Raw genomic sequence first — 72,089 nt, 5'->3', positions numbered from 1 at the left:
ATAAGGGAGATTAGCCTGAAATTCTCTTTCTTTGTTGGGTCTTTGTGAAGTTTAGGTATCAAGGTGACTGTGGCTTCAAAGAATGAATTTGGTAATGTTCCTTCTGTTTCCATTTTGTGGAATAGTTTGAAGAGTATTTGTGTTAGATCTTTTTTAAAGGTCTAGTAGAATTCTGCTCTGAAACTATCTGGCCCTGGGCTTTTTTTGGATGGGAGACTTTTCGTGACTGCTTCTATTTCCTTATGGGATATAGGACTATTTAATTTATTTACCTGGTCTTGATTCAGCTTTGGCAATTGGAATCGATCAATAAAATTGTCCATTTCATTTAGATTTTTAAATTTTGTGGCATATAGTCTTTTGAAGTAGGACCTAATGATTGTTTGGATTTCCTCAGTGTCTGTTGTTATGTCCCCCTTTTTATTTCTGATTTTGTTGATTTGGATAGTGACACTCTGCCTTTTAGTTAGTTTGGCTAAGGGTTTGTCTATTTTGTTGATTTTTCTCAAAGAACCAGCTCTTGGTCTTATTGTTTCTTGAATTGTTCTCTTTGTTTCTAATTTATTGATTTCAGCCCTGAGTTTGAATATTTCCAGCAGTCTACTCCTCTTGGGTGTGTCTGCTTCTTTTTTCTTAGGGCTTTCAGGTGAGCCATTAATTTACTAGTATGAGATGTTGCAAATTTCTTCTTGAAAGCACTAGTGCTATGAATTTTCCTCTTAACACTGTTTTCATTGCGTCCCATAAGTTTGGGTATGATGTGCCTTCATTTTCATTGAATTCTAGGTAGTCTTTAATTTTTTTCTTTACTTCTTCCCTGACCCAGCTGTCACTGAGTAGCTAGTTGTTCAGTTTCCATATGAGTGTAGGCTTTTTGCTATTTCTGTTGTTGTTGAGGTCCAGCTTTAGTCTATGATGGTCTGATAAGATACAAGTGATTGTGTCAATCTTCTTATATCTGTTGAGGCTTGCTTTGTTACCAACTATATGGTCTACTTTGGAGAAGGTTCTATGAGGTGCTAAGAAGAAGGTAAATTCTTTTGTGTTTGGGTGAAAGGTTCTGTAGATCTCTGTTAGGTCCATTTGATTCAGGACCTCTGTTAGAGTCATTGTTTCTTTGTTTAACTTCTGTTTTGTTGACCTGTCCTGGTTGAGAGTGGGGTGCTGAAGTCTCCCGCTACTAATGTGTGGGGATCTATGAAAGGTTTGTTTTATTATGTTTCTTTTACAAATGTGGGTGCCCTTGTGTTTGGGGCAAAGATGTTCAGAATTGTGGTGTCTTCTTGGTGAAATTTTCCTTTGAGTATTAAATGACCTTCCTGGTCTCTTTTGATTAATTTTGGTTGAAAATCTATTTTATTAGATATTAGAATGGCTACTCTTGCTTGCTTCTTGGGTCCATTTGCTTGGAAAACTGTCTTCCAGCCCTTTACTCTCAGGTCATGTCTGCCTTTGTGACTTAGGTGTATTTCTTGCATGCAACAGATTGTCGGGTCTTGTTTTTACATCCATTCTGTTAGTCTGTGGCTTTTCACTGCAGAGTTGAGTCCATTGATGTTGAGAGAGATTAGTGACTAGTGGCTGTTATATCCTTTGATTTTGATGTTGGCTGTGGTAGTATGTTTGTGTGCTTGGCTACTTTAAGTTTTGCTGTAGTGATGTTATTTATTTCCTGTGTTTTCCTGTATGTAGCTAGATTTCCTGGGTTGTTTTATTTTTTTTTCCTCCTAGTATCTTCTGTAATGCTGGATTTGTCTGTAGGTATTGTTTAAATTTGTTTTTGTCGTTGAATATCATACATGATGATTAAGTGTTTTCCTGAGTATAGTAGCCTGGGCTTACATTTGTGTTTTCTAAGGGTCTGCATGATATCAGTCCATGATAGAAGTCCCTTCTAGCTTTCAAATCTCTGTTGAGAAGTCAGGTGTGATTCTGATGGGTTTGCATTATATGTTACTTGGCCTATTTCCCTTGAGGCTTTTAGTATTCTTTTTTTTTTTTTTTCTGTACACTTACTGTTTTGATTATTATGTGGCAGGAGGATTTTCTTTTCTGGTCTAATTTATTAGGTGTTCTGTAGGCCTCTTGTATGCTTATAGGCCTCTCCTTTAAATTGGGAAAATTTTCTTCAATGATTTTGTTGAAAATATTTTCTGGGCCTTGGAGACTGGGATCTTCTTTTTCCTCTATTTCTATTATTCTTAGGTTTTGTCTTTTCATGTTGTCTTGGATTTCATGGATGATTTGTGTCAGAGATTTTTTTAGATTTAAGATTTTTTTTTTTAACGGAAACATCAATTTCTTCCACATATGAGATTCTTTCTTCCATTTCTTGTAGTCTGGTGTTCAGGCTTACCTCTGTAGTTCCTGCTTTTTCCCTAAGTTCTTTCTCTCCATGATTTCCTCTGTTTGTGTTTTCTTTAATTTTTCCAATTCTATCTTCAGATCTTGAACCATTTTGTTGATTGCCTTCACCTGTCTGACTGTATTTTCCTGTTTTCCCTTCAATTCCTTCACCTGGTTGTTTGACCATTCCTCCGTTTCTCTTATTTTTTTCAGTGACTTAATCATTTCTTATCTGAAAGCCATGAACTATTTGGCTGCATCTTCCTGTATTTCTTCATGAATGGCCATACTTTGTTTGACTTTATCTACCTATAATTCTTGACACATTTTATTTGTTTCCTCTGTTATCTCATTCATAAGCATAGATTTAAGCTCATCTTCTTGAATTTCACTTATGATAGGGTGTCCAGGGCTGCTTATCCCTAGATAACTGGATTCTGGAGATGCCATTTTGCTTTGCCTTTTGTTGGTTGTGCTTTTACTTTGATCTTTACCCATCTTGCTGTCTCAGGTGTTGGCTGCTAGTTTCTGGCACCTCCTGGAATCCTGGGGTGGGGAGAATCCCCTTGTCAGGAAGATGGTTGTTCCTGAAGGAGGCCTCCTCAGCATTTTGGGTAGGGTCACCGAATGGCCAGTGCTTCTCAGGAATTGCCACAGTTCACCTCAGGTATATGGACCTGTGTGGTAACTGTGGTTGTTGGTAGTGGGGAGCTCTCCTCTCACCAAAAGAAATCCTGGAGACAGTTGCCCTGCAGCTGAATTTCTTGCTCTGAGTTTAGTGGGCTACTGCTGCTGCTCTTACACTGTGTTTGCTGGGAGCAGCCTTCTTGAAGAAGCAGGGAGCCCTGCAGTTTGGTCAGTTTAGCTAGGGAGACAGGTTTTGTCTTAGTGCAGTGTCTGGCACTGATCCCGGGGATCCCAGGCTTCTGCAGGTCTGAGGTTGGAGCTCTGTGCCCCAGTACCCAAGTGGTAATTAGTGGGAAGTGAGTGTAGCACTCATTCATGCAGCCAGCGACTAGAGCCTGGATCCTGAGGGAGGGAGCCCAGAAACTTTGCCAGAGCTGAGTGTCCTGAGGTCGCACCTAATGTTTCCCCTATCATGGGGTTTTCTCTCAGCTGAAAATCCCAGTCTCTGGTGTTGTAGGGCCCACAGTTCAATCTGGGATGGTGATCAGAGCATGCACTGTGTGGCTCTGGGCTGGTGATCAAGCACATGCTGAGACCCAGGAACACTTCTGTGGTTTAGCTGAGTGACCTGAGAATGGACCTGATTGTTTTCCACCCTGTGGAGTTTCCTCTCAGCTGGGAAATACAATTGCTGGTATTTTAGGGCCCAGAGTTTGGTCTGTTGGTCGCTGTGCAGTCACTGCTGTCCTGCTCATCAGGCACAGTGTCCTCTGGGCTCCTCCATCTTGGATTCCAAATTTTGTTATTTCTTTCAGATGTCAATGGCAGATTGAGGAATGACTCTCTCTTGGCGAAGGATGTGGCCGTCACAGGAGGAGAAATCAAAGTGGACTTTTATATAGCCTCCTCAAAGCACTCTAAAAAGGTAGTAAGGTTTCTTCATTAGGTCCCTGGTTAATAGTTGCTAGTTACTGATCATATCTATCTAACATCTAATTTAAATTGCCTGGCTACCATTGTTTGTGCAAGGACTTGGCTAAGAAACAGGTATAGAACTGACGTGTTTTGTTTGTTTGACTGTTGTTACTGTTGGCTATCGGCTGGCTTCTTTTCACTTCCTAGGGTCTATACTCATGTCCTTCCAAGTGGCCTCCTCCATTTCAGCAGTGAGGAAAAAGAACATGCCTTTCCCAAGGCTGGAAAAATGGTTCAGTGGTCAAAAGTACTTGCTTTTCTTGCAGAGAACACAGGTTTCATTCCACACAGCATCTCATAGGCACAGATGATTCCAGTATATGTAGAACAAAGACATGCATATATATGAACAAAACACTTATATACCTAAAATAAAATAAGTCTAAAAAACATTTTGAAAAAAATCTCCCTCCCTTATTGTATTTCTTTATGCTTCAAAAACATCACATTTAAAATTTTTTATTTACATGTGTGCCGTGTGTGTGTGTGTGTGTGTGTGTGTGTGTGTGTGTGTGTACATGCATGACGGTGTCCTTGTCAAGGGTAGAAGACAACCCGTAGGAGTCTTTTCTCTCCTTTTACCATGTGGAGACTGAGGATTGAACTTAGGTTGCTAGGCTTGGCATCAAGTACATTTACCCACTTGGCCATCTCGCTAACCCCAAATATTTCACTTCTGATCAGTCAAAGAAAACTATTTTTAGAGAGCCCTGTATGATCAGGTTAAGACTACTTAGATAACCTCTCCACTTTATGGTCAACTAGCTATTCCTTAACTACATCGGCATATTAACTTTTTGTGAGTAAGAAAACAATCATAGCAGCAACTGGATAGAAAGTGTGTGGGAACCTTGAGATAATTCTGTCATGGTAATTTCAGATATATTATTATGTACATGCTTCTGGAATGATCTCATCTTCTGACCAGCTCAAAGGTGCCAATGGCTTTCAGATCATTACCTATAGCTTCTGACCTCATCCTGGAGTCTTGAGACCTGTATCACCAATTTTTGTTGTTCTATTTAGAGGTCCTACATAATTCAGTATGTTGAAAAGCAAGTGGGACTTCTTTCTAAGTTCCTTTCCCAGAAGGAATCATTTCTCATTGCCATCCTTGATTTTATGCCCCTTTACCCTGCTGCAGCAGCTGCCTTACTTTTCCCATTGCTGTTACTTAAGGAAAGAAGAAATTACTTGACTCATGGTACAAGAGGACAAAGTCTTTCATCGTAGGGAAAGCATAGAGAGTTCATAGAAGGGGGAGTGTGTGCCAAAGACTCTTCACATCTTAATGGATCGAGAATCCAAAGGTGTGGGGGCGAGGTGATGAAACTCAGCTGGCTTTCTTCTTTCTCCTTTTTCATCAAGCTCCTGAGATTGTCCTGCTTTTGTTAAGAGCCAGGCATGCTCCCTTAAATTAATCTTCACTAGAAAATTTTTCACAGACTCCTCCAAAGATGTCTTTTGCTCTCTTTCTTTCTGTTTTTTCTTTCTTTTTTCTTTTTCACAGACTCCTCCAAAGATGTCTTTTGCTCTCTTTCTTTCTGTTTTTTCTTTCTTTTTTCTCTTTCTTTCTTTCATCCTTTTCCTCCTCCTTCTTCTCCTTCTTATTTCCTTCTTTTTTTTTTTTTGAGGCTGTCTTGGAACTCACTCTGTAGACAGACTGGCAACATATACCAATCAATCCTATCTCCAACGTCCTCCAACCTACTTCCATCTCTTTGCTAAGGCTCTCTTCACCTCTCACATGAATTGTTCAGCAACCCCATAATTCATCTTGACCTCTATGGAGCACATTGTAGGTTTCATTCTAACCTCCTTTCATTTCCTTATAGCAGACTGCATTCCTTAGCTACGCTCCTGGTTGTGGTATACAGTTTAACACTCAAGTACACCTATGCAAGATGTAGAAGGTGGAAGTGGTGTATCGTGAATAGAGAGCCTTGCTTCTGCTATTTCCGTTGGCAAGCTGCTGTGGAAGGAGTCCAGTGTCCAGGCTCTAGCTACATGAGTGAAAAGAGCATTGAGTTTACTGGATAAATTCCAGACCATTGCAAAGGAGAAAAAGTCTTGGAGACAGCCATTATGTGGAGACAGACTTAATATTGCAGTCCCCTGATCACAGCAGAAACAACAGATCTCTGGCAGTCAGGTTGCTCTGAAAGGTTTCTTGGAAGCTCAGTCTAGATTTTGCTGCCCTAACAATTGCAATAATTTTTATCCTGCTTCTATTTATACCCCGGAGGTGTATTTTATCTGCATCTGAACTCTGCCTACTGCACTGCTACAAACAGCCTCATCTTATTCACTGTGATATTCTCAAACTCTAAAACTCAAAATCAATGACACTACTTTTCCTTAAGTTCTTCCAATAGCTCCAAAATCATTTTATTGAGTTTGAGCATTTTTACAAGATAGATTTTTATGTGTGTGTTGATTTTTATTTGTGTGTGTTTGTGTGTGTTGCTTGTGTGCAGGTGCCCTTGAAGGCCAAAAGAAGGATTAGATAATTATTAAGGTTACAGGCAGTTACAGGCACTGTGAGCCTGATGTGAGTGCTGAGAACTGGGTGGGGCCTCTGGTAATGAAGGAAAAAATAGTCTTCCTCTGTGGCCTGGTCAGGCTGCTTCCCCCTCAGTGGGAGGTGATTTCATGTCAGAGACAGCCCCTACTCCCCTTATTAGGGAACACATTTGGAGACTGTACTGCCACAGGCTACCTCTGTGCAGGGGTCCAGGATATCTCTATGAAAGACATTCCTGATGAGACCTGATAGGCTAGGGTCAGATGAAAGGGGAAGAGGTCTTCCACTATCAGTGGACTTGGGAAGGGCCATGGGAGGAGATGAGGGGGGGAGAGAGGACAGATTGAGAAGGAACAAGAGTGGGGTTACAGCTGGGATACAAAGTAAATAAACTGTAATAAATAAAAAATTATGTTTATAAAAAGAAAGAAGAAATGTGTATGTCACACAACATCCTGCCACTTCTGTTTGAAATGCTCCAGTGAATTGTGATTGTTGATTGTAAACAGTGCTGCCTCTCCAATGATGACATATTAGATGGTTCATCCGTATGTCGCTTCCTGTTCTCAGTATTAAATGAGTGCCTGGCCCAAAGTTGAGCATATAACTTAGATGAACTAATAGAGAAATGGAAGTTTTGATTTTATTTGTATATTTATTTTGACACAGCTAGGGATTGAACCTAGGACCTTACACATGCTGGACAAATAAGTCCTCTACCACTGACCCACATGAAGATCCCCAAATTGTAGCATTCTAAACAGTAGGTATAATATTTATTGTATTTGTGTCTTAGGAAGATACACATGTACAAAAAGAACTGTGACAGATCAGATGAAAGGAAAAAGCTGAGACAGAAAGTCCAGGTTGTTCATCTGGCATAGTGCAGTATTCGTGGCAATGAAAGGGAGACCATTCATGGATATAACCTAGAACCCCTGCACAGATGTAGCCCAGCAGCTCTGTATCCAAGTGGATCCCCTAGTGAGGGGAATAGGGACTGTCTCTGTCAAGAACTCAGAGGCTGGCTCTTTGACCACCACCCCCCTCGAGTGGGGAGCAGCCTTGCCAGGACACAGAGGAAGACAATGCAGCCAGTCTTGATGAGACCTGATAGGCTAGGGTCAGATGGAAGGGGAGGAGGACCTCTCCTATCAGTGGACTTAGAGAGGGGCATGGGAGGAGAAAAAGGAGAGAGGGTGGGATTAGGAGGGAATGAGAGAGGAGGCTACAGCTGGGATAAAAAGTGAATAAACTGTAATTAATATAAAAATTTTAATTAAAAAAGGAGAGACTATTTATGAAAGATATACTATACAAGAACCAGAGGATTCTTTAATTCTTCACCTCCCACTGTCTGGTAGTATGTTCCTGAAGAAGTTGCTCAACTTCTCTGGGTTTTCATTTCTCATTTGTAAGATGAACTTTTTGAATGAATTGACCTTTAGAATTATATTATTTTAAATATTTATTGTATTTAAAATGTGAGGTAGCTCTAAAACTTTTTCAATCATCTGATTAGAATGTCAGTACATATGAAATAATGCTAATATCACATTAAGTGTGCTAACATTTCCTATAGTGTTTAGATGATAAGGATATAACATGACCATGGACGATGCTTTGACTTCTTGATTCTAAGATATGGATGATGATAATCACTTTTGCCAGTTTGGGACAGTTTGCTCAAATGTGTTTCCCACTCTACTCTTCCAGCCTCATGGTTTTTCTTTTTCTTTTGATTTTATGTATTGCCTGATAGAAATGCTAGTATCTGTTAAGGAAATGCAAAGGAGCACTTGAAATAAGTGTGTGTGTTTTTTTTTAAAACCTGCTTTAATAAATGAGTTGTTTTAAATTCTGGACTCAGACTGTGTGCCAATTGTCTTCAAATATCAGTAGAAGGAAGACACATGAGGGCACACACATACACACACACAAATAGGATTAAAATCATGAAAAGAGCTATTTCATCACCTGATCTTCTCTTTGTAACTAGGTATGCAACAGCTTACCAGACTGGCCAGAAATGCTAGCAGCTAACAGATGAGCTCCAAAAAAGCAGTGACTTAAAATAAAGCCATTTCAGTTTCATTTACAGTACAATTGATGGCAAGAGTGATGGTGGTGGTGATGCCTTCCTGCTCCATGCAGTCTGTCATTCAAGACAGAGATTCAGTTATTCTCAGGCACAGTCCATGACCTCCAAGAATACCCAAGTTGTCAACATTCAGCTATCAAAAGCAAAATTTACAGGGATGGGAAGGAGGGATCTTACTTGTTGGATGTTTTGTAGATTATTGGCGGTGATGGTGGTAGGCGTTCGTTTCTTTTGTTGTTTTTTGATACAGGGTCTTACCAAGTAACTCTGTCTAGCCTGAAACTAACTCATTAGGTACACCAGGCTCGTCCCAAACTTACAGAGATCTGCCATCCTCTGCCTCCCAAGTGCTGGAGATTAAAACCATGTGCCACCATGCCCGGTTGCCTGCTGGATGCTTTTTGTGTCTAGCCTTGACACTGTTTCTGTCCACATTCTGTTGGACTGACCTCAGCAAGATGGGCACAGATAATTGCAGCAGAAGCTAAAAAATAGAGTCTAGCTATGTGCTAATGAAGAAAATTAGCAAATTTTGATTAGTGCATGCTGGTCTTTGGGTTCTGCATTACCCAGAAATGTTAATTTTTTTCTAGATGTTCCCTCTCAGCTTCCTCTTTTCTACCATGTCTATACTTGCTGATAAAATATTTCAGAGTTGTTACCAACTTGTCACAAACAACTGGAAACTACATTCAGAGAGTCGATCTTCACCAAGTAAGCATGGTTTTCATGGTTGCAAGCTTTGGATTTCTCCAAGCCGTCGAATTCATGCCTTAGAATCTCAGTGTGTTACTTTGTACAGGGTATATAGTGACTGTATGTCACTCTGGATGACACACAGATTTAGCTTCAGCTTAATAAACCTAGAAATATTGCTTGTCTAATGTCATCAGGCTTAAGAGTTCAATCATTATCCTTTGGGCCATTTATCTGGGAAATTAAATCATAGCTGCTGACTTTAAGAACTTTCCGGTAAGAGCCATAGCTTTTATTTGATGTGGAGTAGTGTTTCTCAAAACGTGGCCCTTAGAGTATGATCAGTACTATACAGTAACGTGTTGGTAATACAATTTTTCAGGTCTCGGTTCAGACTCTGTCATACATATGTGGCTAGCCTTTGTTGCAGCTTGGGTAATAAGGCCCAGTAATCTGCACAAGTCCTGTGAAAAAAATATTCATGAACCACAAATCCAGGTATTTAGTTGAGTGGATTGTTTTTTTTTGGGGGGGGGAGAATTTTATTTCAATAACCAAGTCAAACATTATTTCAAAATTTTTCGTTTGTGAATGGTGTGGGGGGGGTCGTGGTCAGAGGATAACTTTGGCTATCAGTCCTCACCTTTTACCTTACTTGAGACAGAGTCTCTAGCTTGGACCCTTGCACCAGGCTAGCTGGTCTAAGAACTTCTAGACATTCTATCTCTGTCTCCCCCTTAGGAGCGCCGGGATAATAGAGACATGCTACCACTTCACTGCATGGGTTCTGGGAATTCAAACACAGGGCCTCATCTTTGTAGAATAAGTTCTGTACCCACTGAGCCATCTTCCCAGAAAACAAGGAGCAGAAAACCTCTCCCTCTTTTCTCATATTCCTGTGAATTAAGAGTGACGAAGTAAATTTACAAAATGAAAATGTTGCTGTTGTTAAGGTTCCTGAAACAGCCAGGCTTGGTGGTACATGCCTGTAATCCCAGCACTCAAGAAGGTGAAGGCAGGCAAATCACTTTGATTTCGAGGCCAACCTGGTCTACAAAGCAAGTCCAGGGACAGCCAAGGCTATGCAGAGAAAACCTGCATTGAAAAAAAGTTACAATAAAAAGAGTCCTGACACATGACAAGGGCAATTGCACAGATGTCAGTCATATATAGTCAAAGTTCTAATGAAGCATGTCAAGTAGCTTCCTTAAAAAATTTGTAGTTATAGATGTGAATGACTGTTTCTTTGGCCATCCAGGGTTGTCTCTAAGTGATGAGCATGGAGACTCTCAACTATAATCCCAGTAGCAGGGGTCAGGAGGTAGGAGAAGTGTTGCAAGTTCCAGGCCAGGCTTGATTAGTGAGTTCAGAGCAAAGTGAGACTCTGAATAAAATAAGTAAGAAGAGAAAGAAGAGGAACAGAAGGAAAGAGAGAGAAAGAAAAAGAAACTGTCAGATTTCTGTTTGCTTAAGGACATGACCAATCTTTATATCCCTATTATCTTCTAGCAGAGATACATAATAAAGATTTATGATGAATGAATGGGCAGTCATCTCACGGATTCAGGTACCTTTGACGACTGTTCTGGAGTGGGGTCAGTTATCTTAATCACATTTGGATACTTTATTCCTGATAAGTGATATTAAAGAATACTGACTGCTTTAGGTATATGGCCAGGCTTTGCTGCAGTTTAAGATTTTATCTATCAAATATTACGACTTATACCTGCAGCTCCCCTGAGAGACACAGAAAAAGCTTTTCATGAAGACTGTGCTGTTCTGTTTCTGGAAATGTCTATAAAAGATCTGCAACTTCATGTTAACATTTGCAGTGACTAAGCCAGGCTTTGTCCCTCTGGTAGCTTTGACATTTAGAGCCGGCTCATTCTTTGTTGTGGGACTAACATGTATGCTGTAGGAACTTAAGCAGCACCACTGACCTTTGTCCGTCCACTGGATGCCCATAGCATCATAGACTTCCAATTGTGATGGGCCAGATATTCCAGGCACTGCTAAGGGTACCCTGATAAATAAAACTGTTGGGACTAAGAATAATCTAATAAGAATTATATCGAAACAGCATATTTTTTTTCCTAGCTCACTGATGAAGACTCTGGAAGGAACAGAACTATTTTGAAAGGATCCAGCTCACAAATCCTCAGCATTTTAGGTCCATTTTCTCCTTGGGACAATTTTACCATGGGATATGTAAATTTATAAACTCTAAGAATCACTTTTGCACATGGCAACAATCAATAAATGGGACCTCATGGAACTGAAAAGCTTCTGTAAGCAAAGGACACTGTCATCAGAATAAAACGACAGCCTATAGGTTGGGAAAGGACCTTCACCAACACTCTATCTGATGGAGGGCTAATATACAGATAATATAAAGAACTCAAGAAGTCAAAAAGCAACAAATCAAGTAATCCAACTTAAAAAATGGAGTACAGAGCTAAACAGAGAATTCTCAAAGGATTATTGAACAGCAGAAAAACACTTAAAAAATGTTCAAAGTCCTTAGCCATCAGGGAAATGAAAATCAAAACGACCCTGAGATGTCACCTTACACCCATCAGAATGGCTAAGATCAAAGACTCAAGTGACAACACATGCTGGAGAGGATGTAGAAAAAGAGGTACCCTCCTCCACTGCTGGCAGGAATGTAAACTTGTACAACCACTTTGGAAATCAATCTGGAGCTTTCTTAGACAATTAGGACTAGCACTTCCTCAAGATCCAGCTATACCACTCCTAGGCAACAAAGGCTCAAGTATACAACAAGGCCATGCTCAACCATGTTTGTAGCAGCTTTATTTGTAATAGCCAGAAGCTGGAAACAACCCAGATATCTCTCAATTGAGGAATGGATGCAGAAATTGTGGTACATCTACACAGTGGAATATTACTTAGCAATAAAACACAAGGAAATCATGAAATTTGCAGGCAAATGGTGGGAACTATAAAAGATCATCCTGAGTGAGGTATCCCAGAAGCAGAAAGACACGGGGTATATTCTCACTCATAAGGGTATATTAGACATATTATATAGAATAAACATAAAATCTGTACACCTAAAGAAACTAATCAAGGACTCTGGCTAAGATGCTCAATCCCCATTCATAAAGACAAAGAGGATGGACATCAGAAAAGGGAGAAAACAGGGAACAGGACAGGAGCCTACCACACAGGGCCTCTGAAAGGCTCTGCACTGCAGACTATCAAAGCAGATGCTGAGACTTATAGCCAACCTTTGGGCAGAGTGTAGGGAATCTTATGAAAGAAGTGGTAAACAGTAAGACCTGCAGAGGTCAAGAACTCCACAAGGAGAGCAACAGAACCAAAAAATCTGGGCCCAGGGATCTTTTCTGAGACTGATACTCCAACCAAGAACCATGCATGGAGAGAACCTAGAACCCCCTGCACAGATATAGTCTATGGCAGTTCAGTGTCCAAGTGGGTTCCATAGTATGGGAACAGGGACTGTCTCTGACATGAACTCGGTGCCAGCTCTTTGATCACCTCCCCCTGAGGGGGAAGCAGCCTTACCAGGCCACAGAGGAAGACAATGCAGCCACTGCTGAAGAGGCCTGATAGACTAGGATCAGAAAGAAGAAGACCTCCCTTATCAGTGTACTGGGGGAAGGGTATGGGTGGAGAAGGGGGAGGGAGGATGGAATTGGGAGGAGAGGAGGGAGGGAGCTACAGGGGGATACAAAGTGAATAAACTGTAATTAATAAAAATAAAAATTAAAAAAAATAAAAAAGATTGAATTTTATTATTGAGTAATTTCTAAGTAATCTAAGGCTGGCTAAATGAACTCTGGAGAAGTCAGTATTATAGAGTGCATTGCCAACTGAATGGATTTTAGCTACTCTATGAAAATACTTCTTGTCATTTAATTTGAAATAAAATATACTAATAGCTCTTGTTATGTCCTCCCTCAAGAATCTATCCATGGAAATTCACTCTTGCTTCTGGAGTTTGCGTCCTAGAATCAAAGAAACAAGATAATTCAGCTTCTGGGTTTGTTTCAGATGTTATTTACTTCAGCATTATAACTTCTCCTTACTTCTACTTGAATTCTCCTTATTTTCAGTTTGTTAACTTTTTATTTAAATCATCAGTATTTAAATGTTGGTAGTGTACCTTGATATCCTTACTGACTTCCTCATATTATCCCATCATCTATGCAGTCATGTTTCAGTTGTTTTTAAAAACAATTTTATGTATATGGGTGTTTTGACCACATGCATACCTTTACATCCCTTGTGGGCCTGGTTTCCAGAGAGGCCAGAAGAGGGTCTCAGACCTCTGGGAACTAGAGTTACACTAATGAGATGTCATATGGGTACGAGTAACTAAACTTGGATCTTTTGTAAAAGTAGCCAGCAGTTTTTTAAAAAAATATTTTTGTTACAATTTATTCACTTTGTATCCCAGCTGTAGCCCCCTCCCTCATCCCCTCCCAAAACTGTCCTCCCTCGCTCTCCTCCAATGTCCCTTCCCCAGTCCACTGATAGGAGAGGTCCTCCTCCCCTTTCATCTGATCCTAGCCCATCAGGTCTCATCAGGACTGGCAGCATTGTCTTCCACTGTGGCCTGTTAAGACTGCTCCCCTCTCAGGGAGAGGTGATCAAAGAGCTGGCACTGAGTTCATGTAAGAGACAGTCCCTGTTCCCCTTACTAAGAAAACCCACTTGGAGACTGAGATGCCATGGGCTACATCTGTGCAGGGGTTCTAGGTTATCTTCATGCATGGTCCTTGGTTGGAATATCAGTCTCAGAAAAGACCCTTGTGCCTAGATTTGTTGGTTCTGTTGCTGGAAAAGGATCTTCACCAATTCTATATCTGACAAATGGCTAATATCCAGAATATGTAAAGAATTCAAGAAGTTAAACAGCAACACATCAAATAATCCAATTAAAAAATGGGGGACAGAGCTAAACAGAATTCTCAGTAGAGGAATATCAAATGGCAGAGAAACAATTAAAGAAATACTCAAAGTCCTTAGTCATCAGGGGAATGCAAATAAACCCTGAGATTTCACCTTATACTCATCAGAATGGCTAAGATCAAAAACTCAAGTGACAACACATGCTGGAGAGGATGTGGAGAAAGAGGAACCGTCCTCCACTGCTGGTGGGAATGTAAACTTGTACAACCACTGTGGAAATCAATCTGGTGCCTTCTCAGAAAACTAGGAATAGCACTTCCTCAAGATCCAGCTATACCACTACTAGGCATATACCCAAAATATGCTCAAGTAGTCAGCGTTCTTAATCAATGTGCCAACTCTCAAGCCCCATGTGGCATGTTTTAAACACTGTAATTTTCCACCTTTCATTTAGTCATATTTTGAGATGGAGTAGGCATAAAGATGTATGTCTATCACAATTGTAACAGGAAACCAAAATTATCTATTAAATCTTTAGACAATATAGTACCTAAATTTTATTGCTAAAAAATAGAACCTCTATTTTTTATGTCTTATGTCTTATATTTAGCATATATGACAGCAAGACACATTTTGTAATTTTACAATTACAAACCTGTTTATTAATTTTTCACAGTTTTTGTATAATATTTTGTATTAACATAAATACCCTGAGAACAAAGACAAAGGAATAAAAAAAAATAATACACTGACATGATAGATTAAAAAGATAGGTCAGAAGAAACATGTATATAATAAAACCTACAATTTGAGATATGTGGAAATCAAAGTCAAGCTAGTTAATTACTAACAAAGATGGCAGCATGTTTCTTTTTGTCTTTCACAGTGAATGCATGATTAGCACTTTGTACTAAGACTTGGGAATAAACCATCTATAATCTACTGAAAAAGACCATCTGCTTCTATAAATTTTGTTCTCATATACTTGCCAAAGGCAGGAATGTATTAACAAAATAATGGGCCCTGCTCTGTTAATTGTAGGTTGTTTGCAGTTTTGCTGTTGCTATTAGAATTTAATAAGCCATCCCTTCTGCTAAATTAATAAGCAGCCAAGATTATGTAATAGCTGCTTTCAGCTGCTAATTATTTTCCCATCATTCCTTCCCTACCTCCAAAGCCCCCCCTCCCCCGGCCCCGGCTAGAAACATAGAGATGAGACTGCCAATATGTCATTAGCAAGTCTCCCATCATTTCCAGAGCTATCAGCCAACATTACTAACATATCCAAAAAGTTTAAATTTGGGAGGTGGCTATCTCAAGAACCTTGAGGACACACATGTTTTGTACACAAAAAGGCAGCGTTTAGAATTAAAAGGCAGGCTTTCATTGTGTAGTATTAGTGCTATCTTTGAATTGACTAGTGACATCTGTTTCCAGTATTAAGGGAGGAAAAGGACATGAGCATTTCAGGGCATGTTTGGACAGGAAATTGAGAAATTTGGGCAGGGGGCCTAATGACCTACCAAGAGCCAATTCTGTTTTCTGTTGACCACTTTAATATTCCAGTATATATCAATCACACACATTAGTAGGAAACTTTCCAAGTTGCATAGTATTACTGAAAGGGAAAGATATTCTAGTTGTATTTTTGCTAAATAAAGGCATTACACAATGACGTCAAATTCCTATCATATATCATCCTATTACATTGGCACTGTAAGACATAAAAAGGAACACTGATCTCTAATAAAGGGGTTCTTTATATTGAGTAAACACAGCTTTGTTAAAAATGTAGCATCTTTTTCTTACATTGGCTAATTAAAAATTCCTGTTTATTAATCTCTGCAAAGAAAGGCATGGCCCAACAAACGCTCTCTTCTGTCTTTCTTTGTAGGAATGGTGGTGACTGGAGTAATGAATAACATTTGGCATGGGAAATCCATGGCTGTCCAAGCAAGGTCATCTAATCCTGTGGGTCTCCACTCCCCTTAGCTACAAAAAATGAGTTGAACTACACGATTCATTTATTCTACCATTCAAATAAAACATGGACAGCCATCATATGCCCAGAACTAAGTCAACATTTCAGTTTTTAACAAGTCTAACATTATTTTATAATTTTATTAGGGAACTCACATTTATCATTAGTGTTAAAAACCAGGCAGGGAACTAGGTTGTTAAACGAATAAAATCCAAGATGCGCTGAACAGAAGCATGTGGGTAAAAAGAGAAAATCGTTGTTATGGGGCTTTAGCGTGAGGCTTCATAGATGTGACATTAGAGGAAGGACATGTCAAACAGAGCGAAATCTTCAGCAAGGCTAAACTGGAGCCCGGGAGGGGGGTAGGGGAGCGGCGAGACCCTAAGAAGGAAGCGGGACCTAGAGTACTAAGAGCTGTCTGGGTTTTTGCGGCAGAGAGCGGACCGCAACTCATCCAGTCCGCCGCACTGCTGAGTGAAGCAAGCCCTGCAGAGCGGCTCTTGCAAAGGTTGGGGCGAGAAGTGTCTAGGCTAGCTAGGGCTGTAGCAGTGCGCTGGAAAGGAGGGGCCTCCCTGCAAACGCGGGCACGAGCACGAGGAAAGCGCTGACTTGTTTTCCCCAGAGTTGCCGCACTCCTGTCCTTCCTCCCACCACCATCACCGACCGTCGCACTCCCCCATTCAACCCTCTGGGGACCCAGAGAGGCACTGGAGCTTGAAGTCAGCTCTTTGCGGCGCGAACCATCCTTAGCCTGCAACACGGGGTCAGATAAGGGCGCCACGAACCCCCATCCTACTGCCACTGAAAAAGCCAAGACAACCCCGCGCGCCGTGTCCAGGCAGCTCGGGCATAAGCACGCAGGCGCGCCGGCCACAACTGAAGCCGCTTCCGGGTCACGTGGCCAGACTTCCTGTCCTCGCCACGCCCCCTTCTGGCCATTTGACCAATCGGCTTTCTCACTCTCGCTAGCAACTGAGCCCACACTAGTAGTGGTTGGCGTCCCCTCCACTGCTTGGCGCGCGTCCTCTGGCCCGCCTCTATGCTCGCCTCCGCCTGGGCTCCTCCTCCGTCCAGCCTCCGGGGCGGGGTCTGTTGGCTCGCCCTACCCTCGCTGCCTAAGCCTGCCCTCCACCAGACGGGTCCCCTCCCCGCGGCACCACGGCTTCCCTTCAACAGCACGGCGACGGGGGCTTCCCCTCAGCAGCCTCCGCAGCCTCAGTCTCTGCCGCCGGCCAAGCTCCACTGCGTCCGCGGCCCGCCGCTGCCGTAAGTGTTGAGGGTGTCCGGTGAGATGGCAGGGATGCCAAGGGGGAGAGATGGCCGGGCGCGCCCCCCGCCACCCCCTGAGCGTCCCGACGACCCCACCCCGAGTCCTCCTGGGGCGCCGCGCCCTGAAACTCACTTCTGGCGGCGGTGGCGCCCAGCTCTCCACTCTGCGGCGCGCAGGTGATGCCGGGGCCGGTCCTGGGTTCCGCGGGGACCCCGCGGCACCTGTGGTTCGCCGATCGCCTCAAGTTTGGCGGGGCATTTTGGGGAGGGGCCGGGGTGGCGACGATCGAGGACTTGGCGCCCCTGGCGGGCCAGCGGATGCCATTGTCTTTGCTCAGCTTCTTGCCGGTCACCTCGCCGGGCTTTGGGCAGTGATGGAGTGTGGTCCCGGGAGGAGGGGAGGCGTCCGAGACTGCGGGACCCCAGGGAAGCTGGACTAGAGCCCACTCAAAGGCTGCGCTCATTGTTGGTTTTTTGTTTTGTTTTTGTTTTAATACCAATCTGGAGAAATTGTTGTCCCAGGATTTGCGGCAAAATCAAAGCGAGGGAAAAAAGGAATACTTGTGCCACGGGTTTCGTCCCATGTTTGCACATCATTTGTTTTAAGGAAAATGCGTGGTTTCTTCGTCCTACAAAGTGGCAGGGCGGATACTGGACCCTGCTACAGATAGCCTAGAGCACACCTCTGTCTTTAACAAACCCTCTTGCTCATAAAGATTTAAGAAAAACCGAATTGGCTCCTTCCCCAAGTTCTGGTAACGGTTTGCGTTGAATGTCCAGTTGATGCTTTACTTGCCAGTCTCTTTGGCTGCTGTCTTCAGCAGTTTGGGTGGCACTTTGCTATCCATGAATTATATAGAGTGTTGTGTGGGGTAATATCTAATTTTAACTTTATTAAAGTTAAATGTCTGCGCCATAAATTTCGGGATGTTTTCTTGATGCCTTTTGGGGATATTGCGAGGTGGATTTCCTGTCGAAATTTAGAGCCAATTTGATTTGATATTAGTTACATAAATTCCTCCTCCTGGTGTTCAAATTCAAGGTGGTGTGGCGAATATTAAGACTCTCCCTTGCGATAGGGCTTATTGCACTGTCACTGTTAAAGGAACTTAAAAGGGTTCAAAGAGAACACCTATCTGAATTTTTACCTTCAAACAAGCTTTACAGTACAGCTTGTTTTTACAGCTGAATTATAAAATACCTGCCTTGGGAAACGTAGACTGACCAACAGACATGCAAATACTAAGAAAATCCATACAAATTAGCTTCAGTATAAACATACGAGAATCCAGCGTATATTCAAATGTATTTTTATTGTTTGAAAAGTATTCTGTGCAATGTTCCAAAATGTTGTTTTAAATAAGTATCCTGTGCAGTATCTCAATATGAGTAACTTTTAGTTAAGCGTTTTAAGGCTTGTATTCTCTTTTACATAACAGTGCATTTACTCAATTCTTGAATGCTTATTTGCGTTGGAGTTTATAAAAGTGAAATGCAACATCAAAATCAGGATTTTGTTAAGAAAATGACATTTGTGAGACCTTTTTGATTAATATTCTGATGTGCTTAAGATAAGCTAGCATAAATTAAAGAGAGTGCTTTAAGTGATCAGCAGTTTGCCTGCAAGAAATTCTGCCTAGAACTGGAATGGCCTCAGGGTGAAAAATAGTACATCTTCTCTTTCTTAGAAATGTACCTAAATTGACTACCTGACTTCTACAATTGCTTTTTGAGGCATGAAGTGTGGTGAAGTGTGTAGCACAGGTAGAAAATTGTTTCTTAAATTATCAGAGTTCGTGTTCTTCAAAATGTTTGCTTCAGCTCACCACCACACAGTCTCTTCCACACGTACCTACATAGTAAGAAGATGTTTCCAAAAGAATTCCCTGCTATTGTAACCTGCACAGACATGGTGATGGCTTACTGATCATCTGTCTGGGTGTTTCCTGTGTCCCTCAAAAGGCTCTGAAAACCACATGATCTTAACTGTTGATCCTAGGTAATTGTCTGTAATCTTGATTTTATTTATTTTAACAGATGCAGTTTATGTTGCTTTTTAGTCGTCAGGGAAAGCTGCGACTGCAGAAATGGTATGTCCCACTATCAGACAAAGAGAAGAAGAAGATCACAAGAGAACTTGTTCAAACCGTTTTAGCAAGGAAACCTAAAATGTGCAGCTTCCTTGAGTGGAGAGATCTGAAGATTGTTTATAAAAGGTATCTTTTTTTTTTTTTTTAATTATCAGAAAGGTGAAAGACTGTCAAACATTAGGGTTGTTTCTAATGAGGAAATTGCTGACCTTTATGTCAATAATCAAGGATTAATAAATATTTCAATGAAATAAGTTTAAAGGAAAACTTTCTATTTAAAAATAAGTAACTGCTGTTTTGATTGCTTACTTTAAGCTGAAATTATAGCAGCAGGGAAAATCATTTAAAATTAATTATATAATTAGAGACACAGTTGTTCATGCTTGACCATAATTTTAGAAAAATTCAATTAATTCATTACAGGACAGGAATAAATGGGATATTTTAAATGTTTAAGTAATTCGGTAAATTCAGGCATGCATAGATTACCGTAACATAATCCTTTCTTATAGCAAATTTACAAAGTAATAACTGATAGTTGACATTCCTTTTTTCTGATTTTCAGAATTAATCTAACTTATAAGGATCCTGGACACATGGACCATCTCAGTATACAGATGTTTAAATACTTTGTGTGTGTGTGATATATATACATATGTATATCATATGTGTATGATATATAAATATATATATGATCTCTTTGCTAGTAGTATTTATTATTTGAAATAGACTTGCTATTGAGGATGAGTTATGCTTAGATATAATTTTACTAAGGATGGATTTTTTTTTTAGTGCAAAATAACTTGTAGGTTGGCTTTTTACACAGTATTTTCTTTAATGCTACACATCTTTATTTTGTTGGTAACCAAAATTTTTCTCAGGATTGTTCTAATCAGTTTAAAAGAAATATAATTTCTTCTTAAAGGAATGTTTTCTGAGGGAATATTTTCTTATTTCTTTCCCATTTCTGATCCCTTTTGAGTAATTTACTGAATTTAAGATAAAAGCATTTCTTCATATAAAACATTTTCCTGTATGGGGAGTGTGCAGAGAACTAACAGTATGGAATGCAATGAAGGTGAAGACAAGTCTAGTTTTCTTTTATTTTCTATCACTACATTCCCAGTATGGATGGGCTTTGTGGTGGAGGAGGTAGCAGCGGAATACATGGAGATTAACAGTACAAAGAGACCCTTCTAAGCACATTAGACTTCTCTTTCTTCCATAGTGAATTTCATCAGTATGGGTGATTTTCATATCCAATGTTTGGCTTAGTACTCTTGAGAAAGATCATACAAAAATCATAGCATTTGAAAGCTGGAAGATGCCTTAGAACACACACACATACACACAAACTTTTCTCCCAGGGATAGAATCTTGAATAAAACAAGAGAAATAGAATTGCTTTTGTGGAATCAGAAATAAGAATCCTGTAACCTGTCTCAGTTGGCCTCTGCTCTCTGCACAAAAGATGGGTCTTGGGTTTGAAAAACAGTTATTGTTCACATTTCACATGGCCCAAGATGAAATGATGAGCACAGGGCTACAACCTAAGTCTTCAGTGTGGAGGCAATAGTTTTAAATGGTCATGGAAAGAAATAAAAATCAGATTTGTATTTTTGAAATGATTGCAGTAAAACCATGGCTGGGAGAGTGAAAGGGGCTGAGACTGGCACCTGCAGGATGAGTAGGGGACTGCATGATAATTGAATATGGAGCTGTGAGGCCAGAAAGACCTGTTACCTAGGAAAAAGGAAGTGGAGTCACCTCCATTTCTACATTTTGGTTTATGGGATGAAAGGTAAGCTGGGAAATTCAGTTAATTTGAGGGCAGATTGAAATGGCCATATTTGCTCACTTGGCTCTCTAATGGGATGTGGTAGGCACAGACGTGGCATTTCAGGGTGAAAGTTAGATATAAAGTATTAGATAACCAGCATTCAGGTGAGGATGGAAGAGACAAAGAGGGGGCCTGCAAATTGAAATGACAGAAGAGGAAAGGAGTGGTGTTAGGTCAGTAAAGTCAGGGAGACAGAGAGATTTGAGAGTATGAACATTACTGCCAGGTGTTGCACAAAGTTCGGTAAAAATGAAGAAGTCTTAGAATCTTACAGGGAGCACTTCATGCACTGCCTGTTGCCATAACATTTTCAGTGGAGTAGATACAGAACTTTTGATATAATGAGGCAAAGGTGGAGAGACAGAGAAATTGAAAAAGCAAGGACAGAAGAGGTTGTGACTACCCATAGATGTGGATTCTGGATTCCTGGACGAGGTTTACAAAAGATGTGAGTCGGTTAAGCTTATTTCTAGATAGTGAAACGAGTCCCCCGTGTGGAGGCTGAAAATCCTAGCAAGAGAAAAAGCCAGTGAATGGCCATTCAGAGTTAAAAACGGAAACAGCAGGTTGGAGCACATACACTTGCCTACTCAGCTGGTTCCTGTTGATCTCCCTACCCTTTTCAGAAATTATAAAAAGAAAACTCCAACTTGATCTGATATTTAGATCAAAGTTTTTTCAAGTAAAATGCGGACTTAACAAAAAAGCTTTATTGAGATCTTTCATATACAAAAGACAGAATGTTTACTGTTTTTCTTTCTTCCCTTTCATGCAGAAAACCTCATCTACTTCCCACTTAACCGTGTATTTTGTTATTATGAGGTCATTTGTTTTCCCTGCTCCAGCTGGAAGATAAGACCTTATAAGCCAGAGAATTCCTACTGAGCGCCTAATAAATTCTGCTTTAACACTTTCACTCTTTCTCTCGGCATATGGTTTGTTTTTTTTTTTTATGTCATCTTCGTTCACTTGTCCTGTCCACATTCATCCCTGAGTTTGGGGGTAATATAGTGAAAAGGCAGGCTGAAAATCTGAGGGCTTACATTGTGTTCCCATGTGCCATGACCTAGTTTTGTGACTTTGTATAAGTTGTTTAGCCTTTGTTTCCTCATCTTTAAAATAAATACTCCAGAAGATCCCTTAGAGACAGAACATTATACGCCTAATTTGTGCAGCATTTCATAGTAGAAGCAATTGAATTTAGGACTTTTAAAATTAATTTGAAAATGCATCCCCATGTTACTACCTTGAGAATTTGTTGAGGGATACTTATTGATTTCCTTTACTAACAAAAGAAATTTTAACGACGTACTACTGGGCATTGAGAATTGTTTAGCTACATTCACGCACAGTCAGCTGGTATTTAGCTGACTGCAGAGAAGTCATGTGTTTTGAATATAAGAATAGGCACTTTCAGATGTTGAGTGCCAGTAATTAGAGTAAGCTCTAATCCATGATGCTAAAAATAACTAAACGTACCTCTCTTCTTTCTAGTCTATTATTAATCTTACTTCAGATTTAGACTTACAAATATGTACTAAGAGAACAAAATGAGCTCATTATTGAATTGTAAAGCATCAGTTGTAAAGTACTCCTAAAAATAGAGAGTATTCTTCATGTTCTCTTGGTAATCATTTACTAAATCTCTTTTTTAAACCTCTTTCCCTTCTTCGTAGCTCTTAATATATTGCGTTGAGCATATTTTAATTTTAGCCAGGTGCAGGATTATTTTAATACAGTTCGCAGCTGCGGTTTTTAATAGAAAATTTGAGCTCCAGGATCAAATTTCTGTTCTGAGCTAGTTACTCAAGCTTGGGTCTCCTATAAATGCAAGTAATAATGATATCTTGGTGAGGATGTTGTGAAGATTAAGATGGTAAAATATGTAAAATCCTTCACTAAAATTTAGTGTCTCATTTACAGTGAGTCTCTTTGTACTTTTCTTTCTTCCTTCCCCAGCTTTCTGAAGAGGTGTTCTTATCATGCTAATGGCTGTCTTTTCACCTGGAAGGGATAGTTCCTTAAGTTGTTGTCTTTCTCCCCCACTCTTAGGGAAGTCTCCATTTAGAGGCCTGAAATTGTCAGTGAATGGTATAGAAGGCCCCAGATTTGACCTCTAGTATAACAGAAAAATAAAAAACAAAAACTAAAATTAAATATTGTAGGAGGTTTTTTTTTTCCCCCTTTTGAAGTATTTTTGGTTGGTGCCTAGACACATCAGTCATGCTCATTTTTAAATTCATGACTAGTATAATTCAGTACCTTCAAATATTATTGTTGTTCAAATATTGTTTATTTGTAAACAAAGAGGCAATGTTGTGGATAAAGAATTGAAGAAATAGCGCCCATACTGGATGCCTAACAGCACCATGAGACAAGTTTAAAAATAATCGTACTCCAAACTTAGTATTAATAATCTCTGCAACAGAATTGTTATTCTGTTCATAGAAACAATTGTATCTGTCTTTGGTCTGTCATTTTTATGACAGTTCCTTTAACCTTTAGTTTTCATGATTCAGAGAATCTCCTGTATGAATGATTCCCAACCTGTGGATCACAACCCCTTTGGCAAACATCTAGCTTCAGAAATACTTACATTATGATTCATAACAGTATCAAATTACAGTTACGAAGTAGTGGCAAAATTAATTTTATGGTTGGGAGTCACCACACCATGAGGAACTGTATTAAATGTTTCAGCATTTGGAAGGTTGAGAACCAGTGTCCTATATCATTTGTGCCAAACTCTCCAGATGCTGTTGAAGAGCAGGGATTAGGGAGGATGGAGAGTTGGAATAGCCCTTGCTTTTTAAATAGATAAACAAAACAAGGTTATGATGGAAACAAGAGAAAGTTCTTTGCTTAAGTTAGAGATGGTGCTGTGTTTTCTCTTTGAAATGTCTACTCTGAAACCACAGGTTTGTAGAGTTGAGATTTCTGTGTATCTATTATCCTTCAATAACATGTTCTAAAACATTGACAGTATCTTTAGTAAACCCTTCAGTTGGGATATATATTGACAGCTTGTTTTCTCCTGTTTGCTTGTAGCTTGAATCAATCACACTGTATATTTGGATCTAACTAAATAAACTTAAGGAAAACCAGCTCAATTATATTTTTCAAATGCTCAGAAAGCAATATGAAAGGAAGAAGAGCAGGATCAATTACTCCAAGAAACATGATTGAATTCATTTTCTCTTTTCTTTTTGCCTGTGTTTTCTAAAATTTTCCTTGTACATTTATTACTTTTGTAATGTAGGAGAAAAAGAATTTGTTTTAAAAGAAGAATAAACACTATTATAATAAGCATATGGACATGTACAACTGGACATGGAAATATATTTAGAAAAATTATTATAGGAGTAACATTTTTTTTCTGTAATTCTGTTTCATTACAGATATGCCAGTCTCTATTTTTGCTGTGCTATTGAGGATCAGGACAATGAACTGATTACCCTGGAAATAATCCATCGCTATGTGGAATTACTTGACAAGTATTTTGGCAGTGTGAGTAGTAGATTTAGTTTTTATCTTGTCTCTAACAAGTTTATTATTTGAGGATTCTAACTGTAAAGGGAGGACAGGACTGACTCTTATTTCTTGTCAGTGCATCTAGTCAACTTTCAGAATGTCTGGCCCCACAGATGTACTCATGTAATTTATATTGGTGAGAATAAGTTTTAAAATAGTGAAAATAAAGGTGCTGGATAAATAGCTCAGTTGGTGAAGTGCTTACCACCCATGAGAACCTGAATTTAATCCCTAGTATGCACATAAAAAGCCAGCACTGGTTCTTGTTGCTGTTGTTGCTGCTACTGCTTAAATTCTGTGTGTATGGGTGTTTTGCCTACATGCTTCACTTGCATGCTTATTGTGAAGAAAAGCCAAAGAAAATGTCAGATCCCCTGGAAGTAGAAATACAGGTGGTTGTGAGCTATAATGTAGGTGCTGGGAGCTGAAACTTAGTCTCCTGGAAGAACAGACAATGCTCAGCATTAAAAAAAAAATGCTGAGCCATCTCTCCAGCTGCTGGCTTTCCTTTCTAATTCCCAGGGTACTGGAGACAGTGGGATCTCTGGAGCTCACTACCCAGCCAGCCTAGCATAGTCTGTGAGGCCTAGGTCCCAACAAGAGACCCTGTGCCGTGTGTCTAAAAACCAGGTAGATGGTTCCTGAAGAACAACACCCATTTGCACACCAGTACCTACACACACACACACACTCACACACACTCACACACACATGTATGAAAGTGCATACCTTTGCATACTTATGTGAAATAGAAGAGTGCTATTGCTAATGTTAGCATTCTGGAAGAGTGAAGTATAGCATTCAGAACTGTTAGCAGCTTAATTACTCAAGAAATATATATTTAAAATTCAGTTTTTATGAGTGGAAAATTATTAAGCTGACTACATAGGGAGTGTGCAGAGCCAGGTCTTATTTGTAGGCACTGTAGAGTCAAGTACTGGAAATTTGAAAATTTTAAGAAGCTTTCTTAAATGAATGGTGCTTAATCAGCAAGACTTCCATTTTGAAAAGAATTAAGATCAAATCAATCTGGTCAGATTTTGTTCATTACCCAGTAGTGAATAAGTATCTTTGGCTTACATTTTAACAGGCTTTGATTTGTTTGTTTTTGCTTTTTAGGTGTGTGAACTTGATATCATCTTTAATTTTGAGAAGGCCTATTTTATTTTGGATGAATTTCTTTTGGGAGGAGAAGTTCAGGAAACATCCAAGAAAAATGTCCTTAAAGCGATTGAGCAGGCCGATCTCCTGCAGGAGGTAAGCTACTTAAGCTCCCAAAAAGGAACTAGCATGTTTTGCTCTTGCTAGGGAAATCTCACTACTCATTCTTTCAAGTTTCAGAAATCACTTCAAAGCATGCTTGGTATGTAGTGTTCATATGCAGTTTGGAATATGTGTCAGTCACATCAACTCAGTTATCTATGAATGGACAGTTTTCTGTGGAGATGGCCTGTTCAGTCAGGCTGACTTAGAAGGCAGACTACTTCAATTAAATAAATGAAAAAAAAAATATATATATATATATATATATATATATTAAAAGGGGGACACAATTGGCCAAAAATAACAACCATTTGAAAACATCCTTTGTTTGGAATTACTTAAAATCCCCCACCATTTTCATTAGTGTGGATAATTAGGAGTTGACTGTGAGATTGTGGCATATCCTTTCCAAATTGGTTCATATTTTCATTTCATGTCCATTAAGTGCAAATGTAGCCAAGCAAATGTTAGTGTCTTCTAATTTAACTTTTTATAGAACCCTCTGGCTTTGTGTTAACAGAATTAACTCAAAATGAATTTGTGCTTCTCTTTGTTCTTTTGAAATAACTAACCATGTTCTGTCAAAACTATTATATTCCTGTCTTAATGTCCATATCCCCAGAACCATAGCAACCCCTTTCCCTTCTAATTGCCTTCACCATCCTGAGCTAATCATGTGTTTGATGCTTAGGTACCAAATTAAATTATGGTTTAGAGCTAATTGTAGCTGTTGCATTATACAAAGTTTAGCATGAAAATAGGTTAGTAAAGAAAAAAATAGTTTTTTCATTAAGGTAACTGTATTTGTGTGTATGTGTGTGTGTGTGTGTGTGTGTGTGTGTAAAATATATGATATAATTGAATATTTGTATCCCATAGGTTCATTTACCAGTGTTAAAAGTAGATTTGTGTTCCTAGTTTAACACTTTCTTCTCTATTACATATTTATTATTTTTTAAATTAGTACAACAGACTTGAAATTAAATATTTTAGTATTTCTGAAATGGCTCACTTTAAAGGAATAGTCAGTCATTTCTTTAAAAAATAACTCTAATTTTCTCTTATGATTTCTTTACTTTTAACCTTTGTGATGGAGGGAGCTCCTAGGGACTCCTCTATGTGAGCTGTAAGCAGGCTCTGCTTACAGTTGTCTTGATAGCATCCAGAGTCAAGACAGTGAACAGTATGTGTAATGTTGTAGCTGTCACAAAATATGTTGGTGAGTGCAACACTGAAGTATTTCATTGGCAGCCTTCATACCATCTGCTGTTTGGTAGTCAAATGAGCACAGACCTTTATCCTTGTGTATAGTTTGCTGTGGTGGTTTATTAATTGATTGCAAACACGTCATTTTGGAGGTTTGTAATTTTAACATCAGGTATGCTAAGGCATACCTGTAATCCCAGCACTCTGGGAGACAAAGGCAGGCAGATCTCTGTGAATTCTAAGTCAGCCTGGTCTATGAAGTGAGCCTATGATAGCCAAGGCTAAACAGAGAAACCCTGTCTTGAAAAACAAAACAGAACAGAGTTAGCACCTCCTTTTGTTGTTTACTAATCAAACTTAAGTGAAAACAAATGATTAGGTCAAGCTGGGAATGTAGCTCAGAAGAGTGTTTGCCTAGCTTGCATGAAATCCTGAGTTCAGTCCCCAGCTCAGCATAAACCAGATAGGGTGGTGTATGCCTGAATCTTAGCACTTAGGAAATGGCACCAGAGAATCAGGAGTTTAAGGTCTTGGCTACAAAATGTTTTGAGGGAAGCCAGTATAACCTGAGGTCCTGCCAAAAATAAAAATAAAATAAATAAACTAACCAGAATTTAGGCCCCAGGATTAGGAATTGAAAATTCGTCATATTTGTGTCTTGTCTTAATAATGTTTAATTACTATAGAACTATATCTCTTCTGTCAGACTTGGTATTTCTACTAAGTCTTTCATCATTTTCTGGTTAATTCTTTTTTATTTTTATTTTTTTACAATTTATTCATTATACATCCCAATTGAAGCATCCTACCTCAATTCTCCCAGTCCTTCCCTCTCTCTACCCCTCCTCCTCTTCCCCCAGTCCACTGAAATGGGGAATTCTCCACTATTGCCATCGGCCAATAGCTTGATAAGTCTCATCAGGACTGCTTGGATCATCTTCCTCCATGGCCTGGCAAGGCTGCATCATCAGGGGCCAGTGATCAGAGAGCAGTCAACTGAGTTCATGATAGAGGCAGCCCCTGATCCCTCACTCAGAGATCCATCCACATGGAAACTGAGCTGCCAACGGGCTACTTCTGAGCAGGGGGTCTAGGTCCTCTCTATGCATGGTCCTCCGTTGGTGCATCCATCTCTGCAGGACAGTTTTAAAGCTGTTAAGATTCAGTTTTTGCTTTTAATATGTTCCTAGAGAGTAATTCTTAGGGCACTGATAGCTCCTTGATTTTACGTTAGTTTTTAAATGATACTGGAAAATTGTTTTATACTAGGACAACAATGTCATGTTTGCTTGATTAGTGTGTATTTACCCTATGAGGAGGTTACAAAGCATTATAGCAGTATGTGCTATTTATTACTTCTTAGGCCTAAGGATGTTCACTGTTGTCATTATCAGTAGTTAGAATGTTTTATTGAATATGTATATTTATAGACAGTATTTTCAAAAGTCTCTTGTTAATATTTACCAAAATTCTTAGTGTATAATAGCTTTCTAGGTCTAGTTTGAGATATAGTAATGACTTTGTGTTGTGAAACTTATTTTTTCTAAAACTTTATGCATAGCTATTTTAGCTAAATGCATCATAAAATTTGCAGCAAAAGCACTAAAAACCTTAATTTTAATGTAATTTTTATGTACTGTGATTTTCTAGTGTCAAAATATATTTGTACTATTTTAAGATGATTTTGAATTAACAATGAACTTTATCAAGAGTATATACAAATTAGAATAATTTTGAATTTAGATCTTTTTATAATTTGTGAAATGTATCTCTTCTTAATGCTCTTCAGAAAATTTATTAAAATTTTGCTTTTATATAATTTATATTATATGTCTTTCATTTTGTGGACAAATAGGGTCGATAGTTAGTAGCTAAAGTCAGTTTTCTTTTGCTGCCATTCTACAAAACAAACTGCCAAAATATTAGCAACCATTGTTATTTCATAGTATATTTCATATTTGACATTTGCAGATCAGTTCTGTGTTTATGCCTTTTGGTTGCCTGAATTCATAATTACCTTTGAGAAGGAAATCCCAGAAACTGGCTTATTATTCAATTTTTTTAAATATTTGACCATTGAAATGTAAAACATGTCATCTCAACATGCCACTATTACTAATGGTGATTTTTAAATTCAGATATGTCATGCTGAGATTAATAGTTATTCTTTACAATGCTTAGCATATATCCCTCCGCACCTATCTCATTTTTGGGTGGTGAGGGATAGTGATGCAGTTGAATATATTTTATAACCACATATATTGATAATGACAAAGGAAATGATAATATGGCTTTCTTCCCTGTGAAGTCAGGCACTTACCAGCTTTTCTCTGCTCCTTAATTTTATAGAGCCAGAATGAAGAATGGGGAGGTTTGTCTGAGGATATCTTATGATAAAGAACAGTCTAAGACTTTAGTTCCTTTGACCCCCAACTTATTTATTGGTAACTACTAAATTTACCATTTTTGTGGCATGGAAAAAATGGCACTATGCAGAGACTGTTGCACGTGAGATGATTTCAAGTCCTTGCTTGATCTGTGAAGATCAAATGGTTAAATAGTAGGCATCGGGCTTGATATAACCCTAACGGTACATGCATGATGGTATTGACTAGCGCTTTGAGATGTGTAAACCTACCTTTCTTATACTAACAGCATCATTTTGAAATTCGTGGGGATTTCTTTCTTTTGAGCTTTGTTTGCTGTTGGTATTGTTTCTCACTAAGGTAATCCATGAAATGGAAAAAAGTGAGGTGCCAAAAGCAAGCACTGTACTCATGAATTTGCTTCTACTTGAAGATGATCCACTTAGTGAATAGAGCTACTGGATTTGCAGATGTTCATCTGTCTTGTCTAGAACATGATAGTCTTTGGAGAATTACCACTGCTACAATTGATTTGTTTAGTGCTGAGGCCTGCATGAACTATCTTAATAGTATGCTATGTCTTTATGAAAGTAATAATTAACTATGGGACTGCATAAAAATGGAAAGGCAAGAATCTTGAGAGAAAAAGTGATTTCTTTAAAGAAATGAGGTTTTTCATAATAACATTAAGCAAATAACTATTTCTTAAAGTATCTTATTACATTAAGATTTAAGTTTTTCAAAAAATTAAACCTTGCTAGTTAGGAATATTTAGGCATGCTAGTGAGACTCAAGAATATCTTAAATTGTTTTAAAACCGTAGATCTTTTCAAATATACAATTTTGTCATTTATCAGCAAAACACATTTTGTTATAAATTTTTATGATTTGCTTTAATAAGACAAAAACCCCTTGTAGTTCTCTCTAATCACCACTCTTTCATGTTATAACTTTTAAGCCTAAACCTCTTTCTTTGATTGGGTGTAAAAGTTAAGGTTATAGTTATTAATGCAAGAGTGTTTTAGGATAGTTTGGGGTTTGCTAGAAGAGATTCTGGAGAAATGAGGTTTTATTGATACTTGAAATAGACGATCCAGAAGCAGGCAGAATAAATCTCTACCTCTAACTTTGCTTTTAGTACCAAAAATTAGGACTAGTGTCACTGGCATGTGGTTTTAAGTTGGAATCATTTTGTTCTATGTAGTTTTATTCAGCATTTTTTTTCTTTTTCGTTATTCTTCGGAACTTTGAAAACATCCCCCATGTTTCTTTTTTAAGTCATGATGAACCAGCTCTGGTTAGTCTGAGCTCTTTGTTTCTTGTTTGTTTTTGCAGCGCTTGGGGATAGATCTCAGGATAGTGTCCATGCTAAGCATGCCCTCTACCACAGACCTGTATCTCTAGCACCACTTGGCTTTTTATAATGATTAAAAATTGGAATCACTTGAATAGCCAATTACTGTAAATTTGATCCTGAAATGAATTTTTTACTAGAACCCATAATAATGCAGTTTTATATCACAGTTACCGAAAGTACAAAAAATATTGAATATTTTCATTTCTTACTTTGCTCTTTCAAATTTTATCTTCTTCTTTTTTTTTCTTAATGCCAATCTTAACCTTCAAAAATGATTTCATGATCTGAGAGTTAGGACTTGCTAAGAGCATATTCTGAGTGGTCAATGGCAGTTTTTTTTTTTCATTAAATAGTACTTGATGAAATCTTTCAGATTTGAGTTATTTCTCTACTGACATTTTAATTTGTTCTCTCTGTTGCTTTAACAAATTAATCCCCCCCAAAAAAATTAATTCCCATAGTAAAAAAATTAGTAAATACAGGTCAACACACTAGAGTATAATCTTACCCACCAAGCAGCACCAATTAAATTAACTCGTTGATTTTTGTGGGGCAGTCTTGCACTTCAAGGGTACACTTGGCTCTGCATTCCTAGATGAGTTCCTGGTTTTCCAAGCAGTGCATTATGAGTGGCATCTACTAGGTAGAGACAAGGACACTAGGAAATACCCTATTCTGCACAGAACACACACACCAAAGAATTATCCAGGCCCCAAAATCAGTTGTATCCAAGTTGAGAAAGCTGACTTAATTTAACACCTTGAACTAAAAATTTCATTTTTCATTTATAAACTGTTATTTATAAAATTTAATAGTATATGTAGTGTTCAGTATAAATAATGGCTGAAAATTTGAAATGCAAAGGAGTAGGAAAAACTTTAAAATTGTGAGAACACATTAACACAAATGGCTATAAAAATCACCCCTGTGATTCATACAAATTATCTTTGCCTGATAACTAGCAGCTGGGGAGATAATCTATGGTTGCCTTTAGAACCTAACCCACAGAAAAGCTTATGAGATGTCACAGAATAATCTAATTTTCTCAACAACAACTAGATCTGTTCACATCTATTAAGGTAATTGAGTTTTTATGTGGAAACAAGATTGAATCTACCCTACAGGCAGGCAGAACACTATTAGATTTTTGCTGATTTCCTCATCCACTTTAGGATGTGATCATTTCTTAAAGGAAAAATAAAGTGACCTGAATTTACATATACTCTCTTCTTTACCCTATTAGTCTTGAAGAGTTTGTTTTAATTTCTGATTCTAAGAAATCGTTTGTTTAAAAAACAGGCTAAATTTAGGGTGTTTAAGGGCAAATACATCTACACTAGAATAAGCTTAAAACATTTCTTTAGTCTAATTTTTCTGTTGTTTTATTTAGAAAGTATAATTAGATGCCAGAGAAAGTAATTTGTCCTTAGTATCTTATAATTAACAGGTTTAGAGTAGCATTTGTAAAATATAATTAAAAAGTTACTCAGCTTATTGTTTTAAGAAAATAATAGAAAAAGATGAGTAGTCCAGTAGGAAAGAGCAGAGGATATGACTAAGTCAGGGACAAAAAGTCTTTACCAAGGGAAAACAAATTAAAATACCAACTAACACTTTTTAAATTTTTTTTTCTTGTAACAATAAGAGACATTCTTGTCACTGCTTATAAACATTTCAGCTTGTATTTCATTCTAAAGGATTGGTCTTATATCTATTTCATGATGAAATGTATACTATACCCTTTGTCCAGTTAGTTGCACATTCAAAAATTTTATCCAACTGAAAAATGTATATTTACATGTGTATGCATGTATATGGACCAAGACATAGGCTCAGCATAATACTAAGCCATTGGAATTTACCCAAATGTCCATTGCTGGGAAACAAATGAAGAAAATTACAGCACAGTCATACCTGCAATTGCTAGCATAATTGTAAAATAAATAAAATTAAATTTCTGTGTAGTGATATGGAAAGATACTCAAGACAGGAAATTATAAATGATCAAGGAGCAAGATACTATCATAAAGCTCCTCCCTCCATTTTTCAGACCAGAAAAACAAGCATTTTTAATATTACTTATTTTATAACTTTTTGGGGGGAAGAATGCTGCTGTTTTAATGAGAGTTCACATTGTATTGCTGCAGATGGTAAAAACCTGACTAGAATTTGCTAAAATAAAGGTTCAGCAAATCGAGCAAAGAACTATCAGCTTTTGTCCATTTTATACACTAACCATCTGGAACAGCCATAAAGCTCTTGTTACTCATTACTCACTTAATGTTAAAGAAAATCAGTTGGAGGCTGGAAAGATGGTTCAATGCTTAAGAGCACTTGCTGTTCATCCAGAGGACTTGTTTTAGTCCCTAAGACACACTTAGGCACAACAGGCACCAACTGTCTGTATCTCCAGCTCCAGGGGATCTGACATCTCTGGCCTGTGGGCACTTGCATTCATGTACATAACCACATGTAGGTACATATGCCTATATATAATTGAAATAACTTGCATTCATGTACATATCATGCAGGCACATATGCCTACATATAATTGAAATAATAAATAATTAGGCATGTAATTCTTATGCTGTTCTTATTCATACACAAATGCTCATAAAATAGACCTTTACCATGAGCCCTGTCGTCTAAAAGGTGCCTTATAAACTGTTTTCAATCCTTCTATTTTAAAAGCTCATTGCTCAAAATAGACCTTAGTAGGTTTGCATATTGTGTGGACCTTTAGGACTTTAACCCAAAGAATAGACTTTTAGTGTTAGGTTTGTATGCTTTGCCACAGAATTCAGTTAGGGTCAATAAAAAAAGACCACTGTGTTCTAACACATGGGACAATATACACTATTTAATAATACAGTGAACATTAGAAGAAGCTCCTTTAAAAACAGTTTCAGTAAGGTAATAAATGTGAAATCACACTTCCTTATATTTGCTTTTCATTAAATATAAGTATTTTATTTTCCCACGTTGAACTAGAATCAGGAGATTAGCCTTTCAGTCTTGGATATCTAACACTATTAGTTTATCTTAAGCATCTCTCAGTTCAACAGTATTTAAGCTTTCTGATTAGTTTTACTTGTGAGCCATGTCCTATGCTTAGCATGGTGACTTAATATCTAGGAAATTTCATGGTACTAGGGCTTGTCTTTTCTTAGGAAGACAGGTGGTTTTGAAAACAGTTGACTTCTGTCTGCTGGGTTTAATATCTTAAAATGCCACAATACATCCAGCCCTTTTGTAGTTTGAGAACGAAATTATTCTTAGCATAGAAGAAAGTTGCAAAAGCATGTATACTGAGAAGTGGCTCATGCAAAGGGTGATGACCATTAAGACTAAAGGGGAAAGTATACTGTATTGGAAGGGGAAATAGGAATGAAATCAAAAGTACTGGTTGTAGGTAAGAAACGTCTCCTTTGTTATAAGGCACGCAGAGTAAGGCTGGAGATCTTTTCATGAGTTAGATGAGCAACCTTAAGAAAGTTCTTATTTTCTTTGGGGAAAAAAAATGACATCTAGAGGAGAACCATTGGAGACTGGGGAGAAGAAATAACAAGCAAAGTATGGGGCTTGGTAACAGATTCAATAAAGAACAAATTCGTTTATGTTGAATTACTAAAAATCTTTGCAAATGAGAGGGGGAAAATAATCTTGGTCAATTACAGACATAGTAAAATCTTTTACCTAAAAACCCAGCATTAAATGTTAAGTAATTATTACAGCATTTATTTATACCAGAACTTCTTCAGATGTTAGCAGTCTGAACTGGACATTTCCTAGTATCCTAAAAGTAGTTAAAGGATACCATTTACTGTACATACCACCATTTATTTTTGTGCACTTTAGAGGCTTTTTTTCTTGAAGGATGCTTTTCCAGTGAAAAGGGGTTTCTTCCTATGAAGAATAGTCTTGACAATTGGTAAGTGCTAATTTCTTGTTTCAGTGCAGTTGTATGGACCACAAATAGTTTGGATTATCATCAACTCTTTTCCTTTCCAAAGCAGAGTAAAAAAAAACAAACCTGTTAGTTAAAAAATGATGAGAATACCTAGGGTGGCCACATTTCAAAATTGTTCATGTAGAATTTATTTGTCCTTGTAAGTCTTCTCCAGGAAGGAATGACTGCATTTTATCCTGTTTTAATTTTATTACAATTTATTATGTTCAGCCCTGTTGGATAAGCACCTTTCTTCAATGGACATAAAACTTTTCATGGTTCATTCTCATATGATATGATACAAAGTTGTTGAGAAATCAAGTTTAAAAACTGTGACATAATGGCACAGAACTGGTATGGAAGTATGAAGTTATTTAAGACTTAAACTATTCCCGTTCTCTCTCCAGAAAACAGAGAATATGTATCACACCAAGAGTCTCACTGGGTATTAAGAAAGCGTACTAGAATACGCGCTGGAATACAGACATACATCAAAATGTAATAGGATATATGAATTCAGTTTTAATTATGATTCTGTCAAATTTTATATTTGTATTTTGGCATTATTTGGAAAGTTAATGGCATTTAAGTACCACTAGTCAGCCCTATTATTTCATTAAATTGATGTTTTGTAGAAAAAAATTCCCTGTAATAACTCGTAATTGGGATTATAACTTACCTTTAGACAAAATATTAAGATATGTTGAGAGTCGTTGACAAAATATTCTTAAATACAGTAAATCAGTAACCTGTTTGTACAGGTAAAGACTGAGAATGAAAGCTTCTATAAGGAAATGAGGCATTGGGCATTTGTTACTAATACTTTTTTACTTGCTTGTTTTATCATTACACTATTCTTAAGGGGAAAGGGAAAACTTGTATAGCCTAATATTTTAGAGTTAGAACCTCAAAAATCATCTGTGATGCCAGAAGGTCCATTTAAGACCCTACTTTGGGTTATTCTGTCCCTTTTTTGATGTGAAAATATCTCCTTGTTAGATATATTTGTAGAAATAGACATTTAACAAATTTAGGGGATTCCTTAAAATCATTTTGAGGACTTTCAAAAAAAATTAATCCTTAGCCTCAAAGTCATATGTTTTTAGCTAAATCAACAATTAAAAGCTTTCATAGGTACTTAACAATACCATATGATGACTAGCTTAAACTTGTTCTTGGGGAAGCTTTTACTCTGAGCTCTTTCCTTAGAGTACTAGGACCCTAATGAATGTAACACTCTGGTGAAAGGGGAATATTCTAACTGAACTTGCCACTAATTAGCATGGATTTAAGCTGGCAGTCTTTTCAGATTAGCAGTAAGTGTATTAGGCTTCTGTAGAATGTAGGTCATCTTCTTTGCTGTTACATACCATGAACTTGAAAAAGATTAATCCGAACTGGACATTGTTTAAGAATGTAAATGTTGCTGAAGAGAAGGCTCAGTGCTTAAGAGCACTGCCTGTTCTTCCAGAGGTCCCAAGTTCAATTCCCAGCAACCCCATGGGAGCTCACAACTGTCTGTAACACCAATTCCAAGGGCTCTGACACCTCCACACTAATGCACATAAAATATTTTTTAACTTTAAAAAAGAATGTAAATGTTCAGCCACAGACCAAAGAGCAAAAGCAAACTTGATGCTTTAGTTAACTTTACTGTGAACTAAACATTCTCAAAATTTGATTGTATCTTCATCAACTTGTAAACTGTGTGTAAGAATATATGCATTTCTTTTGTAGCCACGCCATGAATATTTTAATGTCCCTGTGTACTAAATGACTGCTCGTCGGCTATGCAGAATTTCAGAGGAAATAGAGAACTGATATACTTATGAAAGAAACTGTCCTCAGCTTGGTGACTAATTCTCCTGTAAAATCATAATGTAGCAGCTTAGAACTAGTACCTTTGAATGTATTTTTTCTGTGCACATTACTAATCCTGTTTTCATTCTGTATATGATATTGACATATAGTTTATTTCTGTCTACTACTGATTTCTTGACAAATATGACTTGTGAATGTTTTGATTAACATTCTGAACTCATACAAGTTATTGTTAGTAAATCATCTGTGATTAACCTTGTGAGAGTATAAGAGAAAGTCCAGGGGCAATCACAAATATTTACCAAAGAAAATACAGTTAGGAACTCAGGCAAAATTAGTAGCACCACAATAAATAGTATAGTTTGATCTTCCTTTGTTGAAGAAAACCAAGCTTTATTTAGCTCTAAGATTATCTTACAGTCTGTATGAGCTAATGTGTTCTACTGTATCACATTAAAGTGTATATTGAAGCAATATAAGAAAAAATCAATTGTACAATTCTATAAGATCTAAGGTTAAAACATTCAATTTTCAAGAAATTCTGTAGTGCCAATATTTATTGAGCCACATTTGTGCAGTGTCAAATAGTCCCTTTAAGAACTAGCAGGAGGGCTGGAGAGATGCCTCAGAGGTTAAGAACACTGGCTGTTCTTCCAGAGGTCCTGAGTTCAATTCCCAGTAACCACATGGCAGTTCACAACCATCTATAATGAGATCTGGTGCCCTCTTCTGGCCTGCTGGCTCACATGCAGGAAGATTGCTATATAAATAATAAATAAAATTTAAAAAACAAAAAAGAAACTATCATTAAACCATACAAGTTTCCTGAAATGTCTGTTGTTCAGTAACACTTTTGAAACTTTCAATATCCAAACCTTTATGTTTTTATTAGTTAACAGCTTCTTAATTAATATATTAAGCCATCTTTTAAACACTCAGTGCTATAACCTATGGTTGTATATTTTGGAATACTAAAAACATTTATTATTAATTTTATACGTGCTACAAAATATACCAGATAGCTCATTGTCTACAGAGTTTAAAGTTTAAACTAAATTTAAGTAAATTGTTACTTTACAGTAACTTAAAAGGCATGGTGGTGCATGCCTGTCCTCTAGCACTTGGAAAGCTAAGGCAGGAGAAAGATGAGTTACTACCGTACTACCTAGGGAGTCCCTGTCTCAAAAGATAAAAATTGGATATGTCAAAAAGACTCCAAACCAGTTTTCCACTGAAGGAGCTGTGAAAATGTTTTAGTAAATGTAGTATTAGGCAGCTATAAAAATCAGCTCTCTCCATTACCATTGGAAGCATCCTAAAACATTGGTCTTTCATTTCCATTTTTTCCCGTCCTCCCACCCTACATGTTGTTCATTCCATTTTAATGTTGCATAAATATGCATTGTCTCATGCCTGTTTGTTTTGGATGTTGTGTGCTGAGCTGTAACACAATGTCGCACTTTGGGGGAGGGTATCTGTATACAGCTGCTTGCTTTAAATTAGCAGATTCTGAAATAGCTTTTCATGCATGTCTAAAATAAAGTATTGCATGTACTTTGTCTCATGTGAATGACTTTTTTCTTCTCCACCCTTTTTGATAAAGTACCATTTCATATTTTCATTTCTCCAGGTAATGTTTTTCATTGTGATTTTTAAAAAAATAACATAGAATTCACCATTTAACCCATTTCTGAGCCTACAGTACTGCCCGGTATATTCACATTGTTGTACAACACATCTCCAGAACTTTTTCGTCTTTCAGCGCTGAAATTACATAACTCATTAGCCAACCATTTCTCCATTTCTCTTTGACTGAAGGAAGGCCCTGGTAACACCCATTCTATTGTAACGATTTCCCTAAATAATTTTGGGCTACAATATCAGTGTGAACTTGTAAAAATTGTATTTTTTATTATAAACATTTTGTACAAAATTCAACTTGTCCAGTCTTAAAGGGATACAATTTATAAATTAAACTAGATTCTTCGAAAGGACATATTATTCAATAATGCATATTCAGAAAGCAACATGACTCTTTTCAGACCAGAAAATGTGAGCACCTTGGAGAAATCTGATCAGCTCCAGAGAATAGTTATGGGCTATTTTTATCTAGATACACTGAGAATATAAGTTGTATAGAATTTAGTTTAGGGATCCTTTAACATATTAAAGGTTACATTAAATTTTAAAATGACTTAATATTAAATGGAAATAACTTTTAAATTCATATATACTTTGTCTCATGTGAATGACCTTTTTCTTCTCCATCCTTTTTGATAAAATAACATTTTATATTTTCATTTTTCCATTTTGAAATTGTGATTTAAAAAATTCACCATTTTAACCATTTCTGAGCCTACAGTATGAAATAGTTGAGTGACTCAGGTGTCACTCTCAGTGTATGTAATGGTTAAAGAAAGCGAAGCATTTTAAAGCAGAAAACATCTAGACAAAAGCAGAGAATCCCATACAGAACATTCCTTAATACATCACTCAACACTAACAGTTATCAACTTCATATTCACTTCTGTCCTCAAGCACAAGCCCTAGACAAATTGTTATTTCCTCTTTCATGCTTCAGTATGTGTTCCTTACTACTAAAAGCCACACCAAACAAAATAGTAATTTTGTCTTGTGCCTGGCTCAGTTATTCCTAATTGTTGGAGGGGAATAAATGCCTTCTTATAATTTGTTAAATTGGATTCCAAAGAAATTTTATACTTCAGATGGTTCGTAGGCCTTCACGCTCTCAATTTTTAGCAAGCCCGTTTTTCCCCATACTCTTTGCCATTAAAAACCAAAATCAGACCTTTTGATGCCAGTTTGCTACATTGCTATTTAGGTGATTATATTCTTGTGGCAGTGTTTACCTTTCTCTTTTATCTTCCATCTTTCTTAGATCTTAGATTGAAGTTAGGTGTACTTCATAGATTATACTACCTTCTGGAAAAATGCCCTTTTTCACTAAAACTGATTTTCACCCATTTTTCATTACTAAACAAGCATACTAACAGGCATTCTATGAACATTTTTGGCTATAGTATTTATAAATACTAAATCCCTTCATTTAGATTTCAGTTGTATAACCATCCGCTAACATTTTTTGAAACACTTTAAATAAGACATGGAGCCTTAAACTAATTCTCAACACATGAAGGTAAGTGCTACTATTTTTGTTTTCCAAATATGAAAACAACAGATTTTAAGTCATTTAAAATTACACTGTATGGTACACTTTCTACCATTCAATCTAACATTTTAAGGATTCTTGATGTAATATAATTTTTCTTTTTCTTATTTTGTGCTGTCTCATGATAAGGATGCAAAAGTAAGTTAATTTTGGATAACAAAATCTTACATTGTTTTCATCTATTAAAGTAACAATGTTGCTTTTTTAATTACAAAATTGCTAGTAATAGCTAACCTCTAACCTTACATGGTCCTTTTTTATTTTTGTAGTGTACAAAATTAGTCAGTTTGCAAAATTCTGAAATACCACTTTCCGATTTGGCTGATTTGTCTGACATTTAAAAACAAATATTCATTCTTACACTAAGACAAAAAGGCTTTTTGTTCCATGGTGTTTGTTCTCTATGTCACCTCCACCATGCCAATAGTTGCCCAGGGGAGGTATGGGAAGGTGGCTGTTTCTAAAGCACTGCATTGGACAGTTAAGGAAGAACTACACAAGGCAGACATTTCTCTTGCTAACATGTGACAACACTGAACATTGAAAGTGTTAGATATTCACTAGAAACTTGTGGGAAGGGGACTTTTTATTTGGAAGACATGAATTTTAATATTTTGGATGTTTTATGTATGTAATTTCATATATTGCTAGTTAGTTTACAATGGGCTTGATTGCTTTTTGTGTTAGAGCAATGGTGCCCAGCACATTGGTCAGTAATTGGGTATTTAGTATACGTTAAAAATATTCTACTGAAGTTGTAGGCACAAATCTCAAAACTACTGGCTGCTGCTAATAGATTGCTCCTCTGACCCTGAATTGCCTTCTTTATTCTCTAAAATGAGCATGTCCTTCATGTGAAGTTTTCATATTAAGCCTCTCTCCCTCTATCTGCTTACCAGAGTTTCACATTTTCCCTCCACAGGAAGCTGAAACCCCACGTAGTGTTCTTGAAGAAATTGGACTGACATAACTGTCCTCCCTTGCTGATGACTTCTTGTGGCATTTCACACACTGTAGATGGTCACTGCCTCTCATGTCCATGTTAGCTAATGGTGTAAGATGATGTCTTGTCAGTATTAGTGTTTTGCTAAGCTGCTTCATTCAGGCCTACACAATTTTTTTTTTAAAGGGAACTTTGGTTAATTAAATGATAAATTAAGGGACATAAATATGAATTAGAAAGATGTAGAAAAAGTAACATACCATTTCTGGAATTTTAAAGTTTAAAGGTCAGTCTCATAATTATGTGCATATATAAAATATTTCTATATACATGTATATCCAACAATTTGGCAAAGTACATTTACTACTGTACTTGAAAAAAGAAACTTAAATTATATGAAACCTGGTTCAATGAAACCAAAGACTAGAGTAGTATTTCAGTATATATAAGAATAAAGGGAATTGACACATCACAGATCAAATGAATGAAAGTTTATCGAAAATATAAATTACCAAATTTATACCAAAGACCCTTATTGGACACAGCATACATTAAAACAAAGGAAATATAGATACTTTTAGAGGACTAGCTCAGAATGATGCCGATTTACACTAAAATTCATTAAGTATTCTGAATGAGTGGGACAAAGATCTCATTGAGCACATTAATTTTTAAGGTCAAGGAACATTTGACTCCCTAAGGTGACATTTTAGTGGTCATAGTCATGTAGTTAATTGTTTTCAATGCCCCAAAATAAAGTAGGACTGTTAATTACCAGGTATTCTTCATAACAGTATGTTGCTCTCTTCACAAAGTGTTATATAAAGTCATTATCTAAGCATGAATATGGCTTTTGGGAAGCTTATTAGAACCAAATTTATTTTGCTTCCCTATTGCTTCCTTCCAGTTAGAAGTATTACAGCCTTGACAGCCTCTCCCTTTCCTTTTATGTCACTACCTAGTTGTCGGAGAAGTCTTATGAAAACTTAGAAGATACCTTTCGTATAGCAAAGTGAGAGTTGACTGAAGCAAAATGGCATTGGTTGGCCCTATATTTTTTCAAGCTATATAAATGCTCGGCATCACTTTTATACATACTAACATACCTGAACACATCTCCCTGATTTCTACGTTCCCTTGTATATGCTAGGCTGGAGTAAGCTTTGCTGTGATTGTGAACAACTTTCAAGCCACCTGAACACTGTCTTATCACTTCACCAATTAATTGTAATAAATGTTCTGCAAACACTGTGGTGTGCTTTTATCTCTTTCCAAGTTCGTCGAACTAAAGAGAACTACTAAAGGAAGGGTTCTTTTTTTTTTCTCCAATACAATGTTGACAGTTCCTTCTCCGTCCACACCTGACCCCTGCACTGGAATGTGATGGTGCTTATAAGCACACACAACAACGGCAGAAGAATCAAGGAATGTTCATATCCTTCAAGCTCATTAAAAAAAAAAAATCACACGGAGTCTATGCTATCAAGAACTTAGAACACATTTATTTTTAATTAATAAATGCTGTTTTAAAACATTTGATGCAGTTGACTTTTATACACTTTCTGATTTAGCAACTCAGATTATTCCAGATAATCAAATGATATCCAAATGACAAATCCTCACCTCATACATATGACAAAGTGCTAGCACATGCAACAGAAACAAACTAATATTTGCTGACGGTGCTGCTTAATGTAAGCAACAAATCAAACCTTCCAGTTACAGTACTAGTATGGTTATGGGACCTTCTGCTGCTGCAAACAGGAGTTGTTTCATTCTAAGCCTGAGATATTTAAGAATAAGGAAAGGATTCTCATCAAGTTAGATTGAAAGAGACATCTGTAGGTTTAAAGGGCCATTGTGAATGCAGCTGTTCACTAACAAAGCCTGTGGGCTTCTGTCAGTAATGCAGAGTTTGAGGCATAAGTAGTAATGAGGTTTATCATAGACACACACAGTAGTAAATAAAATAGTTCAAAGTCACTATCAGGATAGTGATGCAATCAGGTTTTCTAGACTTCCCTTGCACTCTGTATTGGCCCATCAACATTTGAGAGGAAAGTCTTCACTTGTTCAAGTGTCTTGAGCTCAAGAAGATGGATTTTCTTTCCTTTGCCATCATGATCTAAGAATATTCAGCTTTAAGACTAGGAATGAGCCTCAGTAGTAGCACCCCTGCCTACCATGTTTGAAGCTCCAGCATCACACACATCTTTATATAATCTTGGCTGCAGTTTGAATAGTATTTTTAAAATACTAAATTTACTTAAAGCCATACATTTATTAATAAACCAAATAAATCTAGATGTTATCATTTTAAATATGAAGCAGACATTTAGAATTGAAACAAGTGGCATTTTGTTAAACTTTTTCAATACTTTGTGCCTGTTATTTATTTTTTTAAACAAGGCAGGGTCTCCCTCACTGCCATCAGCCTCCCAAGTGCAGGGATTACTGTCATAAGCTACTGCACACGACTTGTATGCATCTTTAATGACTTCTCAAGTGGCAAATTGCTAAGTGCTACGTGACACTGAATTTTGAGGTCCAAAGCATGACAGTGGAAGACTATGTACAAGAACAAAGCACCTTGGAAAAGCAAGGGATAATGCACATTAGCTGACCACTCTTTTGTGATTATTAATAGTGGATGGATTCAATAGTGACAACTCTAACTTTCTGGGAAATGGCAAAATGCTTTATCTCTATAAAGAACTTTCACAACACACTATTCAGGATACACACCCTGACAGCCTCCAGGTGAAGGAGGAACTGTAAATATGGGGAAAGAGGAATATGGAAATAGTTTCTTCCACACTTTGAAACAGGAAATAAGTTTTAGAGCAAGAAAAATCAACCTGTATTTACATACAGAAAAAATTAAATAGACTATTTTACAAGGAAAAATAAGAATGTGGCCATTAAGTAGAGAAAGAGTGACAATAAAAATAAGCACTTAAATACCTAAAACCTGCCAAACTAGCAAAGATCAAAATAATTTTGTGCTGTGAGAGCTTGAGGTTAGAGTGATTTTTTTTTTTTTTTTTTTTTTTTTTGTAGTCTTCCTGGAAGGAATTTTGGATTGCCTTTTTTGATAAAGTTTCCTTACGGAAATCTAAGAGAGTCATCTTTAAAAATCTAAAAATAGGGATGTTGTCAAATAAATTGGTATATATACTCTCTTTGTGGTGAGTAAAGATGAGAATTATGGGACTTAAAAAGAATTGAGATTGATGAAATAAGACAACTAAATGAAAAACATTAAAGCCACATGCGATCTTTGAGTTAAAAAATGAAGTGTGTTAGGCTGGAGAAATGGCTTAGCAGTTAAGAGTACTGGCTACTTAATCTTCTAGAGAATGTGGCTTCAATTCCTACCACCCACATTACAGCTCACAACCATCTATAACTCCAGTCTACATCCTCTTCTGGCCTCCATGGTCTCTAATGAATAAAGGTCCCTGGTGTAGAAGCTTCATGACGTCAGTTTAATCCCTGAATTCCACTGTGTAAGTGACCCCTGAAAGTTGTCCTCTGACCACCACACTTATGTGGACACTTGTTATGTGGTACATGGTATGCTTACACAAACAGAGAAAGGGAGAAGATAAACGAAAAAAATACTAAAGCATTACTCCGGTGTTAACGGATGCTCTCAAGGTTAGGATTACAAAGAATTTCATATATATATAATATATAATTTCATATAAAATATTATATATTATATATATATACACACAAACACAATTTATCAAAAAGTAAAAGCATGATTTACATGACAGTGTTGGCTAGCCTTGTCGAACTATACAGATAAGTAGCTGCCATAAAAAGAACAGACATGTTTAAAAACAACCAGGTTTATTTGGATTTGGGGCTTTGGGTGGTTTTGTCTGTACTACCTGACTTCCTTCTGCCACGACTCCTGGACCTTGATGAGCTCCGGCTCTGACTAGGGCTTCGGCTGCGGCTGCGGCTGCGGCTGCGGCTACGGCGGCTCCTCCGGCTCTGGCTCCAGGGACCTGGGCTATGATCCCTTCTTCTTCCTCTACTGGGTGAACTGCGCCTCTCACGACTCTTCCTCATGTGTCTGTGAGACTTCCTCCCCCTGTGATTACTACTGCTCTTACGGTCAGAGTCACCATTTCTCTTGTAGTCTGGAGTCAGACTCCTTCTTCTTCTTGACCTGCCATAATAGTCATCATAGTGGCTGGTCCTTTCTCTCCTCTCTAAATTCTTACCAAAGGAGGAGCTGGTCCAATCTGGAGACAGGTAAATGTCTCTATTAGCTTCCCTAAATTCATTGTTGGGGTTTCTGAACACGTGAAGAAAGTTGCAGTGTTTTCCTCTTGGACACTGCTGTACTTCAAATAAGCCTGTGAGGACAAGTGAAGAGGTAGCGATTATCAATGTGCATTACTGTAATTCATTCTTCTTCTGAAATCAGAAGACAAATTTTGCTAAAAGCTTAAGCTGTTCAGAAGATCTAACATAGCTGGGGGACCCTGCAATATTCTTTACATAATGAAAATAACACAATACCCAGACACAGTGGCACACTCATGTCCAGCTTGGGTTACATAGTGAGTTTAAGGCCAGCCTGGGATACATGAGGTCCTGTCTCTAAAACACACACACACACACACACACACACACACACACACACAAAGTAAAAAAAAAAAAAAGAAAGGAAACTTTTGTACCGAAAGTAAAATTCTGAGAGAATTTGCAGATGACCTCTGTGATCAGGTACGGATATAGAGAATCTATCAAGAACTTCTATAGTTTAATAAGAAGATGCAACAAATAAAAATGCTCAACTGCCTACAAAGATATCTCTCAAAGATAAATCATAAGTCAATAATAACACAAAATCGTTATTAGTAACTGAGAAATGTATTAAAGCCGTTTATATTTCATTTTTAATGAAATAAAACTGGTTTGGAGATTTCAAAGTTATACTCAAAACTATTACTAGGTATTACACTGCATCTCTAGGAACTAGCAAAACTAACTGCCTTATAAAGAGAATACACTGCCATCTTGTTCATCTGCCCAAACCTAAAACTTAGTATGTAATGGTGGTTCTCCTTTTCTCATTTTAGAATTCCCTGCTTATATGTTTGTTTTGGGCTTTTTGAGACAGGGTATGTCCGTATAACCCTGGCTATCCTGAAACTATAGACCAAGCTGATCTCTCAAACTCACGAGATCCACCTGTCCCCTGCCTCCCAAGTGCTGGGATTACAGGCACGCACTACCGCTACCTGGCTTTGGAACGCCACAAGGAGAGCAACAGAACAAAAAAATCTGGGCAAAGGAGTCTTTTCTAAGACTGATACTCCAACCAAGGACCATGTATGGATATAACCTAGAACCCCTGCTCAGATTTAGCCCATGGCAGCTCAGTGTACAAGTGGGTTCCCTAGTAATGGGAATAGAGACTGCCTCTGACATGAACTCAGTGACTGGCTCTTTGATCACTTCCCCCTGAGGGAAGAGCAGCCTTCCCAGGCCACAGAGGAAGACAACACAACCAAATCCAGATGAAACCTGATAGGCTAGGCTCAGATGGAAGGGGAGGAGGACCTCCCCTATCAGTGGACTGGGGGAGGGGCATGGGAGGGTATGAGGAAGGGCTACAGCTGGAATACAAAGAGAGTAACTTGTAATAAATAAAAAAATATGTATATTAGGAGGTGAGATTTGACAAATAAAACTTCATTTTGGAAATTATAAAAAAAATTCTTAAGGTTTAGTTATTTTATGTATGAGTGTTTTGCCTGCATTTCTGTATTTATACCACGTACATGCCTGGTGCCCATGTAGGTCAGAATAAAGTGTGAGATTCCCTTCTCTCTAGCCCCATCTTTTTTAGAATTTTTAAATTAATTAATCAATCGATTGATTGATTTCAAGAAAAGGTCTCATTATATAGTCCAAGCTCAAAATCCCCCTCTCTTGGCCTTCCCCAACAAGTTTTGGAACCAAAGGTGGCACCATCCATGCCCACCCATCATATATGTTTTTTAAATGACAACATCCATTAAGAGAAGGCTGCTAAAGATTTAGACTTGTTCGATGAATTATATATATTTTTACGAAAGTTTTAAGCACCTGAGAAGGAAGAGTAGAGAAACATAAGAAGGCAGAAGCATACCCCTGGGGTATAAGAGCTTTGTGCCTCTTCACCTGGGGAACTTCATACTGGCTTGACTAAGCACACTTGTAGAAATCAGAAAATGATGAGACCTTCAAAGTGGCTGGTTACTCTCTGCAGTGCTGAATCATTTCCTGGTTTGTCTGCTGCCCTCAGATGAGTCAGTGTAACTGAGCATACAACGTACAGCTTAACTCATCCGCACCTACTAATGATCTCGAATGCACAAGAGTGTGACTTCAAATAATGTGGGAAATGTTAGCCACGGGTAATGATGTGGTGGTGATGATGGAAGATTCCTTAGGGATCAAGACAAACAGCTCAAGGAGAAAAGCCAATGACTAGAAAACACCTTTGAAACTGCAACGTGGATAATGTGGGTCTCTTTAGTTGAGACACAGTATTGTCACACAGAACCCAGGAATGAGGATCTTAAGACTGAAAATCAAGTCACAATACTGTCACCAATAGGTTGTGACATCAGTCATTTCATCCATATAGTAACTCACAGGCCTGTTATAGATCTAAACTGTGGTGTCCTTTACATAACCATTCTGTAATATGAGACAAAACTGTGCTTCATCTCTTTAAAATAGTTTTCTTCTTCCTACGAAGATCCCTTTGTATAGTGCAGAAATGGGGAAAGGGTGCCACTACATTGGCTTTTACCACAAATTGCCATTTTCCACCGGGTCACTGGGCAGAATTCACATTGAAGCTGTCGTCCTGCATACCATCGTCCATTAAAAAGAGAAAAAGCTGCTTGACAGTCTTCTTCCCTTGGAAGCAAAAATCAAAGGGTATGCTTTATAGTAACTCTCATAAGTACAGCAAACCTATTCTGATTTAGCCCTCTTGTCCATTTCCTGGAGGACTACCAAGCTCAATTTTGGATTGCCTAGGTAGTCCTCGGAGCATTCAGGTGCCCACAGCCTAGTTCACTCAGAGACCTATCAACTCTCTGAAAGGTTTTGTTGTATGGAAATTGGCTAGAGTTAAAGCTTCTTAATCTGCAAGATTTGAAAATTAAATATGCAAAAGTGTTTCCCCTTGTTAGAACCCATGCTTTCTCAGCTAGGACTGCTATTCTTAGTACAATAGCTAATTGAAGTCATTAGCCATGGCACTTCTTAAATGTCAGTACATACAGGGATAATATAGGGCTGCAATACTAGCTGGTCAAATGCATACTCATTTGGAGCTTTAACTCCTTGAAACTTAGATTGGTATTTTCTACTCTCTATTCTAATTAGCCCTTTTCACTTTGTATTTTAGTTATGAAGATTATTCAATATATATTTTACATTTATAACATATATATAACCATATTATAAAAGAATCAAAACCCTGTAAGTATACAAAGAATGAAATAAAAGTTTTGTTTTTTTTTTTCCAAATCCTTCCTGTTGGTGAGCTCTTCATATTGATTATTTTGAAAAGTATCATGCATAGGAAAGCTACATATTTAGTGGCATCGAAGAAACAATAGCATAACTACAATGAGACATGCAGACAAGTGCATGTTCACAATACTTACGACTGGTACTGAACATAAACATTGCCCCTCAGATGAGGTTCCAAGTTACAGCTGACCTAAGGAACAAATAATGCTGTCACAAAAAAAGTTTTCAAAAGAAGCAAACCACCAAATGCATTTTGTCCAGACAAATACTCCCTCAAAGCATCTAAGATAGGCCAGCACATTTTCCTATCAATTCAAAGCATATCTAAGCACCTAACAACATTTGCAGACCTCAACTGCCTGATCTCTATCGATCTTCGCTGTTTTTTAAACCTGTTATGTATAAAATGTTTCATAGATACATAAAAATAGAATTCAGGGGTTGGAGAGATGGCTCAGCAGTTAAGAGCACTTGTTGTGTGTGTGTGTATCTGTTTTGAATATATATGTATATATATATACTTTAATAGACACATGTATACATATAGTCATACATAAATTATGTGGCAGAAAATACATCATACTCATAAGTATATACTAACCAAAATGGGATATAAAACAATTATATATACAGACAGTCTTCTTCCCTTGAAAGCAAAAATATGTATACTGATTCTGGTGTATCTGGATATATAGCCAGCATATAGCCTCCTGTGGGCCATGAGTTGATAGTTATGAATATGGCCAAACATAAAAAAAAATCACAAACTTAATTAAAATATTGAGTTGTTCCTAATTTTTTTTTTTTGTGGTGGTGGTGGTGGTGGTGTTTTTGTTTTGTTTTTTGTTTTCTTAAACTTGATTGTAGTTCTCAGGCATTAACTCTGTAAATGACATATGTCACAATGTCAAAAGTCTGAGCACACCTACTAGTATTGCTTTGTACTTTTAAAATTCTTATACTTTTTTTCTGAGATAGTGTCTCTAGATAATCCTGGCTGTCCTGAAACTTACGATGCAGACCAGGCTGGCCTCGAACTCACAGATCCACCTGCGTCTACCTCCTAAGTACTGGGGATCAAAGGAGAGCGCCAACATGCCTGGCTCTAAAATTTTTATGTAGATGGTATTCTTTATTCTTTTTCAAGACTTGAATACAAGCTTGACGACTCAACTACTCTATCCTAAACATATCTATAAACCATCACATTTCTGTATCTGCCCAGGACTATCCACAATCCTTCCAATCTCCCATTCACAAAGCCATCTTTATAGGTGTGAGGCTCTCTCTAGTGTGCATAAACAGAAGAAGCATGCTCATTTATAGGATTCCACTTTACTAGGCAGTGCACGAACTACTCTCAGAAGTAGCTTTATGAATGTATTTTTCCTACTCAATCTTGATAGTAGTAGAATTTAGGCAGATGTGGTAGTGCACGCCTTTAATCCTAGGTAGAGGCAGGTGAGTCTCTGTGAGTTTCAGGCCAACCTGGTATACAAATCGAGTCCAGGACAGCCAGGGCTACAAAGAGAAACCGTGTCTTGAAAAATACAAAACAAAACAGTAGAATTTATTCCATGTAGGTGTGAATAATATCTCATTTTCATATGTGTTTTCCTAGTATAAATAGGGTTAAACAATCGATCATTGCCTTCAAAAATGACAAATTTGATTTGTATAAAATGACATGTAAAAAGATCTTTAAATATTCCTACTAGTGTTGAGCTTTTATCTTCAAAATGAAGCTATTCAGTTTTGCCTCAGGGTGTTATTATTAGAACAACCAAAGGCAGATAGGATCTTACTCAATCTGTAATACCATCTTTAGAAAGAAGACTAAAGGGCCTTGGGAATCCATGTCAACCATGCCTAGGGACTTTTAAAATTATATAATACAGTCAGAATTGGTGGCACATGTCTAAAATCCTGGTAATAGGGAGGCTGAGGCAGGAGGACAAGATCTAGGCCAGCCGGAGCTGCCTTAAAATACAAAATACTGTAGCACTTTTGCCCAGCATGTACAAGGCCCTAGGTTCAATCCTCAGAACCACGTAGTGACAATAACAATTTAGTCCTACGGTTTCCAAAGAACTACTGATTTTCCATAATGAATTTGATGTTCTGACAGTTTCTGTACCACAAATTTACTAAAGAGCTTTTCAATCATAAGATAGGATAAACATACTAAAATCTATACACCTAAAGAAGATAAACAAGAAAGAGGACCCGGGGTAAGATGATCAATCCTCAGTTAGAAAGAGAAATGGGATGGACATTGGATGTAGGAGAAAACAAGTAACAGGACAGGAGCCTACCACAGAAGGCCTCTGAAAGACTCTACCTAGCAGTGTATCAAAACAGATACTGAGACCTTCGGCAGAGTGCAGGGAATCATATGAAAGAAGAGAGAGTTAGTATGACCTAGAGGGGACAGGAGCTCCACAAGGACCAATTATATCTGGGCAGAGGGGTCTTTTCTGAGGCTGTTTCTCTAACCAAGGACCATGTACAGATATAACCTAGAATCCCTGCTTGGGTGTAGCCCATGGTACCTCAGCATCCAAGTCGGTTCTTCTAGTAAGGGGAACAAGGACTGTTTTAGACATGAACTCTGCAGGCTCTTTGACCTTCCCCATCCCCTGAGGGAAGAGCAGCCCTGCTAGGCCACAGAGGAAGACTTTGCAGCCAGTCCTGAAGATACCTGATAAACCAGGGTCAGAAGAAATGGGAGGAGGTCCTTCCCTATCAGTGGACTTGAAAAGGGGCACGGTGGAGATGAGGGAGGGAGGGTAGGATTGGGAGGAGAGGAGGGAGCGGGATACAGAGTTAATAAACTGTAACTAATATTAAAAAAATTAAAAGAGCTTTTCATTTAATAACTGCCAATGTGATTAGCATGAGCCTTATCATCCTATTTGCTTTCTAGAAAAAAAAATGTTGTGGTGAATGGAAGCAACCTGCTACAGGTAATAATGCAACTTCCACGAACCTCCCTGACAGCCTCATCCCTATCCCACTGTGCTGGGGATAGAACCCAGGAACTTTTGCATGCTAGGAAAGCACCCTACGACTAAGCTGCCAATCTGAAGTTCTGAAAACAGTTTCACTATTGCCACTTCAAAGAAGCGGCAGGATCCACGGGCCCTATGAGGGAAAACACTGATATAAGCCAGTATCACTTGAGATTAGGAAGAGGCACAGAGAGGTAAAGGGACATCAGAGAGGCAAACCAGACCGCCTCCTTGGCTGGTGCTTGCTTCCAAGTGGAACAATGCAGACATGACTATATGCTGACACTTCAGTGCTTATCCTTTGCTCTGAGTAGTGACAAGGGAAAGGCACATGTCACAGAAATAAAAAGTTTGAAAACTTTTTAATTCGTTTTACACTTATTTGTTTGTGTGTGCATGTCATGCTCACATCACAGTGTGCATATGCAGGTCTGAGGACAGTTTGCAAGAGTTAGTTCTTTCCTTCCGCCATGCGGGTCCTGGAAACTGAATTCAAGTTGTCGGGCTTAGTGGCAAGTGTCTTTAATCACCAACTCATCTTGCCAGCCCAAGAGGAAACCAAATTTTTACTTCTTTTTTTAATTAAAAATTTGTCTATTTATTTATTGGTTTTTTTATGCAGGGTTTATTTATCTGTTTATTGTCTTATGAGGCAGGGTATCTCTGTGTTACCCTGGCTGTCCTAGAATTCACTCTGTAGGACAAGCTAGCATTGAGATCCGCCTGCCTCTGTCTCCTGAGTGCTGCCATTAAAGGTGTACACCACCACCACCACCCAGCTTTAAATTTTAAAATTTTAGAAAGAGCTTACATCCCTCCCCATTTAATCCCCTTTCTAGATTCTCCTCTATCTCTTTACAATACTTTGTTCTATTTCCCCTTCTTTGGGAAACAAATTTTAAAGAATGTGTTTTATCTTTTACTTTTGTTGTTGCTGTTGTTTCTGATACAGGGTTTCTCTGTGTGGCCTTGGCTGTCCTGGACTCACTTTGTAGACCTTTGTAGGCCTCAAACTCGCAGAGATCCACCTGCCTCTGCCTCCCAGAGTGCTGGGATCACACCTGCACTACCAAGGCCTGCACCATCAAGTCCCACCACTAAAGAATGTACTTTAAATCTGGAAAGCAGATTGTAATCTCATATTTCTTGAATATTCATGGTGCTTGATTATTCTAACTGTATACTTTCACTTCTGACAGCAAAAACAAATAATAATAATAATAGATAGATAGATAGATAGATAGATAGATAGATAGATAGATAAAACAACCCTACAGCTTTATTCCTACTTTTCTCCAAAATAAGGGATATTTCCCTTGTCCTAATATAACAAAGTCATTCAGGTTCAGATATGATCAAATCACAGATACATACTTATATGTTAGCAGCTACTCAGTGAGTCCTTGGAATGAAGGGCCACTTTTCACCTTACTCAGTGATTGAAATTGAGTGGCATGGTTGTGGGTGAAGCACTGAAAGAGACAGCAGCTAAGTGAAGGCTGAGATAGCTAGATAAAACAGGCCTGCCGATAAACTCCTGGAAAGAGCTGTCGCACAAAGGCACTGAATAAGAGTACTTTCCAACTCAGGCTCCAGCATTCAGAAAACATGCTAACACCTACTTATGATTTCCTGTGGCAGCTACATGGCAGTGCCCAGAGTGGGGAGTGAAAAGGAAGAGAATCAAGTGCTGTTTACCAAGTGCTAGCATGCTCAGTCTCAGGCCAGGCATATGCACATGACTCTACCCAGGTGAACAGCCTAAGCCCTAGCTCTGCCCCTGTATGCTCTATTTCAGGATGTGTGTCAGGCCCCTTCCCAGCCTGTGCGCACCTTAAACTGAATCACTTTCCCCACGTTCTTGAACTCGGGCAGGACATCATGATAGAAGTCTAGGAACTGCTGGTAGGTCTCCTCTTCACTGTACTCCAGACTTGAGTCAGGGTCATAGTCATCCCTCCTGCACTGCTCCATTCCAAATGTTGTAAACATGCTCTTAATCAGGAGGGTGGGACTGGATGTGGGGAAGTTGTGTTTACGTGAACACCTGCAGAACAAACAAAAGCAAAGTCATTTGTCCGATAACTAAAAAATAATACATTACAAGCTTACCGTAAACTCCTATGAGATCAAGACTCAAGTAACACAGTTGTTTAGACTTAACTGTATGATACTGAACACTGCTTAGATGTCCAGTTACAGCATACAAGAAAATTGTCCTAAAACTGGTTTCTCATTGAAATATAGGATTTGGAATGGTTTCTAAGGTCATATGCCATTCAGTAGCCTTTGAACACATTCAGAAAGATTTCTCCATGTTGAACCATCAGGAAAAGGAAGGCCCAATCATGTGACAGAATAAAATGACAAGACTAAGATGCTGCATGTGAGACTCAGAAAGGTGAGAAATAGCTATATAACTTCACTTCTATACAAACTTCAAAGGATTTACAGTAATCTGAACCAGTGAGATGGCCCAGAGGGTAAAAGCACTTGTTGCAGAAGCCTGTTGATCCAGATCTGATCCCTGGATCTCCTGACTACCCCCTTCCTTCTCCCACATACACACAATAAGAAGAAGAATCCAAAACACAAAGGCAGCTGAACTCTAAAAATCTAAAAAAGTACATCTTCCCAAGTCATGTGACTGAGAAGAGGCAGACCCTAGAACTTTGGGTTAATCATGTGGTCATTATATGGTATAATAAATATAACTTCTTATTCACTGAAGGTACATAATAACTGTGAAAAACAATTTCTTCTCACAGTTTAAAGTGGACCAAGGTTAAGCTGACTATGCTATTCCAGACTAAATGTTTTTAGGAAAATCATATATATATATGAGTTCACTTTTTTATTTACTCCTTTCTCCTGAAGTGCAGTGGTGGGAAGGATGATACAGTTCAAACTCCTAAATAAAATTTCCCTGGTTAGGGTTCTAATTAAAAATCAGTAAGACAAGCTTTTTAAGGGAAAGAGAAACTCAGGAGGAAAATCTAAAAAGTGAGGAGCACTACAGAGGAAAGAGGGGTAAATGGGCCTGGCCTGGACAATGGCCTTCCTGGTCTACATAGTGATGTCTAGGCCACTCAGGACTACGGTGAAAACCTGTTGTAAAACACAGTTGTAATTAAGGTGTCTCTGTAGCCTAGCACCCAATTACTGTTGCTCTCAATCTTAGCCAGAGAAACTTCTTTTTGTAATGGACAGTGGTGAATAACTGGCCAAAGTATTGGGAATAAGTGCCTATTGAATGGTCAGCTCTAAACTACTCCAAAGCCCAGGAAACATCACAGATGGAACGGAAAAATGTGAGAGCTGGGGGTTGGAAACGAATGTTGTGAAACCCTGTTTTCTAGACACAAGATGACCATTCCATTCATGAACTCAAAGCATCTATGGTTACCTTTGCAAGATGTGGTAGTTTGAATGAGAATGGACCCCATAAGCTAATATATTTGTATGTCTAGTCCCTGGTTGGTAGACTGTTTAGGGAAGGATTACGAGGTGTGGCCTTGCTGCAGGAGGTATGTCACTGGGGATAAGCTTTGAAGTTTCAGAAGCTCACATCAGCCCCTCCCCTTCCCTTTGGCCTCTGGATCAGGATGTAAAGCTCTCAGCTACTGCTCCAGCAGCAGGTCTGTCTGCAACCCACCATGATGATAATGAAGTAAACCCTCTGAAACTGCAAGAATTTCAATTAGATGCTTTCTTTTATAAGAGTTGCCTTGGTCATGTCTCTTCACAACAATCAAACAGTAACTAAGACATAAGACCATAAGACGTGCATACAATCAAGCCCATCAACATGGATAGGGGGAAGGTACTAAAGGCCTTGCCCTTGGCAGCCAACAGCTGCTAGAGATGGGGGACTTCAGGGATGTTACCACTGGTAAGTTGCCAATGATCCAGTAAATAACCTCATACCCATACAAGCAACAGTAATTAAACTCAGCTATTTAAAAAAGAAAATATGTTAAAACAGGAGGATGTATTGGGAAGAAGGGATCCAGAGAGAGTGGGAGAAGGATAAGAGTGTAATGGAGGTGAATATGATCAAAATACATTATAGACATGTGTGAAATTGTGAAAAAATTATATATATATATACCCATAAAGTTTAACAAACAAAAGCAAGCATCCAAAGAAATGCTTAGGTTAAGGAAGTGTTTTTCTGTCTGGCATGGTATTTACATGTCTATAATACTGGCTACTCAGGAGAGAGAGACAGGAAGATGACAAGTTCCAGTTCAGCCTGGATTGTAGACTAAGACCTAAAGTAGAGAGAGACACACACAGCTAGAAGGAGCACAAGCACACAACTGAAGTGTTTCTCTTAGAGAAGAGAGAGAAAAAAACAGCATAAACGAGCAATGGAAGTGTTTCTCTGGCATCCGACCAGCCTTAACATAGATGACCCAGCTGTGTTATTTGGAGTAAGTGAGCTGGCCTCTTCACAAAAAGGAAACAGAAGAGTATATTTTTTCCGAAAAGACAGCTTTGAGTTTCAAAACCACTAAGTCCATGCAATGTTATCCACAGCTCATTACTTGAACAATGCAAATAGCCAAGTTGTTACACTTTAATGCTTGTGATTATTATAAAGTCTCATATGCCTATGACAATGGTAAGAAATTTGACTACAGTTGACCAATGGATTCTGAGACCTGACAGGCCACTCCCTTTTCCACAAGAAGCTTTCCAAAATTCATAAAACTGTTTTATATTCCTAGCCTTCTCTCAATACCCAACAAGAGAATCCTGAATCTAGCTTCCTCAGGTATTAAATTTCAAGGAAGTTTTAGAGACAAATCATAAATAGGAGCAGCTAGAAAACCTTAAAGGTGGTTTGGTTCAATTACCCATGCAATTGTGAACTAAAATTGTGGCTCATTTAGCTCTGGAAGGTTATCTGTGTATGGATCTCCCATGTCACAACGTAAGTGTGAAAGTCAGAGGACCACTAGTATGAGTAGGTTACCTCATTTTCACCGTGTAGATCCAGGGATGGAATTCAGGTCACCAAGATTTGCAGTCAGCACCTTTACCCGTTGAGCCATCTCACTGGCTCTTAAGCAAATGTTTTACCATTTCTTCTTGAGATTAAATTTTCTTCAGAAAAAATGTTTCTAAAGTGTTGGCATAATGTTCTTGTGGACTGTGTACAGTTTACCCTTGTTCATTTCTCTACTCCACTATCTGTTTTCAGTCTGGACACTGCATTGTGATGTATATTCTAAGCATCACCTGTCTCAAGTTTCTGTAAGCATGCTACCATTTGTTCTCTGTAATGCCAATAAAAGCCAACTAGTCAATGCTGAGCAATAGGGAATAAGGTGGGACATCCTGGTTTGGTTAGGGGAGGAGAAAGGAAAAGAAGTAGAGGTTGGATCCCTGAGGAAAGACCTGGGAAACATCAGGAGAAATGAACTGGATCTAGGATATGATTAAAAAGCAAATATAATGTGGAAATCTAAATGGGAGGAAACTATACTACTTTGGAGGTTTAGGGTAGAATAACTATTGTACAACATTGTGTCCTAGGCTAATTAAATAAATCCTAGTCTCTCTGTGTGGTTATTTGGGTATATAGCTGGTTCAGGAGTAACCACTACTGGACTAAAATATGAATCAATATTAAATATTAATAATCATTCAACACTAAACATACCAAAGGAAAAGTAGTCTCCTTCCTTCAGTTCCCCAGTTCCTTGTAAGAAGCCTTTCTATTACTTTATCAGATTCTGAGTCCTTTCACAGATATTCTGGTCATCCTACAATTTCAGCCATCAAATCCATAAGGTGTTACGTATTATACATCAATACCAGGGCACATCAGAGGTAGCTGAAAGCACCTCAAATTGGAATGGCCCTAGTTGCTACAGTTCTGATTTGCTCAATGTGAAGTGAGTCATGATTTTGTTCAGCCTTTTCCTTTTTATACGAGTCTATTATGAACCCAGGGTTGAGAACTACTATTCTCTTTCAACTTTTAAAAAGATTTCATTCTTAATTACATGTACTTGTGTATGTGTGCGGTCAGGTATGCATCAGGACAGGTGCCTGCAGAAGTAAGAGAACAGTGTCAGTTCTCCTGAAGCTGCCTGATATGGAGGCTGGGAACAGGTCCTCAGGAAAGGAGCACTTGCTCTTAACTGCCAGGTCATCTTTTCAACCTAAAACTATTCTTGAAAAAAATAAAAACTAAGCTGGGCATGGTGGCACACAACTGTAATCTCAGCAGCTGTGAGGGGCTGGCAGGAGGATCAGTAGTACAAAGCTAGCCTGGGATACATTGAGTTCATAGCCAGCCTGGGCTCCATGAGACTGTCTCAAGAAAGCAAATGACTACTGGGTGTGGTGGCACACACTTTTACTCTCGGCATTCAGGAGGCAAAGGGAGATGAATCTCTATGAGTTCCAAGCCCGCTACACAGTATGGTCTCAAACATAAAGAAAAAAGAAAGAGAAAAACAAAAATTCAGATGATACCTTCTTGTCTACAGAATGGGTAAATAGTAATGAGACTGCCTCAGACAGATTCACTTACTGTTAGGAAGTATTTGCTTATTTTGACTTATACACAGTCGTACTGTAAAACATCATCAATACCTGGCATACAGTAGGTTTCAATTATTTGCTAAATGACTGAAAACAGCAACACTGTTTCCATGTATCTTTAAAAAAAAAAAAAGATGAGAGGGAAGAAAGATATATCAAAAAATAGCAACAGTAACAATATAAATGGAGAATAAAAGTGATGAAAATTCATGAGCCATGCAACCAGCCCAATGTGTTCTCCATGTTCTCAATCTTGAAGTCTCCTCAAAAATGTGGGATTATGTTTCATGTTAATTTTTACAGATGAAGGAATTAAGATGTCGAGAGTTTAAGTACATTTTCCTACTGGCCACAAAAACCTAAGGGTTCTATTCCTAAGTCTGAAATACTGACTAACAACAATGAATTAAGAGCCTATTCCTCTCATTGCTACAATACTGTCTTTCATAAAGGTCCCTATACCCATGCCAAATTAGAAAAGATTACTTAGAGCACAGATTTGCCCTGGGAAAGATACTTCTAGCTATTCTAATCACTTCCACCATGTAATTTCCCCCATCCAAGTTGTCCTCCTGGGACTTGGGGTGTGAGTATGGAACAAACCAAGAAGCAAATGGTTTTCCTTAAGTCTCACTGGGTCTAAGACATTAAAGTTAAAGAAATAGAAGCTCTGGCAGGAGCAGAAAAGAACTTGCTGTACTTGGAAAAGCTTTAACTTTAGCTTTAATGATAGTTTTATCACTGTTTCCTTGTTCCAAACCTATCCAGGGTCATAGACGTGAATCTAGTTAATATAAGCATGGTAACTATTAGGCAGAGCTGGGAAGTTAATCCTAAGTCAGTTCAATTGGCCTTTACTAAATATAATAATTGGTATGAAGATCATAGTACTCTATTTCCAGATACAGCCTTCAATTTATGCATTTATCAGTATCTTGAAATAAAAAGTATTTACAGCCCCACTCACTTATGTACGATTACCAATAAAATATTTTTTATGACTTAAAAAAAAAAGTCTCACTGGGAATACAGACCACACTAAAGGGCAGACTCATGCCCAGCAGTAGATGGCCAACACAAAACAAACTCAATGGTATTTTGGGAGGCTGTTTGGGTTTTTTTGTTTGTTTGTTTGTTTGTTTGTTTTTTTGCAGTTATTGTTGTTCTTGTTTTTCTGTCTCACAATACTTTAGGCATTTTTTTTTTAACCTTACAGGTCTTTTGCTTATATAGTATGGTTTCTGATTTTGGGTTTTGTGTAAGAATGTGTGTATCTCTACATCTGTATCTGTATATGGTTTGTTTGTTTGTTTGTTTGTTTTTTCTGTTTCTTTGTTTTGTCCCATTCTGGTTTGTTTTGATTTTAGTTTTTGTAAAAGCCTGTTTGTTTTCTAATGAGAAAGAGAAAGAAAGGGTAAAGATTCTGGTGGGTGGGGACGGTCTAGGAGGAGTTTGGAGAGGGAAAACCATGATCAGAATATATTATATGAAAAAATATACCTTCAATTTGAAAAAAAAAAAAAAAGAAGGTCTTCCTAAGGCTATGGAATGCAAAGGATCCACTCAGTTAAGCCATTTGGTGAGCAGGGCAAGGGAGCACCAAATAACTGATGGTGAACATTTTGGACTGAGGCCTATGCCTCTTCCAAAACCCCGACACTTTCTATCATTTCATTCTGACACAAAGCAAAAACCATTACCTATCTCCAAATCTGCAAGCTCCTGTTTTACTGTAGAATGGACAATTGGCTCGATCTTTCTCCAGTACTCTTATATCCGTGGGCGGTTCTGGGTTCTGCCAGGTGCCAACAGTTTCCAACTGTTAAAAATAACCATGACTTTACTGGTGATGTCAAAGCTCATGAAATTCTGTTTCTCCAAACAGTCAAATATTTTAATCAGAACAAAACCATTTTCATATATAGACATGCATAGTTAAATTACAATACAGAATCAAAAGCTAATAGGCAATTGTTTGGAAACATGAGTTGTATTTTCTCTTGGCTCCCAGTCATTTTCCTTGATTAGGGGTCACTTAGTGTTACCAGATGCAGTCACGAAGGTCTTCTTTCTATCCATCTATTCTGAAAAGGGGCCATGGATGTTGGGAGCCAGCAGAAAGAAGTACAATTTACTCTGAATCAAGGTGGTGAACCAACCATTTAGGGCCAGTAGTGTGTGATGTCACTAACACACATTTTAAAGACTTGATACAAGCATAGCCCATGGGGTGATTTAATGCCACCATCAATTATCGTCTGTAGTTATAGAACTGAAGGGTTACAAAAGTGATTCCAAGATTCTGAAATAATCAAAATCACCTACCACAAAAACCATATTATTTGAACTATTATTTCTATTGAAATATCGAATGATCTCAAAATCTTTTTAAGGCAAAGGCAGCCTAGGTTGGCCTCAGACTTGTGCTCATTCTCCTGCTCCAGCCTCCCCAGGGCTAGGATGACTGCAACAAGCTACCTCTATCTATCTCAAAGTCTTAATGAAAGGTTTTAAAAATACCTCATTTTCAGCCTGATCCAGCATCTTCTGCACGGCTTCCTATAAGTGGTGCAAACATAGGACTAATGAAAACCAGGATGTCAGGTAAGTCATGTCTGGTTTTTCTAGTTATGAACCTCATACATGACAACACACACATGAACACATATACAAAAGGCTTCTGATTCTGATTTCCTTTCTAAGCATATATCTTCTAAAACAGCTTTCCAAGGATATATAGCTTAGAATTTTTATTCAAATACAAAATTTGAATAGAACACATTGTAAATATTTAAGTCATAATAGCTTTAGTAACATATTTGTACAAATATACCATGTTCTAGCTTTTGAGATACTAATGACTACTTTTTATTTTAAAGTTAGGTTAAATATCACAAACATTTAACAGAAGCAAAAACGTGACATGATGAGTAGTAGTTAGTATTTAGGAGAAATTTCAAACCTTCAGTAAGATACAGGAAGTCCAACAAGATAGCCATAGGTCTTCAACTAATTTGTTTTCAACACATACAAAGTTAGGTTCCTTAACACCTGAAAACCAGACATATGACTGTTACCTGCTTACTTGGTAAGTCTGCCTGGTCCCGGCAACTTAAAAGTCATTTTAACAGCCAGGCAAGGTGGCAAATGCCTTTAATCCCAGCACTTGGGAAACAGAGGCAGGCAGATCTCTGTGAGTTTGAGGACAGCCTGGTCTATAGACAGAGTTCCAGGACAGCCAAGGCTGTTAAACAGAAAGACTCTGTCTCGATAAAAACAAAAACCAAACCAAACCGAAAAAAAAAAAAAAAAGTCTTAATGTGATCAAAACAGGTTCTTTTGGATTTGGTTTTGTTTGGGAGTTGGAGATCAAACTCAAGGTTTCACTTTTACCACTAAGCTATATCCCACGCCCCAAACAGGATTCTTGATCTTCTCCATACACCCCATCACCCAACCTAAATAGCTTCAGTACCTGGTGCTGCCATTTTCCCATTGTTTTAAAACAAACAAACAAAAAAAAAACCCAAACACCTAAAAACATGACTGCAATTCCCCTTTCTTTCTTCATCCCATACAGTTTGCCAGATAGAGTCCTGTTAACTGTGTTGCTTATCTGTTTGAAGGTCTGCCTTCATCCAAACCACTATTATCACCTACATGGTAATGATTCATCCGATTTCCTCTCTGGCTCCTGTTCTTCTTAGAAAATTAGGATGCTTTGTTGGTAATAACATTACTAACAAGATGAAGTCATTCCTTGTTTAAATATTCACATTAGAGTTTGGTAAATAAAATCAAACTCTTTAAAGCTAAGAGACTTTAAAGCTAAGTCCTCCTGACTCCACCTCCTTCAGAAAATCCTACCAGCGTGCACCACCACAACCTGGGCTCACAGACTGAACCAGCAAACATGGAGTCTGCATGAATCTGCACCATGTCCTCTGTTATATGTTATGGCTGTATTCTTGTGGGACTCCTAACAGTATCTGACTCTTTTGCCTGCTCTTGAGACTCTTTTCCTCCTGATGGGTTGCCTTGTCCAACCTCAATATGAAGGCTTTCACCTTGTTTTAATATACCTTATTTTGTTCTGTTTGGCTGTGAGCCTGTTCTTTTCTGAGGAAGAAATGGAGGGGGAGTGGATCTGGGAGAAAGGGGACGTAGGGGTTAGCTTGGAGGTGTAGACAAAGGAGAAACTGGTCAGGATGTATTGCATAAGAGAGGAACCTATTTTCAATTATGCTCTGCCCCTTCTGATCCTCCCTACTTTCTCCCATACTCTTGTGCTCTCTAAGTGTCAGGTACCATCAGGTCCTTTCCTCCCAATATCGCTACACTTAGGTGCTAATTATTTCAAACATTACTTCCTCGGAGATTTCCGTGGTCAGGTAATCCAAATAAGTATCCTGATCCCCATTATTCTATCACACAGTGCTCCTTTATTTCTTCATGGAATTTAACTTTATCTTATTGTCTGATCTGTTTTGCTGACTTAATCTCTACCCCTATCATCCAGAAGTCACTCAGAGAGAGCTGAAGCTGTGTGCTTTTCACTGCTTTGTCTCTGTCCACTAGTGAGAAGCCAAGAACATAATAGAAACATATATCTTGTATTCCTTTATATATGCTTAGGATGGATTTCATTTTACTCACTTCGTCCTAAGCAGACTCCCTTTAAAACAAAAGCTTTTATTAGAAGCCTTAGCTTTTGCTTGGTCCCTAAAAGTTAAATAGTATTCTATTTTTAAAACAGGAATTGATTCATCAACGAGAAGCATGACAATCCAGACAATTTTTGTGCCCCTACGCACCCACATCTGGATATCGCCTCAGCTACAAGGCAGTGCTCAAAAAAAAGGGGGGGGGGGGCAAAAACCTGCATTGGAGCTGCCGCCTGACACACAAAACTGATTGCAGAGACTGCTGGCACCTTCCATGACTAGAATGTTACATCTCTCCTCATTATAAGATTATTGACTATGGAATGTCATGCTATTCAAATTTAGCAATGCTAAAGGAAAAAAAAAAAGAATATCCTCAGTAATCAGTCAAGGCAAGATGAGCTGTGTATGTTATATTTGAAATATATACACCATTGAGGACCAGCAGCAAAACAAAGCAATCCTTTAAAAATAATCCCAGAAAATGTACAGGAAATATACATATACATTACAGAATTTCTTTTTTAAAGCAATGGTAAGGATTATTAAGGAAAGGTTTTAATACAGATTTAAGCATAAGCATTAAGAGACAGAGAGAGAGAGACATGTAAGAAAAGGAGAGTAGCATTTGTCCTAGAGTGGGCACAAGTTTCTCAAAGAGAAGGTTCCCTAGAACTTCTTAAATGACTGGCATTTGCTCTGACAGTGAAGTTAGATAGGATACCAGGATTTAATAACAAAACTATTTAATTCCTTAATGTCTGTTAAACTAACGCTTGCTGAGATGTCATTAGCTATTATCACTTATGAATTAAGCATGGAAACTTTACGATGCTATTCTTCTGTGAAAAACTCAACACATATACAACAGAACCACAGAAAAGTAACACTTGCTACAGAGTGGTACAGAGTATAAAGCAGGGCCAGCTGCCTGGTTTACAGAATTTTTTTGCTAGAACACAGACACATCCATTCATATACATACCATCTATGTCTGCTTTAGGGTACACTGGCAGAGATGGATGTCCACAAAAGCCATACAGACATCACATCCTAAAATATTATCTGCCCCTTAAGGAAGATGTTTACCCATCTTATTTATAGAAGGTAAGGTACCTTGCAAAGCTATCTGCCATTGCACGACCCAAAGAAGAGAACCATATGGAAACTAGTCTATCGTATTTCTAACAAAAACTGATTCCTTCCAAATGAACAGAACACGAGCAAAAAATAAAATCAAACACAAGCCCTGACATGCCCACTGCTGACTCCGCAAACCTTTTACATGCACACGTGCATACTAAGAAGATACGCAGGGCTCTATCCTCCCATGACAGAAGTCACCTCTCTTTCTCTCTTCTCCTGTTGTTTCTGCTCCTCTTCCTCTTGCTCTCTTCTCTGCTGTTCTTCCCATTCTGCCTTTAATCTTCTCTTTAAAGGAAAAAGAAAAAGTATTTTTTACTCACTCTTAAAAATATATAACCTACACAGTAAATATTTAAAATGTTTAGAAACATAGATCATTGGGAAAAGAGACAATATCAGAGTTGTTTTTGTTGTTGTTGTTGTTGTTTTTTAATCTTAACATTTGTAGCTCTTTTCGTTTATATAACATGCCTGGCAAAAGCTCTGTAACTGAACTATATCTCCAACAAGAAAAACAACTTTTTTAAAAGAGAATTCTATTGGTGGTTAAAAGTCCCTGTGAATATATGTACACATATGTAAAATATACATGCAGATGCCAAAAAAGAGTGTGGAATCCCTCAGGATTCATATGCGGGTGCTGGGAACAGAACCCAGGTCCTCTGGAAGCGGAGCAAATGCTCTTAACCACTGAGCCATCTCTCCAGCCCCATAACAAACAACTCTGGTTTTATTATTGTTGTTATTATTATTATTTACATTTAATGTACTTGATGTGCACTGCTATTTTGCCTGCATATATGTGTGTGTACCATAAATATGTCTGGTGCCTTGAAGGCCAGAAGAAGGCATCAGACTACTAGATTGGAGTTACTGATGGTTGTGAGCCACCATGAGGGTGCTGGGAATCAAATCCAAGTCATTTAGAAGATGGCTCTTAATTTCTGAGCCATCATCTCTCCTGAAAAATAGCTCTTAATGAAACTTACTTCAGTTAAGCACTTGTTCAATGAACTGGCTATTTAATGTCCTACCTCTTGTTCTTCCTTCCGCTTTCGAGCTGCCTCTTCTTTTTTCTTCTTTGCCCTGAATTCTTCTTGTGCCTTCTCTTCTCTCAGTAGCCATTCTTCATGTAATCTTTGCCTGTTAATATAATGATGTAGTCAGTAAAAACAAAAGGGAACTGACCTAGAACATATGAAAGACAGGGAAGCAAAATACAAAATGAAAATGTAGATATTTTCTATAAAGCAGTGAAACTGTAAGTACGGCTTTTGGAGAAGCAACTATCTTCCTGAACAGCTACAATTACTACTTCTAGCTTTCATAAGCATTTGTGGCTGTGACATCTTTTCTTTAGACCTAACAGTAATTTTCATCTCATGCAAACATTTCAAAGCAACAGCTAAGTGAATTTTCACATTCACATAGCATTATCCTTCCTAATATAAACATTCTTTTCCCACCAACATCACTACTTCCTCCATATCCTCTTCTTTTGTTTTTTTGAGACAGGGTTTCTCTGTGTACCCCTGGCATTCCTGAAACTCACTCTATAGACCCTGCTCTCCTGAAATTCAGAGATTCACCTGCCTTTGCCTCCACAGTGCTGTGATTAAAGTCATGGGCCACACCTGGCTGAATGTACATTTACTAATATAATTTTATAACTTCTTTCCATCTTTCTTTTAAAAAAACTTTTATTTTATTTGTATGGGAATGAATACCTGCCGGCACATACACATACACATGAGTATCATGTGTGTGCCTGATGGCCAGAAGAGGCCAAAAGAGGAATGGAATGGGAGTTACAGACAACTGTGAGTCGCCAGGTAGATGCTGGATCATCTGAAACAGCAAAATAAGTGTTCAGATTCAATGAGCCTTCTTTCCAGTATCCCTAAAACATTTGTTTTAAAGACATACCCACAACTCACAACATGACTTTCTCCCAGCAATTTCAGTGTTTGAAGGCAAATCACAGGAACCCCCTGACTCGATGGAATAGAAACTGAAAGGCTACAGAGAGAGATGGCAGGGGTTTTTGTTTGTTTGTTTGTTTGTTTTGTTTCTTAAATATACAGAATACCCAGGTGGTAGATGCCTACCATTTGGAAAGCTGAGATAGCATTACAAGTTTTAAGCCAATTTGAGCTTACAAAGCAAAACCCTAGCCCAAAATAACAACATACAAACAACACCCCCCCACACACACGTAATATTACCTTAAATCGATAAGTCCTAGACATCCAATAGCACAAGCTTCTCATCTAAAATCTTCATTGTCAATTTGACCAGATTTGGAATCACCTAGGAAACACTAACTCTGGGCATGTCTGTTGAGGAAGTTTCCAGGAGTATTAACCAAGGAAAGAGGACTTTTCTTACCCTAAATGAACCCACCTTGTGGACTGGGGTTCCTGGCTGAATAATAAGGGGAAAGGGAAAAAGGAAGCTGAGCACCCATTCCCTGACTAAAGAGGCAATTGGAGCAGCTGCTTCTCATTCCTGTTATCACAGCAGGAATACATTCCCCACTCTGATGAACTACAGAGGACTACAAATTATGAATAAAGAATTATGCTACATCCATATAACATATACTATAGTGTCATTAGAATTAGGTCTTTATGTCAACAGTAAATATTCATATGTTTATTTACCAATTAACAAAAGCAATAAAAATGTACTTCCACTAAAAAACAACAACAAAAATAGGTATGGTGGCATATGCCAGCAATTCCAGCATTTGGAAGGTTAAGACAGGAGATCTTAAGTTAGAGACCGGCCTGGACTTCTCAAAAAAGAAAGAGAGAGAAAAAAAAAAAAAAAACAAAAAAAACATCTTAATTTTAGCCTGTCAGCTAGAAATTTCATTTATAAAAGGTTATTTTCCAAGACCTATTTTTTACAAGAGTTTATGCAAAATGCCTTTACTAGTTGGTAAAGATGGATAATATTACAATAAGTGTTTCAGTTAGTACTGACCTCTCTTCCTCCCTCTGCCTTTCTTCCTCTAATTGTTTTTCTTCAGTAACAGAATCTTCCTCCTCCTCTTTCTGTGGCAATTCTGTAGAAATACAAATGTTTATTAAATTAAGTCTCACAATCCTTGGTCAATTATTCATGAAAAATATATAAATCTTTAATCTTTACAATTAGGGTAAAAAAAAAAAAAAAAAACTAAAATAACGGGTAGTAGTTCAAGCCTTTGATCCCAGCACTCAGGAGGCAGAAACAAATGGATCTCTGAATTTGAGGACAGCCTGGCCTATACAGTAAATCCCAGAACAGCCAAGGCTATAGATCCCATCTCAAAAAATTAAAATGTCTTAAAAAGAATAGTAGTTGTAAGCTACAACATGGGTGCTGGGAATGGAACCTGCACCCTCTGGATGACCAGCCACTGTTCTTTTTTTAAAATTTATTTTGCTTTTTCAAGGCAGGGTTTCTCTGTGTAGCCCTGGCTGTCCTGGAGCTCTCTGTGGAATCGAGACTGGCCTTGAACTCAGAGATCTACCTGCCTCTGCTTCCCCAGTAGTGGAATCAAGGGTGTGCCCCACCACACCACTTGGTGAACCAGTGTAATAACAATACACATAACATGGCTGTGCAAAGGGTTCAGAAAAAACAGAAAGGGGAGAAAAGAAAGGAGGGAGGGAGAGAGAAAAGGAGTGTTTACAAATATTTAACAATCTGGCAAATTTATATGAAGCAGTCATGAATATTTTTGCATCCTATTTTTTTCAACCTTGTGTACATTGTAATATTTTCAAAAGAAAACCATGGTAAAATAGTTTTAATAGAATAAAGCTTTACATCTTCTATTCCAAATTAAATTTGAAGGTGTTAAAAGAAAGCAGTGACAGAGACATGTGGGAGAAGACAAATGAAGTGAGCTTAAGAAATTTTAACAGATCATCTTCAGGCTTAAAGGCAAAGGATCTTTGTCATCAATAACAACAGTTTACCATTATTTTCCTTTTCATCCTGATGTTACATCCTGTCTCTCCTGGACTAGTTCTCAAGTAATCCTGAGCACAGTCTCCGTGGTATGATGACTGGCAGCCATCTTAACCTAGTACTGCTGTGTGATTTCAACCCTCTTGCCTGCATTTATCATTCTATAAATGTCATTTACTTGATCATTTTATAAACGTCTATTTAAACTTATAAATCTAACACATAAATATCGGGTCCTTTCATGGGCAAGCCAAATGACACGGTGGCTAGCTGCACAGATGAAAGCTTTACAAAACCTCAAGTTTGGACTGAAAATAGAGGGAGCAGTCGAATGGGCTGGGAATGTAGCTCAGTTGGTGAGAGTGTTTGCCTAGCATGCATGAAATAATCAAAAGCTACCTGGCATGGTGGCTGCACTCCTATAAACCCCAACACTGCTTAGAGAGAGGCAGGAGGATCAGAAGTTCAGAGTCCTCCTGGGCTACATTAGGGGAAATTAAAGCCTGGGCCTGTTTGAGGCCCATATCGGGGAGGAGGAGGCAGGCGGTCAAGAGTAAAAGGAGCCAATTTCATACCCAGAACAGAGAAAGCCTCTACTACCTGCATCTCTCAATCGAGCGAGCTCCTGCCGCCGTTTCTTCCGTTTCTCTTTCTTCAGGAGAGCCCTGTACTTCTTATGGCTGGAAGATGAAAAAGGACACACTCGGCATGGGCGGCTGCACACAGGGGCTTTGCACCCTCCGCTCCCGGTCCACCAAGGGCAGCACTAGGAAGCGGAGGCAGCAGGCGGGCTTCCCACGCTGAAATCAGGCCTCTTGGCAGTCACTCCGTCCTCCCATCCCAGACTTCTTCCAAACCACTATCAGCTCCCCTCCTGCCTCCCTGAACCCATGACTGCCGGGGAGAGCCAGGGATTCTGGCCATGAGCAGATTAATACTGGTCCTGGTCACCCCAACTCAGGGATCTCCAGCTGCGCTTTACCTCAGTTTCTCTGGAAACGCAGTAGATCCCAGCTCCGCCATGTCGCAGCCGTCTCCAACAGCAAGGTCTGAGCTGACGCAGACTCACAGATGAAGAGCTTTGTCGTCCACTTGACGCAGTCACCAAGACGGGACCAAAACGGAAGGGGGGGGGTTTCCTCAGGCAGCTAGTCAGCCAGACACCGTGGCTTGCTCACCGAAGCCGCCTCCGGAGCTCTTTCTTCCATGCCTTCTGGCCGCTTTAGCACCTCCCCTTGTCCTCTGCGCCATCAAGCGGTTCCGGAACTGAAGGAATTACAGCCCTAGCCCCGCTTCCACCCCGCCCCCTCAACTCACAATCTAAATCCAGCCCCCAACTCACAGCCAAACTTTGGGCAGAGCGCAAGGAGTTTTGTGGAAGGAGGGGGATAAGACACAGAGGGGACCAGAGGCCCACAAGGAGACCAACAAAGCTAAAAAACCTGAGCCCAGGCGGGTCCTGCAGAGACTGATGCACCAACGGAGGACCATGCATGGAGAAAACCTAGACCCTTCTCAGATGTACCTATTGGCAGTTCAGTCTCCATCTGGATCTCCAAGTGAGGGAAGCAGGGGCTGTCTCTGTCATGAACTCGATTGCCTGCTCTTTGATCACTTGTCACTGGCGGTGTGGCCTTGCTAGGCCACAGAGGAAGAGGATCCAGGCAAGTCCTGATGAGACTTGATAAACTATGGGCAGATGGCAGAGGAGGAGAATTCTCCTTTTGGTGTACTCCAGGAAGGAGATGGGGGAAAGGGGGAGAGAAGATGGAACTGGTAAGGGCTGAGGGAGGAGGCTTCAATCGGGATATATAATGAATAAATTGTGAAAAAAAATTAAAATTAAATTTAAAAAATAAAAATGTTTTAAATGCATTAAAATATATATACACATGCAATGAGGAAATGTTAAACTATAGCAGCATCCAGGGTTATTTGTATTCGTGGTAAATTGTATTTTGCGATGTAAAGAATTAAAAGATTTGACTAGCAGTACAAGATAGTTCACAGCTAAAAAAAAAAAAAGATAGTTCACAGCTGTAATCCAATACTTGTAGCATTTAAGAAACTGAGGCAAGAGATCAACCTTGGCTATTAAGAGAGTTCATGGCTAACCTGAGCTACCTGAAACCGTGTTTTTAAAAGGGAGACAAGACACCTGTCTGTATCAGTGTATTTCCTCCAAACAAATTCTGCAGAATGTAGCCACCTGTGACACAATAGTGTGAGCGACCCTGCCTGGCTTGTAGAGTTCTAACACTCACAGGAAAAGAAGGCACACTCGCTTCAGGGCCTTTAGTCAGTTTCTATCTCTTTATCATCTTTCCTCTCCTTATTGCTACTCAGAGATTCCTGCCTAGTGCAGTCCCCCACAGTCCCCCCCCCCCCCCCGAGAGCGTGTGCTCACCTGGCACAGTGGGGGGGACTCCTTCCTGAGTAGTGGGGAAAATAAGATCGCTAATATTTAATTAGCTCTTGTTCTTGCCATGCACTTTGACAGACATATAGGTAGCTCATGTCAGCCCAGGACAACTTTATGAGGCAAAAACAATCATTACCTTCCAGTTATGGAAACTGAGACCTTGGAAAGTCTTGGATGATTCAGTTTGCAAGTGTTATAAGTATGGGACAAACGTAATTTTTCCAGTTTTAGAAGTTGTGTTCATGACTGTCACGCTTGCTATCAAACCAAACCAAAGAGGAGACGCTTCAATTTGTGTGACAGAAAATTAATGGCCCAAGACATTTTAAGGTGTGTGATTTAAATGTCCAGTGACAGTGGTCTTCAATGTCAGAGTTTAGGGCCAAAAAAAAAAATTGTCAAAGAACTTTGGAATGTAGGTAACTATGAAGAACAGAGTCTGATTTAAGTCCAAACAAATGAGGGGGAGGGGCAGCAAAGCTTATAAGAAATGTCTCTTAAAAAAAACAAAACTATTCAATAAAATTTGGTGTCATATTCCCTCAAAAAAAAAAGGGAGACAAGAAAAATGTAATGCTGAATCACAATAATCTAGGTGAGGTTGTTGTACCTAGTTTGCGAGACCCCAAAAGACCACGGACCACACCAGGAGTCAGAAATCGTCTGCAAAAGCAAAGAGCCTTTATTTCGGGCTTAAATTCAGACTTCCACTGTGAACTGACACAGCAGTCAGAGGCCAGGAGCCCCTAGCCTAGAAAGAAGCTGATTTTTATAAGGTTTTTAGAAAGGGGAAGGGGCTTCCAAACTTGGCAGTTACATGATTGGGTGAGATTTAGCAACAGTAGGCTTGTTATATAGTAATTGGCTAAAGGCAAGTTGGAGTAACTATCTTGGCAACCACAAGGAAAATATGTAATTGTTTTAGAAACCACAAGGACAATCGTCATTTCGACCTGTTTCCTGATTGACTGGTGTCAGGGTGGGCATACTGTGTCTTCTGTAATGTTATGGTTTCCTGCAAGTACAAACACGTTTCTCAGGTTCTGGGGGTCAGAGCTAAGTCAATTACAAGATGGAGTCTAGTTAACAAAATGGAGTCTGTTGTGCCCAGATTCTTCAAGGTATGATGTGTAACTCAACTGAAAAAATTAAAGTAGGGCCAGCAGATGGTTAAAGAGGTAAAACTGCTGAGGACCTGAATTCAACCCCCAAGGACCCACATGGCAGAAGAGCACAGATTCCCACAAGTTGTCCTCTAACTTTGATATGCACTCGCACACTAAATAAATGTAGAAACAAATGAAAACCCTTGCTAATAATCAGACTTTGGTGATTTAGCTTTGTACAAGTGCTCACTTTGGCAGCACAATATACTAAAATTGGAACGATATAGAGTAGATTAGCTTTGTACAAAACAAAAACAGGGTTTTTTTTTTCCTATCTCATGGGGCAGTCTTCTCTTGTGGGAAGAGGGCCCTACTTGGTAGCCACAAGCCCTTGCCCAAGGCCCTAATGACAAAGTTCCACAGGAAGATGATGGAGACATGGAGAATCTTTGTTGACCAACCTGGATGTCTTGCTCTTGCTGCTTTTGTGGGGCTGCTCTTGGGGACATCAATCCCCATCTTCGCATTCTGCAGCAATTTGTTTCATTGCTTATAAGAATCCTTTGCCTGGGCCTTTAGATTCTTGCGGCAGTTGATGACTACTTCATTCCTGTGTTTTGTTTGTTTGTTTGTTCTTGTTGTTTTGTTTTATTTTTAGATAGGTTCTGTCTGTGTAACCCTG

The 72,089-nt window shown here is 38.4% G+C and overlaps 2 protein-coding genes across 10 annotated transcripts; one reads left to right on the top strand and one right to left on the bottom strand.

The window, feature by feature from the left end:
* Positions 1 to 17,145: 17,145 nt before the first annotated feature.
* Ap1s2 (adaptor related protein complex 1 subunit sigma 2) lies at positions 17,146 to 42,223 on the top strand. Of its 8 annotated transcripts, XR_009588434.1 has the most exons (6): positions 17,155 to 17,415; positions 19,456 to 19,634; positions 24,747 to 24,855; positions 25,999 to 26,136; positions 36,758 to 40,169; positions 40,954 to 42,223. XR_009588434.1 is itself a non-coding variant. In XM_060375069.1 (5 exons), the coding sequence occupies exons 2-5, from the start codon at positions 19,456 to 19,458 to the stop codon at positions 28,440 to 28,442; spliced, it is 660 nt and encodes a 219-aa protein (XP_060231052.1). In that variant the 5' UTR covers positions 17,146 to 17,415; the 3' UTR covers positions 28,443 to 28,781. The 8 variants fall into 8 exon arrangements, 7 of the variants coding, with proteins under 7 accessions (XP_060231052.1, XP_060231053.1, XP_060231057.1 ...); XM_060375069.1 differs by lacking the exons at positions 36,758 to 40,169; positions 40,954 to 42,223 and adding an exon at positions 28,209 to 28,781 and having other exon boundaries at positions 17,146 to 17,415; XM_060375070.1 differs by lacking the exons at positions 36,758 to 40,169; positions 40,954 to 42,223 and adding an exon at positions 28,150 to 28,372 and having other exon boundaries at positions 17,151 to 17,415.
* A 231-nt stretch (positions 42,224 to 42,454) lies between these two features.
* On the bottom strand, positions 42,455 to 69,518 carry Zrsr2 (zinc finger CCCH-type, RNA binding motif and serine/arginine rich 2). Of its 2 annotated transcripts, none has more exons than XM_021663393.2 (11): positions 68,862 to 69,518; positions 68,480 to 68,559; positions 66,905 to 66,986; positions 64,951 to 65,059; positions 64,115 to 64,201; positions 60,627 to 60,665; positions 59,807 to 59,925; positions 53,379 to 53,592; positions 48,669 to 48,724; positions 47,801 to 47,910; positions 42,455 to 45,347 (listed from the first exon to the last, which is right to left on the bottom strand). In XM_021663393.2, exons 1-11 carry the CDS (start codon positions 68,900 to 68,902, stop codon positions 44,833 to 44,835), a joined length of 1,452 nt encoding a protein of 483 aa, XP_021519068.2. In that variant the 5' UTR covers positions 68,903 to 69,518; the 3' UTR covers positions 42,455 to 44,832. The 2 variants fall into 2 exon arrangements, with proteins under 2 accessions (XP_021519068.2, XP_060231051.1); XM_060375068.1 differs by lacking the exon at positions 68,862 to 69,518 and adding an exon at positions 61,069 to 61,157 and having other exon boundaries at positions 68,480 to 68,537.
* Between the last annotated feature and the right edge of the window lie 2,571 nt (positions 69,519 to 72,089).

Source organism: Meriones unguiculatus, chromosome X, assembly GCF_030254825.1.
Source record: "Meriones unguiculatus strain TT.TT164.6M chromosome X, Bangor_MerUng_6.1, whole genome shotgun sequence".
Lineage (NCBI taxonomy): Eukaryota > Metazoa > Chordata > Mammalia > Rodentia > Muridae > Meriones > Meriones unguiculatus.
The sequence above is the reverse complement of the archived record's forward strand: the minus strand, read 5'-3'. Positions and strand labels throughout refer to the sequence as shown.

Excerpts from the sequence above, each read along its gene's own strand:
- Ap1s2 (XM_060375069.1), top strand. The coding sequence starts at position 19,456 with ATGCAGTTTATGTTGCTTTTTAGTCGTCAGGGAAAGCTGCGACTGCAG. Across the intron at positions 24,856-25,998 it reads TTGACAAGTATTTTGGCAGT|GTGTGTGAACTTGATATCAT; the intron begins GTGAGTAGTAGA and ends TTTGCTTTTTAG. Across the intron at positions 26,137-28,208 it reads AGGCCGATCTCCTGCAGGAG|TCCACTGAAATGGGGAATTC; the intron begins GTAAGCTACTTA and ends CTCTTCCCCCAG.
- Zrsr2 (XM_021663393.2), bottom strand. The coding sequence starts at position 68,902 with ATGGCGGAGCTGGGATCTACTGCGTTTCCAGAGAAACTGAG. Across the intron at positions 65,060-66,904 it reads AGGCAGAGGGAGGAAGAGAG|GCAAAGATTACATGAAGAAT; the intron begins GTCAGTACTAAC and ends TTATATTAACAG. Across the intron at positions 48,725-53,378 it reads GGAAAGTGATTCAGTTTAAG|GTCAGCTGTAACTTGGAACC; the intron begins GTGCGCACAGGC and ends TTTGTTCCTTAG.